Source organism: Delphinus delphis, chromosome 12, assembly GCF_949987515.2.
Source record: "Delphinus delphis chromosome 12, mDelDel1.2, whole genome shotgun sequence".
In the NCBI taxonomy this organism is placed as follows: Eukaryota; Metazoa; Chordata; class Mammalia; order Artiodactyla; family Delphinidae; genus Delphinus; species Delphinus delphis.
Genome location: NC_082694.2, coordinates 84,709,148 through 84,781,236, shown reverse-complemented (window position 1 = coordinate 84,781,236; position 72,089 = coordinate 84,709,148). Strand labels below are relative to the sequence as shown.

Here is a 72,089-nt window from a genome sequence, read left to right as displayed (position 1 = left end):
AATGAAGTGAAGTGCTCAGGATGAAAAGCAGTGCATGTGGCGTCTGCCTTCCTGAGTGGCCCCAGACACTCCAGATTATGTAACCTGGGAGGGCCAGGTGGCTAAGCTCCTATAGGTGCACTTTGACCATTTGAAGTCTGGCAGATAGATTCCTCTTTTTTCTCTCCTTGCAGGAACTTTCTGAGGTGTAATTTCTCCTTGAAAATCTACCTGAGAAGCAGCCTACACTGAGTGAGCACAATTGACGAAATCCCTGAGAGGCCAGCGCTGTACCACAACCTATTGCATTTCCCCAAATCTCCCTTTGACTCACTTCTTTTGTCCTCATTTTCACAGTCTTGGGTTTGAAACTATGTCAGCACTTTAATCCTTGCTTTATGGTTTTCTTTCTAGAAGACCCAAGCGAAGGAAATAGTCTTACTTATTTTTTATCTGTTTGATTTATGGCTAGAAAGAGATAAAGGGTATAGATGAGTTTATGTATTTTACTCCTGCTATGTTTCTATTTCATCTTGTATCTTATAATTTCTACTTTATAAGTGTCTCTTGTGTGTTAGTTTGTGCATGGATTTTCACGACTCTTCATACAATTATTCAACAAATATTTATTGAAAACTACCAAGTGTCAGGCATTGACCTAGGTCCTTGGATATAGCAATAAACAAAAGTGACCAAAATTCCTGCCCTTAAGTATTTAGATTCTAGTATTTATTCACTGTGGAGTTTAGCAATGTAAAATGGTGTCTTTAGGTCATTTTATGTTTTATGGAGTGAATTCCATCTTGTCTGACATTAAGATCATTGCCACTGCTTATATAATTCTTGTATTTGCCATTATGCTATGCCTATTCATTTAATTTCAAGCTTCCTCAATTATTTTGTTTTAGATGTGTCTTTTTATACAGCATAGAGTAGGATTTGCTATTTTGTTTTGTGATTCTTTTTGAAAATTGTTTTTTTGGTGGTAGATAGGATAATCTATTCATTTATTAATAAGACAAATATGCTTGAGCTTGGCTCTCATATAAGTCAAGGTTCAACTTGAGAAACAGGACCCTTGGAGATATATATTAAAGCATTTATCGCAAGAGATTGACTCACATAGTTGTTGGGGGTGACTAGGTGAGCCCAGAATCTGGAGAGCAGGCCATCGGAAGAGGTAAGCTGGAATTCCCAAGCATGAACTGAAACTGCTGTCCACAGGTTGAATTTCTTCATCAGGGAAGCCTGAGCCCTGCAATGACGGCTTTTTGACTGAATCAGACCCACGCAGATCCTCAAGGAGTCTTACTTACTTAAAGCCAACTGATTATGGACTTTACTTACATTTACAAAATATTTTCACAGCAACACCTAGATTAGCATTTGATTAGATAACTGGGGATTGTGTGTCCTAGACCAATTGACATTTAAAACTGACCCTCACATGTTCTTTGTTGATTTGTAGCTTAAAATGTCTGTGTGGTCCATTTTTATGGTCTTTGTTTTTAATTTGTTGTAATTTTTCTAATAGTTAGAACGTCTTGTATTTTTCTTCAAATGGTTGCCTTTAATGTTAGACTTTAATGCAAAACCTTTAGTTTCTATTTATTTAGACAATATCTACTAGTTCTCTAACGTGAACAGTGCTGAAAATGACATGTGTCTTTATTCCTTCATGTCACCTTCTTCTGCACAATCCCTTAATTCTATTCAATCCCTTAATTCTGTCTTTGTTAATATTGACTCTTGCACTGTTAAAAATGCTTATACACTGAGACTTGATTTCTCCGCTTTAAATGGTATGCTTTGATGCTCAGCTATTACAGCTGAGGTATCAAAAAGCTTATTCTACCTCAATTTTCTTTCTTCTTTCCTCCCACTTTTTGTTAGCTGTGTCATTTATTTATTTATTTATTTTTTGCAGTACACAGGCCTCTCACTGATGTGACCTCTCCCGTTGCGGAGCACAGGCTCCAGACGCGCAGGCTCAGTGGCCATGGTTCACGGGCCCAGCCGCTCTGTGGCATGTGGGATCTTCCCGGACCGGGGCATGAACCCGTGTCCCCTGCACCAGCAGGTGGACTCTCAACCACTGCACCACCAGGGAAGCCCTGGTGTTGGTGTTTTTAAGGGGAAACAAATGGGAGAAAAATTTATTGCTACATGACAACTGACCATGTGCTGTCAAGTTTTTTGCATTTACTTCTTAAGTATTTTTACATCACTTAGCAATGGACTGTATTTTCTTACATCCTATTTATGGGAATTTCTGAGAGTGATGGGTGTTGGGGAGAAACTAGTACAGCAGAGTAGTAATCCAAGGTGCAAAGATGAAAGGCTCCCTGGATTCTGCTGCCACAAAAACTTTTTCCTTCTAATCCTACATGGGAGACAGTCTGTACACTCCCTTACCTTGTCTCTGATTCAAACCAGGTTCAGAAACAATTCCACCGCCATCCCTGCTCTTCACACTGTCCAAACCTATTGTTGCTACACCAGCTGCAAAATGTTTCCTTTCAGGGTGACCCTCTCACTTTCAAGAAACAGATTTAGCTGGTTGATTCTAAGGTCACTTGCAGCATACCTCTCAGGCTCTGAGCTTCTGCTTTTCCCTTCCTCACACCAGAGTTTTGCATGGTCTTGGCTCTTTTTGACCAGTTTTACATATGTTTTAGAAATCTGTGAATCGTATATGTGACCAAGTTCCACTAAAGATGGAGATTGTACCTTTTTTTTTACATTCTCCCTTTTGCTTTGTATAGTTTCGAGGAGGAGAAGAGGAAGAACTGCTGACTCAGTAGCTACATTCACCTAGTTTCTCAATTCCTTTTGACCCAGAATGTTCTTCACTCATATCTTCTGTTGTGTCATGCTCCATAGATTTAAACATCTGAATTCCTCCTGTCCAGGAGAATTTTTTTACCTTGTTTCCGGGTAGGTAGTATAAGTCAATTATACCCTCTGGTTCATACAAATGTAAATACATGTACACATCTATGACAACAAATAACAAGGATAAGTCAATAATTCTCAACTTTACCAACTATACTGCACTAATATTTTCTTGTTCCATTCTGTTCTACTTATTTTTTTAATGTTTGTCATGGTCCACTAATTCAGCATGGTTAATTAGTGGCTTACTACCCTCTCTATGAAAACCTCTTATCTGGAAAATTTATTCATTCTGCACCTAATATTTTTTGAGTGTTTTCTATGGGCCATGCACTGTGCTGGGTGTTTTAATATGACTGTGTATAACACATGCATTCAAATATGACATCTATCCTCATGAAAGTTTACAGAAATGCTACCAAATGGTCAAGAGAAATAACAGCAATTGTACGGAGGATGATAATTGCATCATAACTGCTTCACACATATTATCTAACAGTTAACAAATAATTTGAAAATTTTACCTAACTTTTCTTTCTTTATAAATTTATTTATTTATTTTTGGCTGCGTTGGGTCTTCGTTGTTGCTGCATGCGGGCTTTCTCTAGTTGTGGCGAGCGGGGGCTACTCTTCATTGCGGTGTGCAGGCTTCTCATTGCGGTGGCTTTTCTTGTTGCAGAGCACAGGCTCTAGGCACACAGACTTCAGTAGTTGTGGCACGTGGGCTCAGTAGTTGTGGCTTTCAGGCTCTAGAGCTCAGGCTCAGTAGTTGCGGTGTACAGGCTCAGTTGCTCCGTGTCATGTGGGATCTTCCCGGCCCAGGGCTCGAACCCGTGTCCCCTGCATTGGCTGGTGGATTCTTAACCACTGTACCACCAGGGAAGTCCCTACCTAACTTATGTTTTAAAACATGTGTACCAGTTAGGCAGAGATTACACTGTTTTTCAATAAGACAGTTTTAAGGGTCAGTGACTTTGTGACTCACTCAAGATCACACAGTCAGTAAGTCACAAAACTAGACCATAATCTTCATGCTTTAATTCTTAGTCATTGTCCTTTACATCACATGAATGTAGAATAAATTAAAATTAGTAGCTGTCAAAGAAGATCAAACAGAGATTAAATAAAACTTTACTCAAAAGAATGAAATATCAGCACTGCATAAAAATAACTTTCATTAGTAGTCAAACATAAGTTTTAGGGAACATACTACCTCAAATTGTTTGAGTAGTAAAAAACCCACAGCAGCAAAAACAGCACATACATATTCGCATAACTCACAACTCATGGTGCTATTTAAAAGGAGGATCTTGTTAGTGACTACATTCTCTGGAGCTTTGCTGTCACTTGATAGTGTACGTGCTCCAGGTCAGCTGAGAAAGTTGACTGAAGGACTCCTCATTATATGGACATGTCTGTATGGAAGGCAGATTGGGGGCTGTGGGGAGTCATGGACCATTTCTAACACTTGGAGTTTGATGTCTGCAAGAAACACGGTCCCAGTCGCCTCTTCCAGAATCCTCATCTCTTGACAGAATGAATCTCTGGATGCGGGTCATCCTTGTGGAGACCACTCAAGACTCAGAGAAAGCCGACTGCAACCCCTCCAAGGACAGACCTATTCAGAAGACAGCAAAGGACCCACATTTCCAGGAAGAGGGCATTTGACATGAGGGAATGAGGCTGGCAGAGCCAAGCTCCCCCCATGAAAAATAAAGGAGGAGGAAGCAATGGAACAATTTTCATCAGAGTGATAAACCTCCCTCAGAAGTGCTACACCCTGACATGAGTATTTGCTTCTTAGGCCTTCCAGAACCAACTGTTTACTAACCTTCTCGTGGGATCAGATCAGCAGTGTGTGCTGACTGTTCATGACTCGGCCTCTATCCTATTTTTGCCTAAGCCAGTATCAACCCCTGCCAAGCAGACGCTCTTGAAAACGTGTAGCTGGTGTCCGTGTAGCGGGTGTCCTACAGTCAGTCAATGGCAGTCCGAGACAGTCAGATTCCAGCCACATCTGCAAACTGAGCTGAGGGTTTGAACATAAAAAAATTATGAAAGAAAACTATAAAGCAAAGGTTGAATGGCTCTGCAGGAGAAAAGAGAAAACAAAGGCTAGACACAGGTTGTGTTTTCCTTCAGAGAACAGCATAAACAATATAGTCTTCAGTAGGAGGGTCCAGATGTAGCTCTAGGAGAATACGCCCGAATGCAGCTGATGAACTTGGCCACGTTTCACTCTCCTGCAGATGGGACCCAGAAGTTAGTCCTAAACTCTGTCACTGTAACTTTCAAGGGAAAATTTAATGTAGAGCTACTGGTCAACAGCTTTTTGCCAGTGATCCAGCAGCAACATGGGGTGGTCCTCTTAACGTGGAATTTTTTTATTTAATTAATATAATATATATAGGACTCCATGCAGAATTCATTCATTCATGTACTAATTCATTCATAAATTAGTTTCTTGTTCTGAAATATAATTTCACTGCTATATCTCTAGAGACAAAATTGGGGTCTGGCACATCATATACATGCAATAAATAGTTTATTGAATAAATGAGTGAGCAACCAGAACAGATTATTATAAAAATGTGTATGTGAGATATAGGCAATTCAGCAAGACTCCATTCCCAGCCATCAGGACACTGCATGTAAGAGGCAGTCAAACAGACTGTGTGACACCGAAGGTAAGTGCCCCTCCCCTAGCAATGCCCTTCCCCATGATCTCTCCTTCCCCCCTTATGCTTCCAATTAATGTGAATTTGCTGGTGCTTCTAAAGTCTATATCAGGGAATTGCCTGGTGGTACAGTGATTAGGACTCCAAGCTTTCCCTGCTAGGAGCGCGGGTTCAATCCCTGTTCAGGGAACAAAGATCCCGCAAGCTGAGCGGCCAAAAACAAACAAACAAAAAAAAACTACCAATGTTTAATGTGAAATTATTAAAAAATATATATATATATATATATATAATAAGTGAAATCTATATCAGAGCACAGACCACTTTTGAACTCTCAATCTGTTGTTCAAACTTCTCACTGAGTTCCTCCTCTTAGGGGGTCACGCAGCTCATCAAACTCAGGGGCGTAAAATCTACTGTGTCTTCTCACCCCATCTAACTAGTCACCGAGCTTAGTTATTTCTATTTTGTTTAATTCTCTCAGATCTTTACCTTTCTCTTCACCCTACAACTACTACCTTGGCTCAGCCTCTATGATGTCAATTTTACACCTGTACCAACTGCTGATCAGAAGCTTCAGTGGTTTTCTCAGTTATTTAGCTAGAGATGGAGCAAAATCCATGTTCTTTCTGTAGGACCTATTGAGCACCTGTGAGGGGCAAGAGAGGGTGACAACCTGAGAGTTTCTCAGGGGGCTGTGGTTCTTAGGACTGGGTACTGCATAAGAGCAGGACCTGCTTCTGGAAAACAAAAGTGAGTCCGGTTTTGTGCCCGTGAAGTGTGGGAGGAGGGAATGTCTGTGGACCTCAGTGAGGCCAGCCGCCTGGTGCAGGCGGGTTTCTGGTAGCATTTTCTGCTTCTGTCTTTTTTTGAATCCCTGCTTCATCCTTCCCGCTCTCTAGAGGGCTCCGCACAGGTCAGGCGAGGTGACAGATTTTCTCTTTCAGGGCTGACCTGAGCCTGCAGAGCCCCTGTCTCTGGTTTCAGTCTCCCCCCACCATCTCCATCTGCTTCACAGCCAAGAAAGAAAGCACCGTGGGGCCCAGGCTTCCTCGGGATGTATTTGAAGTGCATGCAGAGCCCCTTCTGCTCTGGGGCCTCAAGGCAGGTTTGCATCACTCGGCGTTATTTTCCTAAGAGAATCGGTGGACAGCTTGGGGACCAGCCACCTGTCTCTGCAAACGTGGCTCCACCGTGCCACTGAGGACCTCAGCCGGTTTCCTGGACGGAACATGGGGGTGAAACTTAGGGCACCTCTAAGAGTGCGCTGTGCGCTGGATTCAGCTAAAATGCCGTAGACTTTAAGCTTGAGATCCTGCATCCCTTCCGACATAAGCAAGAAGACACCAACATATCTTGCTGAAGTCACACCCAGCCCACATCCTCCCTGTCCTCCCACTGGAAATCCTCTTGTCCCATCCGCCCTGCTCCCACCCATACCTCAACCAGTCACCGCTTCCCAGCAGCCGTTTGCCTTTCATATGTAAATGGAGGATATATGCATATATAATAAATAAATATATATCTTAGATATATAATGCATAAATATGTATGAAGCATATATATACACATATACCATGTATGTATATAATGCATGTTTTAAGGGAACAAGAGTGGAGAAAAAGGAGACCCCTTTGAGGTAGGAGATGACGGAGGAATCAGTGTTAAATTGTGTACACACATACAATCATAAGTATGTATACGTGAATGTATATTTTATTTTACTATTTACGGAGTATTTTTATGATCCCATTTGACAATTAAAACATCTTTTGAAGGAGGTGATAGTACCATCCCCGTTTCACAAATAAATGAATCTGTAATTTCACAGAGGTCAGAACTTGGGCAAGATCACATAGCCAGTCCGTGACAAAATTGAAGTCAAAACGTAAACTTCTCGCCCACGCCCTCTTTTGCCCCTACGACATTATGCTGCCTTTCTGCATAATTTTTAACTCTTTAAATCCGTAAGTTGTTTTCGAAAATGAATCATGAACTACTTGGTGGTGTATTTTTCAAATCTATTTCTATGGAAAAAATGGGATGCAGTAGAATGATATTAACCAGGAGCCAAAGACCTGTTCAGCCTCAGTCCAGACTGTAAACATCAGCCCTCATCTAAGAGCCTGGTCATGGGGAATCATTTCCAATGTGGAACATGCCAAAAACTCATTTACTGGACATTAAAGCTCCAGAAATGCCCGTGTTATCTACTATCAGAGATTCTGTCAGCAAAAGATAACCACTATTGTCACCCTAAGATGATACATTTTTAACCAAAAGGAAATATATTTAAGCCTCATTATTTACAGATTCTGTATTTATAAATTTATCTACTCACTGAAATATATTTGTAACCCTGAAAGTCAATACTTGTAGGGCTTTCATGGTCATTTAAGGGCGTGTGCAGAGTGCTGAGGTATTAGAGCCACTCCGCACGCTCACTCCCAGCTGAAGTCAAACGGAGCAAGCCTCTGCCTTCTTGTCTTAGCTCTCACACTGTTACCAAGTGTCCTTTTCACGGTCTATTTTATGCTACCTTGTTCACATTTTTGTGCTTTTGTTGGTGATTTTGCTGCTTAACGTGGTCCACAACAACACCACCAAAGCGCTGTCTAGTGTTCCTGACTGCAGGACTGCTGGGATGTGCTTAACAGAGAAAATGCATGCATTAAGTCAGCTTCATGCAGCATGAGGGACAGTGCTGTTCAGTTATGTGTTAATGAATCAACAATTTGTATCAGATAAGGTTTCTTCAAACAGAAGCACACAGACAACAAAGTTATATATTGATCAGTTGTTAAAAATGTTATGACCAGAGGCTTTCAGGAACATAACCTGACATTTCCCCCAGGAGCAATGACTCCATATTTGCTAATGAGGTGTTGCTGGGAACTTTCTTTTTTTAACATTTTTATTGGAGTATAATTGCTTTACAATGGTGTGTTAGTTTCTGCTTTATAACAAAGTGAATCAGTTATACATATACATATGTCCCCATATCTCTTCCCTCTCGCGTCTCCCTCCCTCGCACCCTCCCTATCCCACCCCTCTACCTGGTCACAAAGCACCGAGCTGATCTCCCTGTGCTATGCAGCTGCTTCCCACTAGCTATCTATTTTACATTTGGTAGTGTATATATGTCCATGCCTCTCTCTCACTTTGTCACAGCTTACCCTTTCCCCTCCCCGTGTCCTCAAGTCCATTCTCTAGTAGGTCTGCGTCTTTATTCCCGTCTTGTCCCTAGGTTCTTCATCACCAATTTTTTTTTTTAGATTCCATATATATGTGTTAGCATACGGTATTTGTTTTTCTCTTTCTGACTTACTTCACTCTGTATGACACACTCTAGGTCCATCCACCTTGCTACAAATAAGTCAATTTCATTTCCTTTTATGGCTGAGTAATATTCCATTGTGTATATGTGCCACATCTTCTTTATCCATTCATTTGTTGATGGACATTTAGATTGCTTCCATGTCCTGACTATTGTAAATAGAGCTGCAATGAACACTGTGGTACATGACTCTTTTTGAATTATGGTTTTCTCAGGGTATATGCCCAATAGTGGGATTGCTGGGTCGTATGGTAGTTCTATTTTTAGTTTTTTAAGGAACCTCCATACTGTTCTCCATAGTGGCTGTATCAATTTACATTCTGGTGTTGGTGGAAACTTTGAAGACTGTAACTATTGCAAATAATGAGAATCAACTACGAGTAATTTTGTGTGTGTTTTTTTTTCAATCTATGTTTCTTTATCATGAATTACTTCTAAGAAGCAAGTGCTTAATAAAATCCAGGTCTTGTTATTTCTATTTGATATATTTTTTTAATACTGAATAACTCACAGACTCCCAGTAACAACATCAGTTGCCTTATAAGCAAAATTAATATGCACCAAGCATGCAGGTTCCAAGCACCAGCCCAGGTGCTAGAGATTCAAGGGTGGAAATGCCAGACATCATCGCTGTTCCCGGTGGTGTACACGCCTGTGAGGGGAGCAAACCCTAACAAAGAATCACACAAATAAATAAAAGAAATTAAGTTGTGCTAAGAACCAAAGAGAGAGAACAAGGATCAGAGATAGAAATCCATTGAGAAAGAGCTACTTTGAACATGAGTAGTCAGAGAAGACCTCTAAAGGTAAGCTATCAGTTGATCAGGCAAGAATGACAAGGGATTAGCCATGTCACATGTGAGACTGGGAGGACCATTTCAGGCAGGGAAAACTGACAATGCAAATGTCTTGAGGCTGGAAAGAAATGTAGCCAGTTTAAGGGAGTGAACGACGGCCAGGCAGGTGTTGGGAAGCAAAGGCAGAGAGTGGTGTGTAAAGAGGTAAGACCTTTCAGTATTCCTGGATATAGATATTATTGCATATTCAACTGGTGTGCCCACCCTTTATCATAAATATTTTATTTCCCTTTATTTGTCTACACAGCTGAGGAAAGTACCTCTCCAGTGCATGCACCAAGAATTCTAAAAACTCATTCTCCTGCCAGACACCACGTCACACACAGAGGTACCCTTGGAGAGAGCCAGGGCATGGGCACTGCCTCTCTGCCGTGGGTGTTCCCAGTTTTTAAAGACAGTATTTGCGAAAATATGTTTTTACTCATGGCTGATACAAAGGCCCTTAACCTTTTTTTAGTTTTGTAATCTTACCCTTTTTTTTCTTTTTTTGTTTGATATTATTTCTCTTTGAGTCATACAAAGAAAAAAAAATCACTTTGGTTTAACGTGTTCCTCTATTTTTGTTGCAATAGTGTCTGTCTTACTGAATTATTTGATGAAATAAGAAGCTTCCAGGCACCAAGCAGCATGGCCCAGGCCCCATAGCTCTGTGTGTGTATCTGTGTGTATGTGAGAGCTACTACTTTCTATGGGCTTATTGTGTGTCAAGCATTGTAGTAATCATCTTTATACATTCTGTCAAACATACACATACATATACCTTTGTATATACATTATGTACATATACATAATAACATTATGTCTAATAATAACTATACAAGGTTTTGTTACCCACCTTGTAGAAAATGAGGTCTATTTAGTAACAAACTTGACCAATGGTAAGTGACTGAGAAGATCTGGCAACAAAATCCCAAGCACTGTTCTATCCATCTTAAGATGCACTCACTTGCACTGACAGATAGATACTGTTGATCATAATAAACAAGTATCCATCTATTGATATTCTAGGAAGAGTTTTGGGCATTAGTTTCCCCAAGTAAAAACTTACCACAAACTGGGTTGCCTAAAACAACAGAAATTTATTTTCTCACATTCTCGAGGCCAGATGGTGTTGTCAGGATTCTACTTCCTCCAAAGTCTTTAGGGGAAATTCTCTTCCTTTACCTCCTCCAGCTCCCAGTGGCCGCATCTCTCCAATCTCTGCCTCTGTGGTCACATGGCCTCCTGCTTTTGTGTCTGTGTATCTTCTGTGTGTCTCTTAGGATGACACCTGTCATTAGATTTAGGGCCAACCTGGGTAATCCAGGGTGATCTCATCTCAAGATCATTAACTTCCTTGCACCTGTAAAGACCCTTCTTCCAAACAAGGTCACATTCCCAGGTTTCAAAGATGAGGACATGAACATATCTTTTTGGGGACCGCCTTTCAACCCATTAGATTTTTAAACATTTGTCAACCTTTTTAAAATTCCTTCCATATTTATTGGTCCATGCAGATTAATTGCCTCCTTAAATCAATTTAAATCTATGTTTTCCTAGAAAAAAAGCAATTCCTAGCTTTTCAGAAATATTGAACAAGATACACATACACATATATTTCTTATAATTAGTTTATTGTCCTCAGAACATGTTGTTAAATTCTTATAATTGATTCATTTTTCTTCTTCTCTTGCTCGGTGTTACTGGTCAAATACATAGATTTCATATTAGAAGTTTTTCTTCACTTTTCTGTTCTGGGTTTTATTCTTGTTGACATTTCCTAAACTACCTCTTCTTAAAATACTGTATTCTAAAGTAATTCTCTTATTTAGGGTCAGCAAATAAGCAAGGAATGCCATTCCTCTATCATTTTACTTTATTTCTCTCAGTTAAATCTACTGTAAAAAACTGATACCCTTTAAATTGGAATTTGCAACAAATGAAATCTGTTTTCTTCCTTTGAACTTGGACCCCCAGCCCAGCCCCGTGCAGTCACAGGAACCTTTATCTCTGCCTTGAACCTTCTCACCTCATCTCACCAGAGGCATTGCTAACATCTCCATTTATTAATTTCCACTAACAGCCCAGAACTCAATTAACATAATAAGCATTTCCCATCTGCGCTGAGGGGGCTTCTCATCACAGGCTGAAAACTAGCTTCTGTACCGGAAAGTCACTGGGAATAATTAGAATGGACATGTGCGCACCCCCCAGCCTGATGTTCCTCCTGCCACGGGGTGTAGTTAGCAGGTTGTGCAAACTTGGCTGTTGTCACTTCTGCACAAACTCGATCCTACACCCGGAAGAAAGCCTCTCTGGATTTTGGATACCAGGTCCTATGATGAGGACTTGTATGGGATGGTTGAGAAGTTGATGGTCACCTGCGGGGAGGGTCAGGCTTGGTGCTGACCAGCTGAGTCACCTGTTCCCATCTCTTTCCCACTTGGAGTTTTAGGATCCTCATCAGGAAAAGGAAAGAGGGACCACAAGGGAGTGAAGGCTTTCCCCAGCCACCTGGGAAAAAGCGTGTAAAGCCCTGAAGTCTGAGGGACTTCGGGGCAGAGTCAGTGCCCAGATGCAGTGCAGTTTCTTCTTGGGTGCATTTACTGCCACTGACTCTGGCCCAGCAGCTCCCAGCTCCTACCCTCCCTTCTGTGGAGCAGCTGCTCTTTCTCCGCAGCCCTGAGGGTTTTCCTCGACCTCCTGGACCTCCTCTGAGGAAGATGCCGCAGTCTTCTCCCGACCTGCATCCTTCCCACCTCCCCATCCCTGCTTCCCAAGCCTACCCCATCCCTCCTCCTCTCCTAGTGTGCTCACCTGGATGTCTCAAAGGAACCACAACTCCAGCTTCAAAACCAAGACTAGTATTTGCCCCCCAGTCTGATATTTTTAGTGTTTCCCATCTCTGAATGTTGCCCAGGACAGCAATCTAGAGATCTTCATTGACCTTTCCTTCTCTCCCATACATAATTCCTCAGAATGTTCTGTCAATTTTGTCTCAATTCCATCTATTTCTTTCTGCACTCTCTATAGATTTCTAGCCTAAGCTCGATCCTTTTTCGTCAGCTTTCTAACTAGCCTCCCTGGATCTACACTGGCTTCCTCCATTCAGTCTTCCACGCGACAGCTAGAGTGGTCATTCTAAATGTATGTTGGATCCTGCCTGACACATCAGCATCCTCCTCCCTCGGCTGGCACCATGACACGTGACCTCGGGACATCTTCCATCCTCCGGCTCCCACCTGCTGCTCCTCTGTGTTTTCTCTTGCCCCAGACTTCTTCCAGTTCCTTGAAAATCTGTGTTTCTTTCTGCCCTGGTTATCGGTCAGGCAACACCCTCTGCTTGCAATGATACTCACAGGGTCCCCTTATGCTTCACTTAGTTATCACCTAAGAATCTTAGCTTAGGATGACTTCTTCTGGTCATTCCCTGACGAGTCTGTTTTATATGCTCCCCCAGAACTACAGTCATTTCCTTTGTCTATATTAGGCATCTGTTAATGTGAACCTTTAAGTAATATCTTTCACTCCCCAGGAGTTCCATAAAGGTGGGGACAATATCTGGTTTTGGACCCTGTTCAACTCAAACCTGGCCCATCATAAGAATTTAAGAAATACTTATTAAATTATTATACTCCAATATCATCTTACTTTTAAAAGAAATGTCAGGGATTTTTTTTGTCACTTGGTGTCACTGAGTCATATCAAACAGCCCTGCACATATATGTTATAAAACACTGAAAGTAAGAATACTGGGTGTGGTGGGAAGGTTGGGAGGCATTTGGTGTGGTTTCTGAAGTAGATACTGGAAAAATACATGGCAGGATGAAATTTAGAGACAACTCGACCCATCAAATCTCCGTCACCGCATAACAGTATTCCTCTCTAAGCTTCAGTTACTTCTTCTATAAAATGGAGAGAATGCTACAAGAATTAAATGACAGGCAACACTTCCTGGTATATAATAGGAGTAAAGTTAGTTTCACACGGGAGACAAGATAGTTCAGTGTATCTCTTGGGTCCAACGTCACTGTGATGGTGGGGAAAATGAAATCAGTCCATTTAGTCTCTAATTTCTCTGTGGAAGAGGTGGGAGAAGATTTCATTTTTGAGATGCACTACTGGTGAAGAGCACACTTTTTACATTACATAGTTTGGCATCAAATTTCAGGGCTGACATTTTATTTGAGCATCATTGTCACCCAAATCTGGTCTACCTTATATATTTCTACTTGTGAACTTGGATGGACAGTGCAGCTGAGCTTAAGTTGAGAAAGGAAATAGAAGCAGCTGGTCAGCTTAATTCAGAGCGGGCTTTGTGGGCAAACTTCAGCAATGTTTGATCCTGACCTATTTCACAAGTATGTGGCACTAATATCAAAGGGCTATTCATTCCCAAAGTCCTGGTCGACAATGCCCAGGCTTCTGAGTACAAAATTAATAATTAATAAAAGCAGAGTGTGATTGAAGAATGTTTCCATGGAGGTGACTGTAGGGTTTTCTTATATCCCAGAGCCCTTCTGACCTAAATGAGGAGAATAGCAGCCTGGCTGATACAGCATCTGGCAGGTAAGATGAGCAGCACAACAAAGGAAAGAATGAAAATGCTGGAGAATGTTTGCTAGAACCCTGCTTCCCCAAGTTTTCATGTTATGAAATATATAAAGAATAGTAATATTTGTAAAATATACTTTAAAAAAAGAGTAAGGCCCAGGCTTTCCTATCTTGAATGTAAAGAGGGATCAATATGTTAGCAAACCTGTATCCACCGTAGAGAATCAGGCTGGGAAGCTCTGATCTGAAAGGAAGAGAGCTCTTCTCTGGGGCTGTTCTCTGACTCCACCATCAGGGAGGAAGAGAGAAGATATAAAATTATCAAGTTTGAGAACATTCACTGAGCCCTATTGCTAGGTGAACAACAGTAGCATGAAGGCTTTAAAAATGCCATTATTGGAGGAAAGACTCTTGCTTCCTGCTGGCTGTCTTACTCTCCCTTAAATTGGCCTCCTTCCATCATGGAGAGGTGAGAAATCAAATCCAATGTTGGGAAGGGAATTAGGGAAAGAACAAAGAATCTCCCTCAACCTTACATCGACTGAAACAAAAGAAACCTCTTTGTGCCACTGTAACTCATTAGGTGTTTGGGGTTGAAGCCTCATCTAATCACAAAACTTGCCCTTTTTCAGTGCCAGATCAAATGTACCAGTGGATGGTCCAGCAGCACTGAGGCTAGAGACCCGTGTCCTCATCTCCTCACCAAGCTGTGCCCTTTGTGAGTACACTCATCGTTGGGGTGGAAGGACACAGGAGGAAGCCTGACACCTATGTAACCTCAGCCTGACTCAGGGAGGGGCCTGATGTGATTGCTAATAACAGGCTCCTTCAAACTGTGAGCCCGTAGGATGCCACTGTCACTGTCAATCGCCACTGGGGTTTCATAGCTTGGAGAAGATAATTGCTGTTCACTGTGCCTATTGAGCAGACAATTTGCTGGCAGACAAGGAATTGTGGATAGACCCTAGCCTTGATTATACATATAATACTTTTTTCTTTTTAATTACAATGGTCTTCTTTGAGCCCCAAGTGGCACTTCTGTTATTATCCTGCAGGAGGTTCCTCTGAGTCACCCTCTAGGACAAGGGCTTGTACTGTGTGCCGACCTCCCTGTGTGGGGAGTGTTCTGTGCCTCCAGCTTCCAGCTCTCTCCAGGCACCCAACAATAAGGTTCTGTGCAAGGCTTGTTCAGTTTGTTAAACCAGGACAGTAGGGATTGAATTAGAGGAAAGCATGTGTTTTCAGAAACAAAAAAAAATAAAGGTCAAACTTGGGTCTTCCAATCCATTCCCTTCAAAGCAAATAGACACAGTAACAAAGGTCTCTCTCTCTCTCTTTGCACATGTGCACACACGCGCACACACACACACACACTTAACGAGAAGCAACATTAAAATCGCTAGAGAGCCTTCTACTAATTTCTGCGACATGTTCTGAAGCTTTAGGTCATTACACTCGTCCTTAGCCTATAGATATTTCATTCTCTTTCCCTCACATGTAATTTCAGTAGGTGTATTCTAAGTATACCTCTACACATTTCTATTTTTAAATTCCCACAACAAGCCTATGAGGTGAGCATCATTCTTCCCATTTTAAAAAGCCTCAAAAAGGCTTCATGACACCCCTGAGGTCACGTGGCTCATAGGTAACTGTCCTAAAATCCAAGTTCAGTGTTTTCCCGTTTCACCGCAGCTGCCTGTCACAGCAAAGCTCCATAGCCTCTATTCTGAAATCACACCCATGACACTCTGCAAAACCCATGCAAATGTGGGGTTCCCTGAAGGCAAATGTCTCCAATCCAACAATCCTACCCTTCTCAGACATCTCTTTTGGAAATGCACATCCCTCCTTAGTAAGGATGATGGGCTTGCATCCTCATATCTGCATTTTCCCTGAGCATGTGTCCAGCTTCACCTGTAAATCCTCAAATACCTCTGAACCTAAGAGCAAAGCCCCACTCTCTCACAGGCCCGAGTGGGCACCAACATGCTTACTGACCTCATGCTTGGGGTGACCACATTATTTATTATCTGAAAACGGGCTCTGAAGAACAAGAGGCTCTATAAATCACTATACTAGGACAACAGGTAAAAACAGTAACACTCCTGAGCAGGTGGGAAAACACAGTCATCTTACTCATAAACTTAGTCCTCTGTCCAACACCATTAGCCTAAGCCATGGGTTTAGAGCCTTTAAAGAGAGGACAGGCACATGCTGGTAAGTGTCCCTCATGTTTTCCCTTTGTCCACCAAAACAGTAATACACTAAACTTCAAGTGGTGTTGATCTAAGAACATAGGACATTTTTACAGATTCAGTCAAAATTCATATATGTGCACACACATGCACACACACACACACATACACACTTGGCTCTTCAAATCACCTTCAAGTTCAAGAAAAGTGCTATACCTAAGGCAGTTGGTTTGGATTGTTAGACAATCATCAATAAAACTTAAATGGTCAGGGAGGAGATTTCAGATTTTGTCCATTGAGGAAATCACATATAATTTTGTGACCCCAAGACTTCCTGTGGAGTTAATGTCTTGGTCATGCATCCAGGGCACCTTTAAAGACTCCAGGTGCCCTGTGTCTGAGGCAGGTTTGGAAAGATTTGCTTGCACACCATTTGTTATCCTGCCTTTGAATATGGGAATAAACAGGCTGAGCCCAAACGCCAATCATTTCTTTTAAAGATTTCATTTTCACAAAATTCACTGACTTATTAGAAAGAATTCTGGCAGTGAGAGAGTGAACTTTTTTATATACATTGCATGGAGAAAACAAAACTGAATATAATTATTTTTGTCAATTCCAAAACATACTTCAACAAAATCAAGTTGAAATATTTTTCCATAATATTTAAAAGAGAGTGATAATAGCACAAGAATGGAAAATAGGTCAGTTCCCAAGATAGAGTCCAGATAGACTCCATAAGTTTTGGTATGTGATCAGCTGTGGGGAAAGTAGAAGCGTTCTGTAAATGATGTTTAAAAAAGGATAATTTTCAATTTGGAAAAAAATGAAGTTACATTCCTCTCCTCCATCTTCACCTCCTCCTGGCCCTGCCTTTAGCAAAGAGTGGCATGGGTGCTCACTGCTCTCATAGAGTCTGTTCGTGATCTGGAGAGGTTCTCAGGACAGACCAAGGGTGTGGAATTCCTCCTGAGTGACCACTGCAGAGGGCGATTGCCAGGACACTAAGCCCTTCCTCTACCTGGAGCAAGGAGCACATGGTGCCCACACGAAGGCAGCTGAGGCTCCAGGATTTTTAAGTAAAAGGGGATTCAGTGGTTTTGCCTTGAAAATGAGTCATCCTTGGTGCCCTTCTTTCTATGACACTCATAACCTAACCATCCAGAATCCCTGTAGCTCTATGAAACTTATCCAGAATATGACTACATTTATCAGCTCTACTGCTCCTACTTGGATCTAAGTCCCCATCACCTGAATCCTGGCAATGGCCTCCTGATCAGTCTCTCCACTGCAGTCCTTCCCCCCATTGATTCCGTTCACCCAACCAAGGACTTGCAGATTCAACGGCTTCCCTTGGCTTCCCGTCCCTCTCAAGTGCCAGAGACAGTCCTTAGAATGGCCACGGGCTCTTTCAGACATGCCCCCGCTCCACCCATGGGATGTCTCTCTGACCTCATCTCTCACAATTCTTCTCCGCACTCTAGTCCAGCCACACTGGCCTTCTGGCTATCTTGCACATCTCAGGAGCACCCCAACTCAAGGCTTTTGTACTTGCTGTTTGCTCCAACCTCTTAACAAGCATGGCTTTCACACACCCCTCATCAGACCTCTTCTCTAATAGTGTGTGTGGAAATGATCTGTGTATTTATTTGTGCTATTAGTTAAAGTCACGCCCTTCTGCCCCCCACAAAAATGCACAGAAGTCTTGGATATAGCTTCATGGATTTCAGAGAACCCTAGAAACTGATTCACATAACCCCAAAGTTTCAAACTGCTGCAGTAAAGCATTACGAAATCATAAAGACAACTACAGTCACAGAAACACATACAGGTTTCCTGCGAGACTGCCTGAAGCCTTGTCCAAAAGTACACCACCCTCACCCTCATAATGAAAGTCCACAGGAAAAATCTGACTCACTCCCCAGAAACTCCTTAGAGACAACTTTTCTGAAATACCTGAATCAATAGCAACCTCAGTGATTAGGTAATCCTTCTCAGTGTAAGTCTACCTTGTTTCCAAATAAATTGTCTTTTTCAGTAGCTCTCTGCAGCTGAGCAAATGCTAAGACCATTGGGGAAACCTATTACCTGGCATTAATGGGGCTTGAAAAAGAAGCCGGTACTGTTACTAATACCCTCATTCTGGACTCAGAGATAAGAGCCCTTGCTACGCGGAGCTTTGTTATAAGTGAAATTTCGTATCCTGGCTGCAGATAAGATGTCCCTGGTTGTTGAAAGCATTCCCGGGCTTCCACTGAACATGTGATGAATGGAGCAGTCTGTGCTGCAGAGTCTGAGAAGCTGTCTATCACCCTCTTCCCCGACTCTCACTCACCTTTCCTTTTTTCATCTTCCCCAGGCCCTAAATCAACAATAGTGATGACTCTTCTTCAACCTCCGTAAGCCCAGCCTGTAGGCCAGGACACTCATCATAAAGTTGTTCCACGTGAGGCTCACTCCCCGTGCTCATGCAGGAGAGTCCAATGCCAGTCTCTGCATGCCGCCTCGAGCCAGGCCTCACTGTGAAACAACCAGAGCGCCCAGACCAGAAAAAGTGACCATGAACTAAAACACTAACCGACTACAGGATAGTACACAGCAGATGTGATTAAGCAAATTAAACTGCATGTGTCCCCACTGCGATCCATGCTGCCTTATGAGACTTAGTTTGATATGCACAAGAACAATATTCCCAAGAAGCAGTTCTATCGAAATGAATTCTCATCTTTTGGCTCCTGCACTCCATCCTTTTCCACATCCACTGGCCTCTAAGCCTGTCTCCTTCCCCCTCTCTCCATCCTTTCAAAAGCACCCACTACTCAACTCCAAAGTGTGTCTCACGCCACGGTGTGTTGGTGGACTGCCACAGGATGGCCGTGCAGGGCTGAGGTCCATGATCGAGACTCCCTAGAGAGGTCCCTTCACCTTTCTCAGGGGTAACTGGGTGCACCTGCAGCCTGTTCCTTTACTATAGCCCTTCTCCTACTGTGCTGTATTCACTTTTGACACCCTCCTCATACACCGTTAGATTGAGAACCTCAAGTTAGAGACCATCTTAATCATTTTATCCACAGGACCTACCTTCTCCATAACAGTTTCTCAATAATTGTTTATTTTGTGGGTGAATGTGTATCCAGTTATTTAAACTCAATGAGGGAACAAGTATAAAAAGCTTGATTTCTTTCTTCACTCAAGCAGCCTCTGCCGGGTCACAGTTCTACATGATGGTTTTAGGTAATTAAGAGTCAGAGTCAGCTATTTTAAAAGACCAGGGTTTCTACACCAAACCTTCACACTGACATCTTCCTGCTTCTCTCTTGCCATCCCTGGTGGCCCTGGGCCCTCTGCTCAGCAGCTGTCTAACTGCTGCTCCTTCGTGTGTGTGCTGTGGGCTCTTCAGAGGCCTCTGCACTGCCAGATCCCCCCGGGAGCACTGGCAGCCTGGGCTGATCTCAGGACATCTTCCCATCTGTACCTTCTCCCCTGAAGCCCACGGGAGGCTGGGAGCTGCCCTCCAGCTGGGGATTGTGTCCGTGAATCGAGCTGGTTCCAACTGGTCACCGGTGGGCAGTCTCTGTTTCCCAGTGGTGATACACGCCTCCTGCCATATCAGGATTGTGAGGACAGGCCACCCACTGCTCCCAGACGTCCTGTCCTACCACGCCTGTAGGCTCTGCCCCCCTCACGCCTGCAACTCTCCAGGCGTGATGCAGGCAGGCAGACCTCATTCTCCCCACTGGCCATCTGTATTACAGAGGACACAATTCCTGCCTCTAAAGTGCTTCACTCTGCTGGAGCACCAGGCATTATACGGGCCATAATAATGCACTGTGATGCACCTAATGATAGATATATAAAGATGGGGTGCTTTGGGAGATCATGGAGGAGCACCTAACCATGACGGGGATCCAGTCAGGACACGCTGGCTGCCAGTGTATCGAGATGCTTTATACAGGTTGACAGTAACCACTTCTGCCCACCCTACGCCTCCAGCCACACCTTCCCTTTCTCCTCAGCCTCCCTGGGGACCCCAAATCCAACAATTAAAGTTACATTCCTAGCGGCGGGCCCTTGGGACCCTGCACCAGCACCAAGGCCATGATCTTTTCTGATTATTGGGCTCCTGTGCCTAAGTGTCTGTAAAAGATGTTGGATGTCACACTTGTACCTAATCTACCTTGAGGGATTAGGGAGTGTGCTCATTTTCTATTATCACAGATTTAGCAGCTTAGACAACACACATGCATTCTCACATTTCTCTAGGTTGGAAATCCAGGGTCAGGGTGGCTCAGCTTAGAACCTCGCAGGCTGAAAGCAAGGCGTCATGGGGCCACATCCCTTTAGGAGGCTCTGGAGAAGAACATGTTTCCATGTTCATTAAGGTTGTCAGCAGGACGGAGGTTCTGGCTTCCTGGCTGGCTGTCAGCAAGGACTGTTCAGAAGCCACCCACGATCCTCAGCTCGTTGCCCCCTCCCTCCATCTTTAAAGCCTGAGACAGCAGGGCAAGTCCTCACACTTTGAATCTCTTTGACCTCCCTTCTGGCCTCATCTTTCCTAATTTCCTCATCCACCACATCCGATTCCAGCCAGAGAAATTTCTCTGCTTATAAAGCACAAGTGGTGAGATTGGGCCCACCTAGAACATCCAGGCTAACCCCCTACCTGAAATCTGTAACACAAATTACACCAATTCCCTTCACAACAGTACATAGAGTAGCATCTGAATGAATGACAAGGGCACAGATATCTTGGGGGAAAGGGGCATTTTTATTTATTTATTTGTTTGTTTATTTTAACACCTTTATTGGAGTATAATTGCTTTACAATGGTGTGCTAGTTTCTGCTTTATAACAAAGTGAATCAGCTATGCATATACATACATCCCCATATCCCCTCCCTCTTGCATCTCCCTCCCACCCTCCAATCCCACCCCTCTAGGTGGTCACAAAGCACCGAGCTGATCTCCCTGTGCTATGCGGCTGCTTCCCACTAGCTATCTATTTTATATTTGGTAGTGTGTATATGCCCATGCCACTCTCTTACTTCATCCCAGCTTACCCTTCCCCCTCCCCGTATCCTCAAGTCCACTCTCTATGTCTGCGTCTTTATTCCTGTCCTGGAAAGGGGCATTTTTAGATTTCTGTAACAACAAGGAGTTCTCTCGTGGGGGCTAAAGTCTAACTTGAGATCTGAGGACAGGAGGTAGGAGGAAGATTTGGAAGAAGGTGCCTCAGATGAAGCCAGAGGAAGCCCAGTCCTCTTGGAGCTCTGACACTAGTTTAATATGGGAAGCAGGCCAGGTGACGGGTGATGGAGGGATAGGGTGGGACCAAGAGCAAAGGCCACTTTACAAAGAGCCCGGCAGCCTACCCGAAGGATCTACTCTTCATCATCAGCCTCTCCCCATTGGTTTGTTGCAATCTTTTTCGCATATGTGGGATCATTTTCTCTAGGTGTGTGATTTCAATCTATCAAGCACACAGTTAGAAATATTTGTTCCTCTTCTATGTTTTGGAAGATTTTGATTAGCAGAGGTAGAGCAAAAAGGCTCTGCTTAGTTCTCAGCCAACCAAGAAATCTCAAGTGCTTTGATAAGTGAGCTTTGATTATCCTGATCACACCCAGAGGCAGTGCCTGCAAGGGTTAACTCTATTAAATTGTCAGATATTTGAGATTATTCACATTTTATGGGAGGCCTAGAAAGGTGAGAGACTTGCCTAATTTTACACAGGAAGAGAAAGAGTGAATTCCAATCCCAGTGGCCCTTTGTTATTGAGGGAGGAGTGTAGACAGTAAATGAGAGGTGTAGTTTTCTTCTGATTTTTTTTTTTTTGGCATCTATCCTTCTACTCTTATGCCTAATTGGATTTATTTATGTTTTCTTTCTACTTGTTTTGCTTAATTAGATCAGCCAGTGTTTTATACCTTTTATAATTTTCTTTAAAGAAACAACTCGTTATTTATATACTTCATGTTTCTTTTTTCTAATTTATTACTGTCTGTTTTTGTCTTAAATGCACTTTTCCACTTTCTTTTCATAAAGTTGATATTGTTCTCTTACTAATCATGTGGGTTAAATGTTTTATTTATTATCATTATGGCTTAATAAAAATACTTAGGGTTATAAATTTAACATGGCATAAAATATGTATACTTCTCAATTACTCATACATAATACCCTCAACACTATAATTTTTAAATTAGTCTGTAATTATTTTTTTAATTTCCTCTTTGAATCAGGAGTTGTTTCAGGGGCTATTTCCATATTTTAAAACATCTAAATGATCAAGACTTCTGTTTGCCCTTTTGTTATTAATGTTTTAATTTCCCCATTTTTGAATTATTTATTTCTATTCATCTTTTAGTTGGCTAGGATATGTCTTTAGATTACGTTTGCCAAAAATAATCTCTGAGCGATTTATTTTCTATGTTTCTAATTACTACTGTTGCTTTTACACTTCCTTGTGTTGGTTTTCTATTGTGGTGTAAGACATTATCACACAGACAGTGGCTTAAAACAAGCACCATTTACCATCTCACAGCCCCTGCAGGCCAAGAGTCTCTGCCTGGCTTCACCCAGGGTCTTAAGAGGTTGCAGTCAGGGGTCAGCCAGGTAAGGGACTCATCTGAGACTGAGGTCCTCTCCAGGTTCACATGGCTTTTGTCAGAACGCATGTCCTTACAACTACAGAACTTGCTTCTTTAAGGCCAGTGGGAGGAACTCTCCAGGAAGGTCATAGCCCTCTTTTAGAGGTCTTCATCTGATTAATTCAGATAACCTCCACCCAGATAACCTCCCTTTTGATTAACTCAAAATCAACTGATTTGGAAACTTATTTATATCTGCAAAGTTCCTTCACCTTTGACATGTGCTATAGTCTAATCGTTGTGGTAGCATCCGATTGTACTTACACCCTCCCTACACTCAAAGGGAGGGTTGCACCAGATGTCATCTTAGAATTCTGCCTACCATTTCCGTTTTAATATGTCTTTGTCTTTTCATCTCAGTTTGGTCTCTTCCTTTGGTGCCTTGCTTCATTTTTATAGATTCCATAACATCTTCCTGAATGTTGAAGGGAATGCTTATCCCTGACTAAGAGGCTGTCTCTCTTCTGACCCTGGCTGGGTCCCCCTGTCTCTCACAGGCCTCCTGATTCCAGCCTGTACTTCCTACATGGCTCTTATTCAAATATGACCTATGGAAAAGGAGCTTTCATGTTTTAGATTTTATCTTACTCTTTCTAGATAGTCTTTGGTTATTGCTTATAAACTACTCCAAGTTCCCTTTAGCCATGTTGCAGTCTTACCTATTTGGTCACACACGCATATGAGGTCCTTTCTAGTAATATAGGCAGACAGGTGAGAGTTTTCTATGCTTCTATAAACTCCCTATCAGTTATAAGGGAAGTATATCACTACACCAAATTCTGCCATGTGTGTGGACATTTATTATGCAAGCACAGAGCAGCATTATTGCCTATGCTCCAAACTCGATGGAGTCCCAGCTCTCTACTTTGCACTCTACTAGCACCTTGCATTAAAAGTTTATACAGTACAAAGCAACAATATTCTAACAATAGGAATGGCCTGACTACCAGATGGACCCAAGTTACTAAGGCCCTTTTAACTAATAATTGCACACTTATACTTAGGTATTAAGCAGAGGAGCCATCCCTAGTGATAAAGACCAGAGGGCTCCTTAGCTCCTTAAACTGAGTTCATATAAGGAGGGAGGTTGTCCTAGACAATTCATTATCTTGAACACCACATATTTCACCAATAAAGACACTTTATGACTTTTCTTTCTAGTAATGGAAGATTTGGTAATTCAAACTGACCTACTCTCTGTGAAAAACTAGAAAAGCTGGATATAATATTAAACAACACAAAGCTGCTTGGTGTCACTAGAAAACTTATAAGAAAGTAAAAATTGCTGGGCCAAGGTAAAATTGCAGACAAACTAGGGGTGGGGGGGTTAAAAGATACAAACTACTATGTATAAAATAGATAAGCAGCAAGGATATATTATACAACACAGAGACTATAGCTAATATTTAATAATAACTATATATGGAGTAAAACCCTTAAAAATTTTGAAAAAAGAATAGAAAAAGTGGGAGCACTCCTGTAACTCATTTTATGAGGCTAATATAACCTTAGTTCCCAAACTTGACAAGGATAGAAAAAAAATTATAGACCAATTGCACTATAGAATAAATATGCAAAAATCATAAATAAATAATATGAAATGAATACAGTGAAGTATAACAATGATACTACATGACTATCAAGCTAGCTTTATTCAGAATACAAGATTGGTTTAATATATGGGAATCAATTATTATAATTCATCATAATACAATAATCAATGAGAAAAATCAGTCATCTCCAGAGATGCAGAAAAAAAATTATAAAATTTAGCAACCTAAGAGAAAGAAGAAAGAAAGAAAGAAAGAAAGAGAGAGAGAGAGAGAAAGAAAGGGAGAGAGAGAGAGAGAGAGAGAGAGAGAAAGAAGAAAGAAAGAAAGTACACGGTACACGGGCCTCTCATTGTTGCGGCCTCTCCCGTTGCAGAGCACAGGGTCCGGACGCGCAGGCTCAGCGGCCATGGCTCTCGGGCCCAGCCACTCCACGGCATGTGGGATCTTCGTGGACCGGGGCACGAACCTGTGTCCCCTGCATCGGCAGGCGGACTCTCAACCACTGCGCCACCAGGGACACCCCCACCGGCTCCTTTTTGTGCTGTGCACGTGCCCACCGATAGTGATTTTAAACCTTCCATTGCTTCTGGTTACCAGTTTGCCATGCTCTGGAACCTTCTTTTTTAGACCCTTCTCGTCATCCTGTCTTCTTAGCACACTGGGAGTCACTGGAAGCCCTGCTAACACCTAGAAGCTTTTTTCTCCTTCCCCTCTCACCTTCATCTAGCATGTTACTCCGTGGGACATTTTCCAGCTTTGACTCCCGAGCAAAATTCCACTTTTAAGAGTTTCTAGCAAAACCTTTTCTCTCTTGAAATGCTATTGTCTCGCCATCAAATTTTAAAAGTCTGGTATGAAACTTGACGCTGAGCGAAGGCTCTGGGTGGTGTTTGTTGTCTGGGGTAACCAGCCAAGACTTTGGGCTTAGCGCTTGTGACAAAATGGCTGAGGGAAAATACAGGAAGTGATATTTCAAATGACTGCGGTGCTACATTTATTTCATGGACTATGTGCCATAAAATGCCACTAGCCTGCTTTACTTCCAAGCTGAAAAACGGCAACATTTGGCCTCATTCCCCCGACTCTTGTCTGCGAGGTCCACGGGAGGAAGGCAGCCCCAGATACAGAAGTTAGTAGACCTAGTTTCAATCTTGGCTTGGCACTTGCTGTGCGTATGGCAAGTTACTAGAACTGTATCTCAGCTACTTCATCTCTAAAACAGTGAGAATAAAATCCACCTCCAGGACCTTTTATGAGGACTGATGATCTAATGTACTGTGTAAAACTCCTGGTCCTTCTATTGTGTGGGACAGGGAGCATGGACGCCTCCCATGGGCAGCCCCCCAGTTGGTCCTGGGGTGCCCACCTTGAGGATGGACTTGATTGCCTCCCACCCGACTATACAAAACATTAGCAAGTCATGGAGATGTGTTGAAAATTTCAGACAGTTTAAAATTTTATTTTATTGAAGTATAGTTAATGTACCAAGTTGTGTTAATTTCTGCTGTACAGCAAAGTGATTCAGTTAGACATGCACACACACACACACACACACACACACACACACACACACACACACTTTTTCGTATTCTTTTCCATTATGGTTAATTACAGGCTACTGAATATAGTTCCCTGTGCTATACAGTAGGACCTTGCTGTTTATCCGTCCTACATATAACAGTTGCATCTGCTAATCCCAAACTCTTAATCCATTCCTCCTCCACCCCCCTTCCCACTGGGCAACCACAATTCTGTTCTCTGTGTCTGTAAGTCTGTTTTTGTTTCATGGATAAGATTATTTATGTCATATTTTAGATTCCACATGTAAGTGATATCATATGGTATTTGTCTTTCTTTTTACGACTTAATTCACTTAGTATGGTAATCTCCAAGTCTACCCACGTTGCTGCAAATGGCATTATTTCATTCTTTTTATATGGCTAAGTAGTGTTCCATTGTGTGTGTGTGTATATATATCACATTTTCTTCATCCATTCATCTGTCAGTGGACATTTAGGTTGCTTCAATGTCTTGACTATTATAACTGGTTCTGCTACAAACCCAGGGGTGTATGTATCTTTTTGAACTATGGTTTTCCCCAGATACATGCCAGGGAGAGTGATTACTGGATCATAAGGCAACTTTATTTTTAGTTTTTCGAGAAACCTCCATACTGTTTTCCATGGTTGCTGCACCAATTTACATTCCCACCAGCAGGTATGAGGGTTCCCTTTTCTCCACACCCTCTCTAGCATTTGCTATTTGTAGGGTTTTTTTTAATTAATTAATTTATTTATTTTTGGCTGCGTTGGGTCTTTGCTGCTGCGCACAGGCTTTCTCTAGTTGTGGCGAGTGGGGGCTGCTCTTCATTGCGGTGCGCGGGCTTCTCATTGTGGTGGCTTCTCTTTGTTGCAGAGCACGGTCTCTAGGCATGCGGGCTTCAGTAACTGTGGCTCATGGGCTCAGTAGTTGTAGCTCATGGGTTCTAGAGTGCAGGCTCAGTAGTTGTGACGCACGGGCTTAGTTGCTCTGCGGCATGTGGGATCTTCCCGGACCAGGGTTCGAACCCGTGTCCCCTGCATTGGCAAGCGGATTCTTAACCACTGCACCACCAGGGAAGCCCTGCTCTTTGTAGACTTTTTGATGATGGCCACTCTGACCAGTGTGAAGTGGTACCCCATTGTAGTTTTGATTTGCATTTCTCTAATAATTAGCAAGGTTGAGCATCTTTTCATGTGCCTATGGGTCATCTGTATGAAAGACAGATTTTTTTACAATGAAGCTCAATATCACATGCAGCAGAACTGCTATATCCCCACCACATCATTCTCCCTGCAATCGCTTTCCAGAGGCCAGCAGCTCCATGCACAAACCAACCCCTCCCAAGCCTGCCCCCATGAACTGTTGGCAGCATACTCCAAGTTTAGTCAGAAAACTGATCCAAAATCTGAAAATGAGGCCAAGAGGTGGGTACCATGACCTCTCAGTGTCATATGGGGGCAGAGGCCACCCAAAACATCTAGAAATATGTGCGGAGTTTCACTGTTTCCCATCAATTAAAAGCTTCAGACTTGTGAAGATGCATTATAAATGTATGCCCGTTAGAGATGTTAGTAATTTCTCTCTGCTGGAACATATAACCCCAGTTTCTGTGGCCCTGTTGGACATTAACCACTTTTGTACTGTAGCTGTGCCTGTATCTATATTTACCTTCTTATATACTCTTTGAATCTGGTGTATTAATTAATTGGTTCACCCATTAATTAATGGGTTCATAAAATCTTTGATCTGTGCTTATTTGTTATTTACTTGAGAACAATGACTTTAACTTTTTGAAAATTATATTTCAATGTCTCTAACGGAACATAAATTTAAAAACAACCTTGAAATTAGCCTTCCATTCCTACAAAAGCTGTTTTTCATAGGTTTTACTGATTCTAGCTTTCTTTTGGGGCTCTCCAGAGCTTCCAGAGCTATGGGGGGAAAGTGTTCTCATGATCTTATCATGATCTATTTTCTCTGTCATGTTTGCGTGTCCTACAACATTAAAAGGTTTTCCTTTTCTAAACCCCCCTGTTCCCTGGACTTGTTGCCCCCTTACAGCTCTTTCCTCTATAAATTGAGATTTTTGCCTGTCCACTCCCCTCTCCCACGTTTGTAGCCTCCACTCTTGCCTTTTGACATTACATGTTGCCAAGTGGCAATGGTAACTCAGAGGGTCACTCACATCATGCTGGAGGCAGAGAAGCACTACACTTGTCTATAAAGAGCTTCTCAAGACAACCCAAGCCTTTGACCTCCAGCTGACATGACTCCTAGGAAACAATGTGATACATCAGAGCCACATGAAACAGCCAGACTACAGTCAATGGCTACAGCAAAAGGACATAAGTTCAAGGAATACTTGGGTACCCATGTGATACTCTGCCCTACAGTGTGTGTGTGTGAACTTTGTAACCTGGGTCTGTGGTAGGGGTAAAATGAGTTTTGTGTGTGGTTCAGTCTATCTCTTCAAACATTCTGAATGATAATTAGCTTTGATTTTTACATCTATTCATAATGATAGCAGAGGGCAATGCACAACAGAAAGGGGCTTGCAAGCTTTCCACTTAGCAATTAATTCTATTATTAAATGCTAAGAAAAAAATAAGTGCCTGCCAGCTGTAGCTTTATTATGTTTTCCCAGAAATAATAATGAGAAGCCTGTGGAAGTATATTATTTATTTCTTCTTTTCTCCCGCACCCTTGTAGGAGAAGAAAAATACCCATGAGTGGTTGCTCCTTCCATGCCAAAATAGAATTATTCTGCCAAGAGAAGGTGGCTTGGACAGGGCATAAAGACCAAGGTTGGTATATAATGGAAAGCTTCTTTGTTTTATTTTTGTTTATTAATTTTTGAAATGGAGCATCTAACTCTGGGCCAGAACCTATGCTAAGCAAGAAGGGGATTGAAAAATAGGGAGCTTTTGGAGCTTCCTCTACAAGAGGTCACAGCCATGTACACACGTGAATTAAACCAAAATGAGGTGAAAGGTACAATAGCGAAATAAAGAGTGCCTGGGAGCACAAAGAGAGGGTGGCTGACTTTTGGTGGAGATGTTAATCATCAGTCAAAATGTAGCTATTGAGTAACTTCCGCCAGCATCACACCAGACAAGTAGTAGGTTCTCAAAGAATAGGAACTGACTCCGAGTCTAAGGTGGATTCCTGTTGCAGCCCCCAGTACACTATGGAACAGAGAAGGAGGCTACCTTACACCTCCCAGTTCACACGTCAAATTCACCATACAGGGAGGCAACAGAAAGGTGCCCATTAGTGTTTGCACAAGAGAAGCAAGGTCAAACTCAGCATTGTCGATAATTTAGCCCAGACAGACTCCAAGAGATTTAGATTACTGTTTAATTGCCTGGGACATGGATGGAAAACTAGGACATACAGGGAAAAGTGTTGGACTTGACACTCACTGAAATCTGACTTCTTGCATCTACCAGCTGTGTGACCTCGGGTGTATTGCATACCCCTCTGAGCCTCAGTTTTGTTATGTATAAAATGGGTATAAAAATGCCTCTTTTAGAGGAATATTATGAAATTAAATAATATGTGGAAGAATTTCTGGAATATTATAAGCCTTCAACAATGATTTTTATTTTTTGAAGACTCACATTGCTCTTGTGGTTTAGAAGTCATGTTTGTGGTGAATGAAACTTGGCTTTTCCATACCATGGCCTTATCTGTGAGATCCATTACATGGGTGCTGCAAAATAAAAATTGTGTTCAGTGAAGACACTCAGGTGTCCACATCTTAAATCCCCTAATTTAGAGTATTTCCTCCTCCAGTTGGCCCAGTCATGAAGGCTTGTAAGGGAGTCAAAAATGTCTAATTCTCTCTGATTCTGATTCACACTCCATGTCCCTGTATGATGTGTGAGCGTCACTGTGACTGTTTAAGCAGGTTTCTCTAAACCAGAGCTTGTAAGCTGGTAACCCCTGGGCAAAATTTGTCCTGAAGATTTTTGTGGCAAGTGCAGCATTTTTGTTTTGTTCTAAACTAAATGTGCATGCCCTTGAGTGTGGGGTATACTCTTCATTAAGCCCCGGGCTCCTCACCCCATGTCTCAGGTTTGAGTCAGGTAGAATGTCACCTTCTGGCTCCTGTAGGCCACCTGAGATCATGACCACGAGTCTACTCTATGTCCACCTCTAACCTGAGTAATACACAGCCTACTGCTATGGGTTTGGGAGCAAAGACAATAGTTTCCAAACTAACCTCCTTGCCCCAAGACTCTCTCCCTTTAATGCCTCCTTCCCACTGAAGGTGATTGCAGAGCTGTGGATGCACATAGACCCATGCATTGGTTCTTGTGATAGCACTATGGATATTGCAAGTGATGGGTAGATGGATGGATGGATACTGCTATATTTTCTAACTCTCAAAAAATGGTGCATCTTATAATTTGTATCAACAAAGCAAATGACTTCACCAAGTTGTGAGCCCCCAAATTATCAAACCACATTTTCAAACAAAGAAGTTTTGAAAGAAGAATCTTCTGACTTAAATCTCTTAAGGGATTTCTAAAACAGACAAATGTTCTGTTTCCTGAAGTCTCAACTTCATCTCTTCCAACAGGGGTATAAAAATATAGGTGCGAAGGAGAAGAAGGGTGACTAGAATGGAATTACAAACAAAATGAAACTAGAAAAGAAAAGAAAAATGTGTTGAGACTTCAGGGCTAGGTTATATTTTTTGATTTCTGTTCTCAGCGGAATATTGTACAGTTATAAGTAATGCCAATATATTTCCTAAACAGAGCTCTGAAAAAAAATTATAGAGGAAAATTAACCAAATTAGCATTTTATGATTATTTCTGAGAGTGAGAATAGTTATGCTGTATGGCTTCCTGGAATAAATTAAAAAGTGTTTATTGAGTTTTAAGAAGATTTGTGTTTCAAAATAACTTTGAATTCATGGGCGAGTTGGGAAATATAAAGTTTTGTACTGGCAGGAAAATTCCTTTCAATTAATCAATAGTAAGAGCAAGCTGAAGGGAATTTCTCAAACTTTTAATGAGTTTTTGAGGAAAAAAATCTAGATAAACTCAACACAGCACACTTGAAACAATTGGTTAAATACAGTGGTAATCTCATAATTACCCAACTATAAATTCAAATCCCAACTCTACCACTTATTGAGTTAACCTTCATAACTCTTTGAACTTCAGGTTACTGATTTGCAAAATGAAATGAATATTAACATAATAGATTTTTATGAAGGTTTAAAGAGTTGACCTATGCAAAGCCCCGGGCAGGCAGTAGTATATGATAAGAACCAAAAAACTACTACTTTATCTAATTTATCTTTATTTTCTTCACCTTTTTTCTTTACCCCTGTGATCCCATTGCCAGAAGAAGTGTTGATGTAACTAATGTTTGCATCAATCTGCTTCTCTAAAAATCAATTTAGTCTTCATATACATCACACACACACACACACACACACACACACACACACATATATACACACACACGCACACACACCCTAAATCACCCATGGCATTTCCTTCCTTTTCAGATAATTATTTTGACAAAAGGAAAACCTTTTTTTTTTTTTTTCTGTTTTGACTGTGTGACTTTGACTTCTGGCTGCATTTTACCCTGGATGGTGACTTACTGATGTTGCACTGAAATTATGAAAACTCACTCTGCTGTGACTTACACTATGTGATCAACAGTCTATTTCTGACGACTGCTGCCAGCTTTCCAGGCTCAACTTCCCCTTTCCCCTTTGCCCCACATCTGGACAACTTGATAAGAAGCAGTGTCTGTGTCCTTCATCACTTGAGCGATGGACATTTCAAACGATGTAAGCACTTACCTGGGAGGGTACCCGATCCCAGCTCCAGCCCCATTAGTGGTAAAAACCCAAAGCTTGATTCCTGCTCCCTTGCCCTTGTTTCACTCTTGACTTTCTGCTTAGGGAACCTTTTTTCTGTTTGCTATGTGAGCAGTAATCTTTATTTCACACCCATTGGTGCCTTTGTGTCATTTATTCCAACTGCCATAAAATCCCAGGAGGGGGCCGCCCAGTGAACTGCAGGCAATGGTAAGTGACTCTCGCATCCTGCCAATAGAAGCTCTGGTATCCATGCTTCCAGGTGTTAAATGGATTAATTACTAAACATCCATTCATTCCTCCTGACACAGGCCTTTAACACATGCTGTTTCTTCTGTCTTTAGTATTCCTCTACAGAGAGCACTACTGCCCATGACTCTTCTTTCAGATGAACTTGACGCTCTTTCTTTTTTTTTTTTTTAACATCTTTATTGGAGTATAATTGCTTTACAATGGTGTGTTAGTTTCTGCTTTATAACAAAGGGAATCAGTTATACATATACATCTGTTCCCATATCTCCTTCCTCTTGCGTCTCCCTCCCTCCCACCCTCCCTATCCCACCCCTCTAGGTGGTCATAAAGCACCGAGCTGACCTCCCTGTTCGATGAGGCTGCCCTATTTCTTTAAGGAAAATTTACTTGACTTTCCCAGTTCAGGTTGAATTCCTTTGTAACAAGTGCTCATAGATCTCTGTTGCGCTGAGTTTACAATAAGATAAATTGTAACTATATATGTCTTAGTAGAAGCATTTGATTACTTTTCCCTCCCCCATTTGATTACCAGCCACTGACAGTAGGAGCTGATCGTGTTCTCCATGGTTTACCCAGCACCTGACCCAGTACATGACATATGGACAAATAATCTAATACTTTTTGCTTTAAGCATTAGAATACATCAATGCCTTGGCTAGACATCGTCCCTGTCCTCTGTGTGTATGTTTGCATACATAAGTGTGTGTGCACACGCACGCACACACAATGCATACGTATCCACAGAATAAATCACAGTGAATTTAGCATTCCTCACTCTTTCTTCAGATGAGCCTCACGTTGGCCCCAGGAACTTGAGAAAGGGAAAAATCAGAGAGAGATTCTTTTAAAACTTTGTGTTTCGGGGAGGGTGGGAGGGAGGGAGATGCAAGAGGGAAGAGATATGGGAACATATGTATATGTATAACTGATTCACTTTGTTATAAAGCAGAAACTAACACACCATTGTAAAGCAATTATACTCCGATAAAGATGTTAAAAAAAAAACTTTGTGTTTCACAGGCAGATAATTGATGTGGTTCCTCATTTAGCCATTTACAGGCTGGGTAATTTGGAGCAAGTCACTTAACCTTGGTGACAACCAGTTTCTCATCTACAAAATAAGCAACTATAAAGCAACATTGCAGTGTTGTGGTGAGGCCTTGAATGTATATGTGTAAAGTGCTCACTAATAAAACCTATGAAACATGTATGTAATAAACTGTGCCTATTTTAATGAAAGTGTCCTTCGCTGGGTCAACTCGAATAGCAGCCCTGAGCCATATGTCCAAAGCAGACTTTAACAAGTAGGCTCTAAGGGATTAAATCAAATCAAAAGATTCACCTTCTTTGAACTCAGGCTTCCCTTCATAAATCCTTTTAACTTATATATAAAGACTTCTTAAAGCCCTGTCCTCTCTTATAAACATACAAACTTCATCTCTTTATTAATGGTACTTGAAATTTAAATCAAATCAAACATTCAAGTCATGTACACTTGAGAAATTCAGGTAAGTTAGCCCCTGTGATCTGCACATCCCTCCCTTCTACACTCTCTGAATCTCTACTCTAAATTGGCAGTGCTCTTCAGTAACCATCACCTCCATCAGTGGAGGGAAGGAGCAGACACAGCTCTGATGGCAGCTCCAAGCGGGATGTGTCGGTGCCGATATACAGATCTCCGAAACGCAATCACTCCGCATTCAACTTCCCACCCTTCAGTGTTTACAATAACTGAACTAAAACTCCTTGGGCCTTCCCTTGTTCCATGTCACTGTCACCAGCTATCTGTGAGAGCCAAGGTGGCCTCAAGCCTCCTCCTGCTTCCTGAAGACATAGAAGAGCCGCACCATCTTCCGGTGATGGTCTGGCGGGTCTGCCTGGGGACTGGAAGCTGGGGAACGCGTAGATTTGCCCTGGAGCTGCTGTCTCAGAATCACTTCTGAATGTTCGGGTTTTGCCACGAGAGGAGTCCACGCGCGATTTGGAAGCCAGAACGTGCAGCAGTCACGGTTCTGCCTGAGGGGTTTGTGTGCGGCCTGGTGCTGTTGCAGCTCTGCCCATCGCTGCTCATCCATGGGCTCACCTTGTGGGTGAGGGGCAGAAGCCAAGCTTGCACCTCCTGCAGCTTCGTCCTCCCCTCCCCCTCCAGCTTCTCTGGATCCTGGGCCAGACTCATGCCCATCTCTGCAGTGAAGGGCACCAGCAGATCTGCACCCGCATCCCTAAGATCGGAGGGGGTGAGAGGCACACCAGGCCAAATCTGTCCTTGCTCTCTCCCACTTAATATCTACCTTTCCTTCCCAACCACCAACTCTGCTGACTTCAAACTCAACACCAGACACAGGAGCAACTGCCCTAAGTGGACTGCTTCACCAGCTCCAACAATCCATGAGGTCAATAGCAAATTCTGTATCTATATCTTTATAAGATATAAACAATTCTTTAACCTGTATCACACATAGTGATTCTGCTTATCTGGTCCAACTGTAAATAGGGAAGAAATGATCCTGTGTCTAGAAAATTCCACATACGTGGGGTGCAGAGCACTTTAGAAGGGTGGTTAAGGAAGAGACATGGGGCCATTCCTACAAAAGCACGACCTGTCATGTGTTCTCTGATAAGAAGACCTTTTGCTATGACCCTGAAAGTCATCCATGAAGATGCACAGATCTTGCTGTGAATGCATTTACGGTGGAAGTAATCAAGTGGCAAACTAAGGTGTCTAAGTCAGCAGGGGGATCAGAAGCAGAAGCTGACACAGGAGATGGAGAGAGGTTGGGCGGAGGGGAGTGGGAGAGATGAGTGACATGTTACGGGGAGCTCATGCCATTACCTCATTGTGCAGTCTGACAGTTGGTGTCAAAATGGGAAGAGCATCTGGACACACTGAAAATTATAGTTTCATGCCCTCAGCACTCCAACCTCTTGAATAATCCTTTTTCAAGAGAAATTAATGCACTCTTTGATTCAGCACTGTTTTATGCGCTGAAGATAAATCAGTGAACAAGGAAGAATAAATATCCCTGCCCTCGTGGACTTTACATCCTAGTGGTAGTTGATGAAAAACTTTGATTTTCTGGATGATGCTTTATGAGAAGGTTTGATCTAGCCATGCAGAGTGGAATAGGTGCCCACTGGTTCTGGAAAAAAAGGAAGGGAACCTCTAAAAAGTGTTGAAAGCATCATATTACAAAGAAGAACACTTAAGAAATGTCCTCTGAACGCTTTCTGGGGTTTTTTCCTGCTCTTTCCCTAAAGATTGAAAATTGTTTAATATGTTCTTTCTAACCAAACATCTGTCAAATTCCAATTTTTACTTGATTTTAATTAGGAGCAAGAACTAACACCCTTTTAATTAATTGCACGTCTTCTCTCCTTAATTCCTCTGCTGCTTCTTCTTCCACTAGATAACCTCCAAACAGAATTGCTGTAGAGCTGAGGAATCTATTAGTCTGAGACCATGAAGATAGTAAATATAAAGCCTCACAAACACTTAGGTATTTGGATTTATTCACATGTTCTTAATTAGCAATGATTCTACTTTAGTTTGGGTTGGTTATCTTGAAAAATATGAATTTGTTCATCAAATGCTCACCAATCACCTCCAATAGTTTTTTTTTCTTTATTTTCTTTATTTTTTTTTTTTTTGTCATACATGAATTGTTGAGACAAAAGAAGAAGAAAATTTCCCTGTACTGAACCATCATATTCTTCATTCTTGTGTACCTGGGTAAGGAATGCATCGTATGAATAGTGGATCTCTTCTTTACCCTGACCTCCTAAGTGAACTCACCTCCAGACACTAAGAGGCACTGCATGGGGTTCCCTATTTCTTTACTGTGGACATCAAAGTTCTTTTTGTTTGTCAGTTTCTATAACTCTGTTCCTCTCCCTCACTGATCACAAGAATCAATCACTCACTTTTAGTTTTTTTCCCATCCAAATAGCTCGCCAATCCATGCCTCTTTCCTATCACTTTTCTCAAGATTTTCAAGACTTTCCTGACTTCCAAGCCATCTTCATGTTACCCAACCCAGAGAGCCTTCTGATCATGGTTTTTATTTGTTCATTTGTTTGTTTTCTTCAAACTTTTGAGTGGTCCTCATTATTCTAAGGATAAACCCAAGCCTCTGATGAACAGCATCCTTCTGGATCTGATCTCTGATCCTTACCCCACCTCACTGTCTGTCACCTCTGCACAGGCAGCTGTCTTCTCACCACTCCTACTTCCTGGCCTGACTGTAGTGGATGCTGCTGTGTAGCCCAGACCTGGGGGAGGACTGAAGCACTCGCTCTCTGGATGCTGGGAATATCGGCAACTGACAGCTCTCAGCTAAGTCCCTCTCCAAGAATCGTCCCCAGCCAAAGACAGCTACCTAGATGAAAGTAACACCCTTCAGGGTAGGGGCATTGAGCCCTAGGATGGCTCAATGTGGCGGCATAAGATCCTGGCCCCTGACCCTAAGCAGGACAACTCTGAAGAGACGTCCCCATCGGCTTTGAGACTGGCTTGTACTACAGCTGCAGCCCGGTTCACAGGCCCCTTCTGACCAATCCTACTTCCTCACTCCCCAATAGAAGATCTTGGGGAAACCCTCAAGAAATGTGTTACAGGCACATCTCCATCTAAACAAGCTGTCTCCTGGGAAACCAGGCCCAAGTCACATATGATTGCTACATTATGTTGTTCATTTTTTCAATTCCAGGTTTATATTTACCCAGAATGTCCTCTCCCACAGATCCATGCTTCTTCTTTAAGAGTCTTTTCAATTTTTTCCTTAGCCCTCTAGAAAGAGTTGACCACGTGCTACAGGTGATCCATCAGGACAGAGATGCTTTATTTCCTTCTTTGCCTCCCTCCTGCTTAGGCCACTGCCTATCACAGGATAACCGTTCAGTACACATTTCTCATGAGACAAAATGAAAGAATGATCCTCCCACAGGAAGAGTTCAAGCCTGTGGGAGGTGAAAACCATTCAGTTTGGGACAATAGAGCAGAAATATGCTGTCCCTTCAAGCAAATCAATCCATTGACTAATCAACTGTCCTTGAAGAATACCTAAATACTCAAATAATGAGAAAATCACTAAATCGAGATTTAGCATTGGTTGAGTGAGGGCATGAATTATTAGCCTGTCTTCTTAGAGGCCAGAGGGTTTGAAAGTACGGTTGCTTTTTATTTGAATGAATTTATCGATTCAGTTATTGGTTTTACTTTTGATGCCTGGTGCCATGCTAAGTAAGGTGGACACTAAGTCTCATAAAGTCCCCAGGAGCATGAACTAAATGAACCATAATGCATGGCAGAGTGACAAGTGCCGCAGAAGAAGGACATACAGAAGTCTACAGAACTGAGAGATCTCATTAAGCAGGTCACAAATCGTATTCAGGCTCAATCCTCAAAATGGGAACCAGGTCAGCTGTGCTCTGACCATTCCGGATTCTGATTTAGGGTCTCTCATTCGTAAGCATAAGGCTATGTCTTGGGTTAGAGGTTGTCAGGTCTGCACAGGAACTCATCTAATATTAATTCAAGAGGAGGAGGAATCAGAGGTGTGGAGAATTTATTTTCAATGCAGTCCTGGAGAAGTGGGGCAGAGTCAGACCAGAAGAGGGTGTGTGGTGACCAAAGAGCTCACACATTTGACCAAGACACTGGAAGCTCCACTCCTGAAAGCCGCTGCCCCCCGGTACAGGGGAAGCCCCTGCAGAAGGCTTTGCTCCAGGCAGGGTGGCCTCAGGAACTGGTTGGTAGGGAATTTGTTGGTGTAGAGTAGTGTTTGTGAAAGCAAAGCCCATGGGCCATCTGCATTACAATCGCTTGGATGCTGGCAAAAACGCAGAGGCAAGGGGTCTTCCTTATTCATAGCTAAATCGACATCTATAGGTTTGAGTCCCAAATCTGCATTTTAACAGACTGCTGGGTATTGTATACACACTGAATTTAAGAATCAAGAATCACTGGTGTGGATACTTGGGGAGTTGCAAAGCACAGGCCGATTCTTTTCTTTAACTGGGTTTGTGTGTGGTGTGTGTGTATATGGTACGTGTGTATGTGGTGTATGTGTATGTCAGGCACGTGTGTGTGTGGTGTGTCTGTGTGAGTGGTATGTGTGTATGTGCTGTGTGTGGTGTGTGTAGGTGATGCGTGTGCGATGTGTGTGTATGTGGGATGTGTGTATGTGAGATGTGTGTGTATGTATGTGATATGTGTGTGTGGTGTGTGTATGTATGTGATGTGTGTGCATATTTAAGAGCAGTAATAGAAGTTTGAAAAAGGTGGAAGACACTCATTCAGAGAGAGAGCAGTCCATTACAGTATAAAATTGGTATCAAGTACTATTCTGTTAAATATCAATAAAACAGATTTTAGGCTTCTGCCTAAGACTAGTGTCTGGTCTCCCTAATGTAACACAGTAATTATTTTAATAAGACAATAAAACTGCTTTGAGGAAGTAAATAGTGTAACACTAAGCTCCTTCTCAAGTGTAGAATCTGAAAACATTATTCCCAAATAGAATTCAAATGCATTTTGCAGCGAAGTTTTCTCCAGTATTCGCTGCTTTGAATAGCAGACAAGGAAGAAAGATGTTTGCAGCACTGTTGTTGAGTAGGGAAGGAAGGGTCCAAAAAGTCCTTTTCTTCTGAAAGTCTGCACAGGTGTCTCAGCCTTTCTTCTTTATTCCTTCTCACCTCATCCAAAGACCAAACAACAATAAAGTGACTTGATAAAATCTCACCCACAGACCAGCTAAAGTTAGACCGGCCACAGGGGAAGAGTGTGCTTGGGCGTCCACATCCCAGTGTCGAGCTAGAAACTGAATGATTAGACAATTTTTTGAACTTTACGTCTTTTTCCAGGGTGTGTTGTCCACCCTATCATGAGGATGTGAGCTAGGAAACGTCCGCACTGTGGGTCCCCCTGTGTAGAGGGACACCCGCATCCCAGAGAGAGGAGGGGCCTTATTTCCTGGGGGCAGAATCCGGATGCTGAGACAGAATTTCTGACTTCCTGATGAGTTCTCCTTCTTCTGAAATGACAGGGCAGCTCATTGGAGCTGTCAGCTCACTCATATGCGTAAAATGTCACTAGTACATGCAACCCAAAGATCCAGTTGCTTTAGGGGGTTGATATCAGAAAATAAGGAAATCAGCAAGCCAGTCTCCTGTCCTGCTGAGTGTCAGGCAGAGGCAAGGCTGTCTGTTCTCCATGTTTAAAAGACTTGAGCCGCTTTGTGGGTGTCCTACAAGACTGAGGGGACAATAAGGCCAAGCAGGTCCTTCTGTGAGAGGGGAGGTGGTCTGTGTAGAAGCGGATGGTATGTGGGTATTCGGAGCAAGCATGGCAGAGCAGCCAGGAGAGCGAAAGCCCAAGTACAGCCATAAGCCACCCTGTGTGCAATGCAAGCAGACCCTCTGGAAGGTCAGTGTGGCTCTCAGACTATCTCTTGGCCTCCACCTCCCATTTCTAGGCTTTGCAACTAAAAAGTCAAGCGTTTTGGAGGGAGCTCAAAGGAGAACTCTAGAGATGCTGAGTGGTTAAGAAATGACCTAGAAAAAAGACTGAAAGTACAAAAATCTCTCCTAAAGGAGAACTAGGACGACCACTTTATTATTCATAAATCACTCTTCTTCTGCTGACCACAAACTAGGCTCTGTTCTAAATCTGCAATCATTTTGCCTCCCACTGAGGTTATAATGGAGATTAATATGTGTTATGGGTTGAATCTTCCCCAAACTCATATATTGGACTTCTAACTTCCAGTATCTCAGAATGTGCCTATATTTGGAGACAGGGGTCTTTACAGAGGAAATCAAGTTAAAATGAGGGCATTCAGGTGGATCTTAATTCAACTTGGCTCATGTCGTTATAAGACGGGGACATTTGGAAACAGAGGCAGAAAGAGGGAAGACAGTGGAAGAGTCCCAGGTAGAAGACAGCCATCTCCAAGCCAAGGAGAGAGGCTGGGACAGATTCTCCCTCACAGCCTCCAGAAGAAACCAACCCTGCCAACACCTTGATCTTAGACGTCTGGTCTCCAGAAGTGCAGAGATGATACATTTCTATGGTTTAAGGCCCCCAGACTGTGGTGCTTCATGACAGCAGTGCTGGAAAACTAATTCAGTATGATTAACCCCGTTTTATAGATGAGTAAACTGAGGTACGAAAGGCTTAAATAACTCATCCTAAATCACAGCCAGTCTATAGAATCCAGATTCAAACTTAAACTTATTCTAGAGCTCATTGCACATTGCAGCCCCTTTGTTGTTATGAAGACGTGAAAAGCAGATAATGACAACTAAGGTGAATCTGTATGGAAACTAAAGAAGAGACAGAATGAGAAGCTTCAGATGAAGTTAACTGTAAGGGAGAAACTCAGCCAACATGGATGGCCAAGCATCAGCACTGGGGAATAAAAGTGACAAAATGAGAACGTAAAACCAACGTGCGAAACGTCTTGCAAAAAGAGATGGAGATGAATTGGATCATGCCCTATGGGGTCCCTCCAGCCCTGCCCTGGCCTGGCGTAGCAAAGCCCATCTTGGACTGGGAAACGGCAGCTGGAGGCTAGAAGCACCAGAAGGGAACTGGGGTGCCCCGCTGTACACTGACCTGGGGACCAAGATGCCCGCTGCATGCATTGCTATGCATTCTTTCATTTTTGCTTTTAAAGATGAGAAAGCTAAAGCTGAATGTCTGCAGGAAGGTGGATATCTCACCTAAAGCCACACAGCTAGTGTGAGGGAGATAGGGTTCAAATCCAGATTTACTGGCCCCAAGGTCTGTGCTTCAATCTCTAAAATATAAAAATAAGTGGACCAATCTCTGAAGCCACAGGAGGTGGTGTCCTCTTCCATAGTCAGACTTTAGGGACAGATTCCCCTAAAACATAAAGAATGATGTGGGGTCAGATCCAGGAGAAGAATTCACAACTAAGAATGTATAGCAGGGCAGCCAGCAGCATCTGAGAGAGATCACTAGACGTTTGTCAGTAGAAGGCTTGTGATTCCTTTTGAGCTCATAGCTTTGATGGCTACAACCACAATGCAGAAGACATCATTGTCTATTGTAGTTCTTTTTTTTTTTAAATTGTAGTTGGCTTATAATAGTTTCAGGTGTACAACATAGTGATTTAGTGATTTGGTATTTTTATAGATTATACTCCAGAAAATAATTATAAAGTATTATAAAATATTGGCTATATAGCCTATGCTGTATATATCACATCCTTGTAACTTATTTATTTTATACCTAGTAGTTTGTACCTCTTAACCCCCTTCACCTATTTTGCCCTCCTTCATCCCTCTCCCCTCTGGTAACTACTAGTCTGTTCTCAGTATCTGTGAGTCTGTTTCTGTTTTGTTATATTCATTTGTTTTATTTTTTAGATTCCACATATAAATGAAAACATACATTTGTCTTTGTATCTCTGACTTATACCCTCCAGTTCCATCCATGTTGCAGCAAATAGCAAAATTTCATTGTTTTATATTCTCCTATACCTTGTACTGGCTGTTAGTTTCTATTATTTGCTTAGAAAGGCAAGCTTGTATTTAATAAAAGGACAAGTTAAACTTTTACACTCACTTTGGGGCACTTGGACATCAGTGAAAACAATGAAGATAATTTCTAACAGTAAAATCCTTCAGAGCAACACACATATTTATTCTGGGCTGAGTCATATCTCAGGAGAGCAGTACTGTAAGACCTGAAAACCATTCCTGCTGAAGCAGTGAGCTCTCAAGATTGCATTCACATTAAATCTGATCAGTTAAGGGCAGACCAGCTCACTTGGTTTTGTGTCAATGCCTTTTACATTCCTTGGCACCTAGAAGGGGCTCAGCAAATATGCGTGAAAAAAATATGCGTGAAATGAATGAATATCTCCTAATCATTTCAGGTTCCTAATCCATCCGTATTAGATCACTGTGGTTACAAACATCCAAAAGGATGAGATTTGGTGGACAAGTCTTTAGCACTATCATATTCTTATACTTATTATATTTTTCTTTATTGTTTTTGTAACAATTATTAGGAATGCAAATAAGAGTCAAGTTTCTGAGTCTTTGCTAATTATTAATGTCTTGTTAGAGGTCACAGTTGTTCCCAAAAAGCAGTTAACACATATCTGCCTTTACCATTTCTCCTTCAGCCTCCTTTGGGTCCCTCACCAGCCTGTCCAAACACCAACCTGCTGGTCAATCCAGTGCTAGCACAGACAGGTAAGTGAAAGCTCCCATGGTTCCTCCCTCCAGATGCTTGTTAGAGACTGAATTGCCAGAGCCGGGGAGAAGCAGTGGACAAACGTGGACTGAGCAGGCTCAGTGGCTTCTCTGTGAAAACACTGATGCTTATAAACAAGACAATGGCAATTATGTTGGTCACTTTTATTGTCTTGTTTGCATGAAATAAACCCTGGAATAGTTTATCTGTGCCAGTTTCTGGCAGACAGTGAGGAATGTGGCTTTGCAATAGCTCTTTGGTTCATTAAAATTATTCCTTCATCTTCTCTAAACAGCTTCAAGGGGTCACTAAGGGGAGGGGATGGGCCAGTCTAGTTTCATTTCGCATAGGGTTGTTCTGACTTACATTAGGTCATGTGGCTACTGTATGCTGGCCATCTCTAGTGATGTTCAAAACTGAGAGAGAAAAATACACAGAGAAAGTGGTTTAGGAAGTGAGATTAATGGTTTTAAATCCACACACTATTTAAATTATAAAAGACAACACACACATATGAAACTAATTAAAGTTAACCCATTTCCAAAGCAAGCTTGTAAATGGAAAGAGAGAAAGATCTGACATACACTTCCTTTGGTTTCGTAGTATAATGAGATATTAGTGCTTAAGGAAACTCGGAAGACTGTCGGGCACAGAATATCTCAGAATTATTAGAAGGATGACATGTGATCAAAACTCCATATGTGTGGAGGCTGTATTAATTTCAGTTAATGCAAATGGTGCAGAACCATTTGTTAATCAAAAGTAGAAATTTTAACATTAATAAAATCAGATTTATTTTATTTGTACATATGAGATTTTACTTATCATTTTGTTGCTTATTATTCAGTGGTTTATCATTTTTGAGTAAATCAACAAGTTAAGTCATAGTTACTATTCAAGTATTTTCAAAAATTTTAGGCTGCACTTTATGAGAATATATTAAAAGAATGAGTCACAAGGTGGATAAACCACAAGGTCCTACTGTGTAGCACACAGAACTATATTCAATGTCCTGTGATAAACCATAATGGAAAATAATATGAAAAAGGATACTGAATCACTTTGCTGTACAGAATAAACAAATACAACATTATAAATCAACTATACTTCAATAAAATTTAAAAAATAATGACTCGTCCTCCATCAGTGCCTCTGGACACACTTACTGAGCAACCTCCACATGCCAGGTTCTCCATTTGGAGAAAGGGGGACACAAAATACAAAAGTGAATGTTACAAAATCCATGTCAACAAGGAGTCCACAAACTAGTCAGGGACCCCTTAATATTACCTAATGTGTTGATTTTTTTTCTCTTTATGGAAAGTAGAAGAAATAGACTGACAATTATCCTTGTTCTTCAGCAAGATAAAATATACCATGTCTTGGCATCCCTTTGAGAGTTAAGGCAATCAATACCAGATAGCTGCTATAAGAAACACACAAATCATCCACATGGTTCAGCACAATAAACGTGTCTGTTCTCCCACAGAGCCTCCTGCAGGTAAAGCAGCTCTCCTCCGCCTTGTAGCTGCTTGGGTTCCAGGTTCTCCAGATGGCAGAGAGCCATCTGGAGAGGGGCTTGATGGCAGGAAAAAGGGGACTGGAGGCACTGTAGGATGTGGGTGCGGATGTCACCTGGAACTGGGATTTTTCACATCCCCCTATGCTCCACTGGCCAGAACTGAGTCCTACAGCCCCCTCCTAACTGCAGGGGTGGCTAGAAATGTCTTTCTCTTGGGATCCCAGGAAAAGGCACAAAGTGTGGAATACAGTTTTTTGCCCCTGCCACAGTCTGTTCCGAAAGATAGACCAAAGACCCGCAAAAATAGACACGATAATGCAACGCTTACAAACATTTTATTTAACAAACTATTTGCTTGGAAATCATGCTGCTTTATTTTGTTTTAATTTTTGATGAAAAATGTGAGCCTAAATTTTCCCTTATCTAAAATACAAAGTTGCTTCTCTATTTGTGACCAAATCCTGATTAATAAAAGAATGTGACATAAGGGACTTTGATGTTTAAGAGATGAGGGTTTATGTACCAACCTTCCTACAGGCTTATTATAAAGTAAGGATAATGATTTGTCTTAACATTATAGGATTGTTGAGAGAATTAAATGAGTTAAGAAATGAAGGCACACAGTAGAGCCTATAAAATCAAGGGAAAATAAATATTCTACCTAATGAGAAAATTGCCATTTCCAAGAGTTATTTTTTTTTCCCACAGTGTTAAAAAAATTGCCTTTTGTAGACCTCTTTCATGTGGAGTTGATACCTCTGAGAGTTTTATCTTTCCCTATAGGTCTTTGAAACTTTTATTCCAACTGTTACAACTCTTGAAGAATAGACAAAGGTCCCAAGGCAGCATAAGTTTCCATGGGCCAGCCCTCAACCCAACTTTGTGAACCTAAGAAGGCAATAGGATCTGATGAGATTAGGACCCAATTAAACTCTTTTCCGTGTTTGTTTAGTGTAAAAGGAGAGTTCCAGAATTTAAAATCTTTAACTTTGGTTTATACAGCTGAGACTTCTTATTAATGTATGAGATGTGCTTGGCTCCTGGATACATGCTACATACATTTAAAAAATGATCCGTTTTACTACTCTGGGAAGGACTCCATTATGTACCCCAAAGTATCACCTTTCTCAGGTTTATCCAAAGAAGTAGGGGTGGCACTTACATAATTTGGGAACTAACCATTGACTGTGGAAAGAAGGGGCCAGGAAACTCCTAATTTCAAACCTCAGCACCAAGTCCCAGATTCCCTATGTTATTATTAAATATTTCCTGTTCCTTCCGTCACTCCCTCAGTCCCCCCAAAGATACTTTTTAGTCATTTCTTTGTCTTTGGATCTCACATTTATAAAACCAATATATTTCCTGACAAATATATTCTGAGGCTGTTGCATTTTAATTTAATTAATGGTATTGTATAATAAGTTGTATAGTGACCATACAACTTATTTTCCAAGCCAGGACACTTTGAGATTTTAAAAGGGGAGCTAGTGATAATTACTTCGAGATAACAGGGAAAAACTGGGATTATCCTAGCCCAACTGAGACTTATGATCACATTAAATATAAATTCAATGTTTTTTTTTTAAATTCAATATTAAGTTTTTCAGATCTTATATTCAGATTACTGAGTAGAACTTATTACATGTATTCCTACATATGCCACCATACACAGAACTAAAATGAATGTCCCCATTTGCTTTTTAAAATCAACATTCCTCTTGTTGCCACTGAATCTGAATTTGTTTTATCTATTACTCGCTTATACTTCCAGGCCTATAAATTGACTATTCATATTCTTTATACTTTGGTCATTTTTCTGATGGGTTTTTCTTTTCTTGCTGATTTGCAAGAGTTCCTATGTGGTCTAGATGTGAATATTTTGTAAATTTAATATTTTATAAATATCTTTTCACTTGTATCTCTTCTTACAAGTTTGTCTCCAATGTCCTTGATTAAATACAGATTTATATGTTGATGTAGTCCTATCTATTAATTTTCCCTTTATAGTTTATGGCTTTGAAATTCTATGATTGTTTTGAAACATCTTATTATCTGGTAGGGTTTGCCTCTACCTCCTCTCTTCTCTAACATTTCTTAACTATTGAAAATATTGTGACATCAATTTGCCAACTTCCAAAAAAAACCAAAAAAACAAAACTGGTACTGAGAATTTACTTAGGATTGCACTGCACTGATAGAAACAATATTTTAAAATTAACTCATACAGCAGTGATGTCAACAAAAAAGGCAGAGTGAGGACATTTGGAAATTCCTCCATGAAAGTAGTAAACACCCTGGCCAAAAAAAAAAAAAAAATTGTCAGAATCAACCTTGTCAGAACTCTAGAAATTAGCCAGAGGCTTGAAGCATTCTGAGGAGCATTTATTCAAGAAAAATGACTGTATCTCTGTAAGAAAAGCAAGTTGTAGTATAACTTGCCCTACTGCCTTCCTCCTTTCTCCAGCTCTATGAGAGCCTTGAAAACCAATACTCTACAATAACAATGAAAATCAGTAGCTTGGCAACCACGAGAAGAGGCAGAACCGGTGTGGAGTGCCTTCCAAACCCATATTCAGAGAATTCTTCACATACAAATAATCCTCAATAAGATAAATAGGTGATTTCTCCTCAGAAGCATGGAGGCCAGAAAGCAGTGGGATGACAAATTCGAGGGCTGAAAACTCGCTCATCCAATCAGGGAACTCCTGTGCAGTTCTCTCTCTCTCTCTCTCTCTCTCTCTCTCTCTCTCTCTCTCTGTCTTTCTCTCTCTCTCTCATCTTTGGAGTTACTTATTCTTGATAATGATTTTGTACATTGTTGTTTTGAAAAACTATGTTTTTTGTTGCAATTATACATTGCATCTCTATGACTTTGTATACCATTTCCTGGGTGTCAAATTTCTAGCTGGTGTGAAGGAACACTGCTGGGTTGTGCTGATTGACTATCTCTCTGGCCATCTGGCTGAACTTCACAATAGTAATGGCTCTTCAATTGATGAACCATTTGATTACCCTCACCTCTCTTCGGATTTCTATTGAAATGATCATGTGATCTTCAAATAACGACAATTTCATCTCTTCCCTTCTAATCTATATGTGCATTTCTTCTTCTTTTCTTAATAGGTCCACTCATTCAGCTGACTGACATTCATAGTACAAATGTTGTACGTTTGGGCTTTCCTGGTGGCGCAGTGGTTGAGAGTCTGCCTGCTGATGCAGGGGACACGGGTTCGTGCCCCGGTCCAGGAAGATCCCACATGCCATGGAGCGGCTGGGCCCGTGAGCCATGGCCGCTGAGCCTGCACGTCTGGAGCCTGTGCTCCGCAATGGGAGAGGCCACAACAGTGAGAGGCCCGCATACTGCAAAAAAAAAAAAAAAAAAAACCAAAAAACACTTACACGGAATGTTGGAGAAAATAGAATGGGGCAGGGAGATAGAGGAGATGAAAGGAGCTAGGACTTCTGACTTGTATGAAGGTAGGATACAGATGATGCAATGCTAAAGGAGAAGATGCAAATTAATAATCACTTTGAAGAATGGAAATGAGGATAAATATTCTAATATATAATGACAGTATTTCCTTCCATCAAATGACTCATTTCTTGTCCTTGGAATTTTTATGAAATTAGTGTTGTCACTTCTAGTTCCATATCTTTTAATTTTTTTCCCAACCATCATATTACACTACTGCTTACAGGTGTACTCTGGGAGAATTACTTGAAAGCAGCATTGAACCTACTAATTTATTCTTCAGCCATACCTATTCCTCTGTAAAAATCCATTCATTGAGTTCTTTATTTCTATTATTTCATTTTCCATAGCCAAGTCTTCTTCTTGTATACTTGTCCCTGCTTCCAATACTTTTCCTGTTCTTTCTGAGAATATCCATATATATATGGATATATATATGGCAGCCATGAGGCACTGCCTGCTGTGGACTGTATCCATGCTCTGGTCTAGCACTGAATTAATGTCACCCTTCCACCTCTATCTAGGAGTGGGCTGATGAATTCTGTCTTACTGTTGTTGATGTCAAGGCTGATAGACATCCATCTAGAGAAACATGAGCTAGAGTTAAAAAAAGAAAAATCAAAACCTACTCAGTCCATCCCTCCCCTTGCCTGTGGGCAATGATTCTCTTTGGTCCCAGGTTGCTATACCCTCCCTCCTCCACCTTCTGCTGCTACCACGGGAACTCAACAACCTCCTCTCTACCCAAGGGACTTTCACAATTTTTGTAGGCTTTATAAAGTTCTGAGATAATGTCAGCCTCTACATACCATTCATGGCCTCTCAAGGGTAGAGTTTAAACACCCATATAATTCATATCTATTCTAGAACCTCTTGGTCCTCTATTTAATAATTCTCACCATGGAAGAGTCCAGGATATAAGTTGCAGGTGGTGACAGCTAGATCAATGGTCCTGGACTGGAGATTCCTGGAAGAACGTAATGTGAGGAACATTTGGAGTCATAAGTAAACTGGTAGCCATCCCGTTAATCCAAGGTCCCATTCATGGTGCAGTGGATCTTGGGGTCTGAAGAATGGGACTTTAGCCTTCCACTGTATGATTACATAGTGGTCTGTTTAAGGTGAAAACTTGTTTTCAACATGAAAATTAGATAGAGTAATCACTTACAGACAGTGGTGAGATTTTATCTGGTGGAGTTACAGTACTTTGGGAATAGACATCTGTGTTTGGAATATGTTTGATGTGCAGAAGTAGGCTGTCATTCACCCAGACAATCCCATATTCCCCTGGTGCCTCTCCTTTGTCTCCCCAACTAGAAGGATTAGGCAGAAATATTTTGCCTGTCAGCTCCGGAGACAACACTGTTCGTTAGCTGATAAGACTGAGGCAGGGGTTAGTGGGCCAATCTGAACCAAATAGAAAATGTTCTATTATGGTATTACCACTGCCAGTTTGTTTGCCCATCCTGCTACCAAGTTTCTGATAATATGGTGAAACCAGTGGAATTTAGTATATATGGAGTAATAAGGATGAGTCCCCCCTTTGGAAGCCTGCCAGAAGGAGCTGGCACAATTCTTAGTAGGGTTGCTTTGATTTATAATCCATAGGGTTGAAAAACAATGAAAATGAGAAAGAAATTTCATGTCAAATAGAAAATGCTCCATACTCCTCTGATTTTATCTCAAGTGTATAACCAAGTTCAGAAAGACTGAAGACCAATTTCTAATTCTCATCCTTATGTTTGTGTAAACTTTGACATTTTGTTGGGGGTAAAATTATGTGACTATGAATATCCAGATGTTAACTCCTCTGAATGACCAAAGACCAATGCTTTTCCCATGCATATGAGACAATCACCTAGTAACTTCACATGCATAACTTAGCAGAGTCTATATTTAGACCATCAGGCTGCTGGTTTCAGAACTCATGTGCAAGAAGTTATCTACACCCTCCATCTGTCTACTAAGAAAGGGAAAGAGAACCAATGGTTACTGAGATTTTCATGTGCTAAGTACTGAGTGCTTTGTACACATTTTCACATTTAACTATCCAAGTGTTTAGTGAGGCATTTAATATCATTCTCAACCTATAGATGAAGGAACTGAGGTCCCAGGATGATAGTTAACTGGTCCAGAGCACTGAGATACATTGGACAAACACTGATAAAGACATGTAGGATACTAATTTTTCTTTCTTTTTTCCTATGAAATTTCCATTGAATATTCTTTGCAATATGCCTGAAATACAGCATTTAAGTGAACACCAACCTAATTAATGTATTTTACCTTTTAAAGAAGAGAACAAGGGAAATGACAGTGATTAGCCATTGCTCACCATACTATTTGCCGCCATGCTGCTACTTTATGCAGTAGACAGGCTCTGAATGGCACTATCTCTTACACACGATTTTCTCTTCACTGTGGATCCACAGATGTTGCAAAGACAGTTATAGAAATTCCAAAGCTGTACAGTGATGTGCTAAACCAAACTGTCCATTGGAGATGGCAGAAGATCTACCATAAGTTAAAAAATCAGAAGCACAGAAATATCTGTCATCCCTTCTAAGTGCAGCATAGAGTTTGGCATCTGATTCAAGTTTGACTCAGATCTAAATACAAATCAAACCATATGGATTTGTTAATTGGGAACATCAACTAGAAGCAATACTCCTGATGGGGTCCTGGGAAGCAGAGACACTGAGGAAAGAAAAGAAAAGAAAAGAAAGAAAGAAAGAAAGAAAGAAAGAAAGAAAGAAAGAAAGAAAGAAAGAAAGAAAGAAAGAAAGAAAGAAAGAAAGAAAGAAAGGAAGGAAGGAAGGAAGGAAGGAAGGAAGAGAGAAAGAGAGAGAAAGAGAGGAAGGAAGGAAGAAAGGAAGAAAGGAAGAAAGGAAGAAAGAAAGAAAGAAAGAAAGAAAGAAAGAAAGAAAGAAAGAAAGAAAGAAAGAAAGGAAGGAAGGAAGGAAGGAAGAAAGAGAGAAAGAGAGAAAGAAAGGAAGGAAGGAAGGAAGGAAGAAAGAGAGAGAGAGAAAGAGAGGAAGGAAGGAAGAAAGGAAGAAAGGAAGAAAGAAAGAAAGAAAGAAAGGAAGGAAGGAAGGAAGAAGAAAGAAAAGAAAGAAAGAAAGAAAGAAGGAAGGAAGGAGGGAAGGAAGGAAGGAAAGAAAGAAAGAGAAGGAGGGAGGGAGGACGGAAGGAAGGAAGGAAGGAGGGAGGGAGGAAGGAAGGAAGGAAGGAAGGAAGGAAGGAAGGAAGGGAGAAAGGAAGGGAGAAAGCGGGTTGGGGGCGAGGAAGGGAGGGAGAGAGAGGGCAAGTCCAGCCAACAGTTTATAATCCTTGGGTATATTACCAAAATCTTAGGGGAGCAGAGATCAAAAATGTTTGGAACTTTGGAAGTATACTCTAGTATATCTAATGAAGGTAATTGTTAAAAGATTATGAAAGCTAATTTGATTAAAAAAAGAAAAGGTGAGAACAATCAAGGTTAATATTTAAAAAATGGTAGTTAGTTAATTTCCAAGCTTAGAACAGACAGCTTATTTTAAAAAGTAACCATTTTGTTCCCAAATACCTAGGAATTGGTGAGGATTTCATGTATATGTATGCTTCTGTCATTTAACAAGTACTTTTATAGCACCATCTTTGTGCCAGGTATAATTCTAAGCATTAGTGGAACAAAACTGAAAGAAAAAGAAAATGTATATATTCCTGCCCTCATGGAGATTATTGTCTACTGAAAATTTTCAATGAAATGTTAAGATTCCAGTAGGATAAATGGAAAAATATGAAAGATCCCTTGACATATGAAAGAAAACTCAATAAATATATTTTGTAATTCCTTAGCCAATAATCAAAGACATTCAGATTAAAACTAACTACCTTGTGATAGAAAAGTTAACATACACCCACAGCCAATCCAATATTGACAAGTCTGTGCAGAACTTAGCATACACTGAGAACACATTCCAGGGCAATAGAATAGCAAGAATCTAGAACCCCCTTGATGGTTTTCCCTTCCTTGTGACAAGGTGATTCCATCATTTGGCATCTTCCCTAAGGGACAGTTTCACAGAAGCAAAAATCTACTCCAGTGCACTCACTACAGCATTGCCTAAAATAATGCAAAATTCCCCATCAATAGTTTGTTAATTTTTGTACATGAAAAAATGTGTTTTCTATGTAGAAATAGAAACATTTCCATGTGTTTTTAAATTTTTTAAAAAGGTGAAATACAGAATAACATTTTTCTTATTGTTGTTAACTATGTAAAATAAGTCTGTTTAGACAAAGACCAGGATAAAATAATGAAAAATGAATTACTGGTTGCATGTGTGTATTGAGATAAGAGAACATGTAATACTTCAGAACATTATTTAAGGTTGTTGCATCTTCTTTCCCATATATAAATAGATGCAAGAATAGATAAAGGAAATGGACTTTACCATAGGCTGAGCAAGGGATTAAAAAATTGATCAGTGATGGGTGAAGAAAAATGGAATCAGTCATCAAGCTTTAAAATATAATACAGATGGTTTCCTGGTTGAAAATAGGAGTCCTCTAAAATTAGCCATAAGCCCACCCGGTGGAATTTGGAGGAATTCAGCCAGCATCCTGCATGTTTGTCAGAGCGACCCAACCCTCAGTATGAAAATCGAAAACTGCCCAGTCATATTTGTTTCTATTAAATACCTAATGCTCCTATAAAATTGCCCAATTACCCTTCAATATATAGGACTTTAAATATGTGTAATGTAGAGAAGAATCATTATATCACACACATCTGAAGGTTACCTTCCAGATTTGGAAGGGGGCGATTTGCATATGACGGTCTAAAGAAAATAACAGGAAGAAATCTCTACCTCACACTCTTTCCTTCCTTCTGCTCCTACCCTTCCATCCTCTTCTCTCACCACCACTGTCCCCCTCCCAATAAAATCTAAGCCATGTGACTTTTTTCAACATCTGCTTCCTTTCTTTTCTTTCATAGAAAGCGCGTGTGAATAATCAGACCACACTGCTGCTGTTAATTGTAAATATCATTAGTAAACTTCCAGGTGCTGTTTACTATATAAGCATTGTAATTTTCTATCCTAAAATCAGCAACTCCCCCGCATCATTGTCTGCCCTGGGGCCTGAGCACTGTGCAGCTTTGAGGCTGTCAAAGACAGTTGCAGCCCCATTTACTGGGACTGAAAGAGATCGATCCACACCTGCAGTGTTTGAGGCAATAATTCCTAATATTAACCAGACCCCATGAGGAGCAGGTCCTTTTCCAACCTCCTCAAGATTCAACACTTTTCAATCCATGTGAAATCACTGAACACCACTGCGATTGACTGACACCCACCCCGAGTTCATTCTTCCCCTCTCTGCCACCACTGCACCCCACTTCCCAAGGATTCTGGAATGAAACCCATAAAGGAGATAAGGACAATCTGGACACCACTGAAATCTACCTAGTAAGCTGAGATGCTTGCATTGTGCAATTGCAAAGGAGGGTGGAGGGTGGAGAATCCTGGAGATTTCACTGAGAGAGAAGGTCGTAGCGCAAAAAGGAAGTAAGTTGCCCAAAGCCCCCCACACACTGCCTAATGCTTCTGTTACACAAAACAGATTGCAACTTCCATCTGTTTCCTTGAAGGCACCTGTGGTTTTCCTCAAAAAATTCAAGATAAAAGGAAGCAAAGCTTGAGTTTACATCCTTCCCAGGTAATATCATGGTGTTCCTGAATGCACCTGCTGCTCTTTCCTCAGGGCTCACAGGCAGGCTTTGCTCCTCCAGGCAGGACCTCATCCAGCCTTCTAGGATCATGGCAGGAGCCACCCCAGGCTGATCTAGCTGCTCCTTTGCCTATAGTCTGCTGCACTTTGTATATTTACAGCCATAGCCACTACTTTTTTGCACTGTATCATCTCTTTGTATATCCCTATTTCAGTGGTTTTGGAAGTGCCTCTAATGAAAGGAGCTTCTTTTAGTTTTATATTCTTAGCCTAGTCCACACCTGAATGAATGAACGAACTATATTGAGGGAGATTTTCTAATATTCAATGCTTTTAATGAATGTTAGTGCTAGGAAGTCCTTTGAGACTCTGTAATCTGACTTCAAATTTAATTTCCTTATCTGAGACACAAACACATTAAGTGACTGTGCTGAACTATATTCCAGTTGGGCCCCTTCTACAGCCTTCTCTAAATTCTGGAGGAGAATTCTAGCAGGACATTTCCAGACTTCCTTTCCCCATCGGTTTCCACGTGAGTATGACAGCGAGAGAGGAAAAAGCAGTACTCTCTAGTAGCCATGGCAGTTCGAAGCATAGCCTGCCTCCTAGCTAAAAGCATGGGTAGAAAGTGGTTGTGAGTTTCTCAGTAGCTTTCAGGCAATCTCCCGCACATCTCATGAGTTAGTGTTGCCAGCTGAGAACTTCAGCAATGGTTTCACAATCATTTGTTCCCTTAGCCCTTCCCATGTGTTTTGTTAAACCTTCCTATGAGAAAAGAGTCATCTTTTCAATAAATTGTTCTGGTCACTAGGATATACACGGTGGAGGGATAGTAGAAATGAACCTTGACCCTCCACCTCACACCATACATAAAAGTCAAATCCAGATGCTTGTAGATCTAAATGTGAACAGTGAAACAATAAAGATTTAAAAGAAAACAAACAAGAACTTCTTCATAAGCTTGGGGGAAGCAAACCTTAGACAACACACACACACACATTAGCTAACCATAAAAGACAAAAATTGATGAACAGGACTCCATTAAAATTAAAATCCTCTGAACATCAAAAGATACCATTAAGAGAAGGAAAAGGCAAGCCACCAGACAGAAAAATATTATATGAGATATATCTGACAAAAGGCTATCTAGAACATAAAAAGAACTTTTACAAATCAGTAAGAAAAAGGCAGACATGCCCGAGTAGGAGAAAGACTTGAACAGGCACTTGAAAAAAGAATATCTAAATTCTTTAGAAATATGCAAGAAAATACGTTAAAGGTGCTTAACTTCATTAGTCATCAGATAAATGCAAACTAAAACCACAGTGCAGATTAGATAAAGTCTATGAAAGACAGACAGATAGACCAAGTGTTGTGTTTGGGGCAAATAGAATTCACATATTTATAGGAGAGTAAATCAGAACAACTATGCCTACAGGTGGTTGGAAAACACTGGAAAACTGGCATTATCTACTAAACTTGAACACACATGCGGTTTTTTATTTTAATTTTTATTTTATATTGGGGCATAGTTGATTTATAATATATTAGTTTCAGGTGTACAGCTAAGTGATTCAGTTGTACATGTACATGAATCCATTCATTTTCAGATTCTCTTCCCATATAGGTTATTACAGAATATTGAGTAGAGTTCCCTTGTTGTTTATCTATTTTTTATATAGTAGTGTGTATATGTTAATCCCAAACACCTAATTTATCCCTCCACCCCACCTCTTTCCTTTGGTAACCATATATTTACTTTCAAAGTCTGTCCGTCTGTTTCTGTTTTGTAAATAAGTTCATTTGTATCGTCTTTTTAGATTCCACACACAGTAGCCAGGACATGGAAGGAACCTAAATGTCCATCGACAGAGGAATGGATAAAGAAGATGTGGTGCATATATACAATGGAATATTACTCAGCCATAAAAAATGAAATAATGCCTTTTACAGCAACATGGATGGACCTAGAGATTATAATTCTAAGTGAAGTAAGTCAGACAGAGAACATACATGTGTTCTATATCCTAGCAATTCTACCCCTACATATATACCAATAGAAATGTGCACATATGTTCACAAAAAACATACTCAAGCATATTCACAGCAGCAATAGTATCCATCAATAAATACACTACGGTATAATTATAAATGGAATACTATAAAGCAATGAGAATTAAATAACTAATTTCAACAAATGGATGAATTGCAGTCAAAAGAACGCAGATATGAAAAAATACATACTGGATAATTCCACTTGTATAAAGTTTAAGGATCAATTCAGGAGAAGCGAGCAGACCTCTTCTTGTCTCCTTTTCCTCTCAAGGACAAGTCTGAACGTTCACCATGGCCCTAGCTTCTTCTTCAACCTCCTTCACCTCCCTCCAGCATTTAATATTGAACTCCTACTTCAGAGGAGTCTGAGGCTCATTGGCCATCCCCAGCCCCTCTGCTCATACACCTGCAGTGAGGCCCTCATCCTCCCCATCACTCTTTACCCTGCTTCAGAGGTTGGAGAAGGCCTTATGCTCTTGGAAGACAAGCCCTCTCTCTGTGCCTTAATGCCTTCCCGTCTTCCTCCAATGACTTTTTCTACCAGTTTTTTTAAGTGTGTCTTTTCAATCCCCAAATTTATGTCACTCCCTTATGTATCACTCAGTGTAGAACTGAATTACCGTCTACACTGATGCCTCTTAAATTCACTTCACCATCAAAAACCTCTCCCCCATTGCTTATTCCAATGTATCCAGTGATTATTTTCACTGGTTTTGGATGCACCATTTTCACATGATGCAGTCAAGTCTTCAATTTTCTGTAGCCGCTTCTGCTCAGCCCATATAGTTTCAGAATTCATTGAAAACGTCTCATTCTTTATTGACCGTTCCACTCCTTTCCAATGAGATCGTGGATTACTCTGTCTTCCTTGAGTCTTCCTGTTCCCTAGTTTCTGTGATACCTCAGTCTCCAGTACCCTTCTGATCTGCTGGCTGGTCCTCCTTCCCGGCCTGGATCTGCTTCTTCCTGCACCTGAATGTTCATGATCATTGGATAGCTCCCCTCGGTCCTCAGCTCATACAACTCTGATAACCTAAACGTAAACCTAGAATTTTCCCCAGAGCTTCAAATTTCCATATCCAGCTCTTTGCTGCCTATTTTCATCAGAATATCTAGACCCCCTAGGTTAGTGAGGACCGCCACCCAAGACAGGAAAGAAGACAGGACTGGCAACAACCAGAGTGCATTTCTGGCCTCTGTGCCTGGCGCAGAGCAGGTGGTCAGTAAATGTAAAATGAATGAAGAAGGGAAGGAATAGCGAAGGGGGCTCAGAGACTCTCAGACGTATCTTCTGATCTGTACCGTCCATCACTGTAACTTCATCCAGACACACGTCGGGCAAGTGCCGTGAATCTGTTACCCAGTTTCAAAGAAGAGGATAAAATTAGCCCAGAGGCATAAAACTGTCATTTAGTTTATGTATACTATTTCAAGTTTTCATTAGTTGGATGCCTTTTTTTGTTTGTTTGTTTGTTTTTTAATGTAGCCTCTGGCTTCCAAAAAAGCTAAATTTCGGAGAATGTCCCTGAAGCGACCAAGACTGCTCATCAAAGACCATCTCAGCTGAGTCCCAGTGGCTGAGAGGGCCAAGCCCAGCCTGCGATCACAAGCTGTTTTCTCGTTTAACTTCTCCACCAACAGTTGCTGTGAACTATTAGACGGCTGCTCTGGATGTAAACAAAAGATTTGCTGTATAATGTGTTTTTTTACAGAGATTATTTAAGGCACGATTTCTGTTTATGGTCCCAGGATAAATTGTAATCACCTTTGTTTACCTCCTATTCTTTTCTTAATTAACTGACATCCTATTAGCATACAGTTTTTTTTTATCCCAGGAGTATTAATTATACATAATTTACATCACAAGTATTTATTTCATATCAGGGGGATGAATAAAACATTTACCTGCTTATAGCTATTTGAGGTTAACATTTTTATACCAAAAAACTCACCTGAGACTTCCAATCAAATTCTCAGATTTTTAATTTTCTGTTACATAATGATACTGTACTAGTCATTGTAGTGTTTTATTCCACTTTAGGCTAAACAATCGTTTAGCAGAGTGCTGTGCTGGCAGCATTAATTACCAATGATGCATGCTTTGCTGCACAATGAGATGCAAATAATAAAAAAGTGAAATTTGCTAATATGAGAGCTGGAGCCACATTGGGATTGGAATACCAGTACTAGCCCTGGCAATGTTACAAAGACCTCTAGGCCTTTAGTTTCATAGCTCCTCAGACCTAGAAGGGATCATAGTGATCAAAGGGCACATCCTTTGTCATTTGAAAGGCGAGGACTCATGGGCCCAGAGAAGGCAAATGATTGACACAACACAACCCATCAGCAAGCAAATGCCAGAGCCTGGATGCAGTACAAATATATGGACCCTGCTCCAGGACGTTTTCCACCTACTTAGGGATGCTCTTCTCTCTCAAAACAGGGTAAAACTTAGATGTTTGAATCAGGTATGGTCTCATGCCCAGATGTTTTGAAATGAGCAGCACACGAATCAGATTCGGGAGGAGAAACATCACAAGCTTTCCTCTACGGGGTGGCTTAGGTGATGTGAAGAAGGAATGGTGTAAACCTCTCAAAAGATTCGTAGATTGACTGGAGTGCCAATCCCCAGGCTCGTAATGCAGAATGCGTTTCTCCCCAGCCCCCAGCTCCCTTTCCCACCACACCTGTCACTGGCTGTCTTCTTACTCTGAATACATGGATGTCCAAGACCATGGATCCTGGGCCCTTTCTGCTCTCTGAATATTTTACTTGCCAACTACAGTTACGTGGAAACCAGTAGCAAAGTGAATGAGAATACAAATGGACCATTTCACCTGAGAAATTTGTTGCTTAGAGGGATATACAGAGGATTTGGGTGGTTTCATGAGAGAAGAAATGTATGTACATGGGCTGAGCAAGAGTAATTAAGACCCAGAGCACAGATGAAGCAGAGGAAGGAAAAGGCAATTAAGTACCTGTTCCGTGATAAGCCCTTGCTATTTTCGCTTACATATTCCCTAATTCACTTCTTCCATTTGCCCTGGTAAAGAAATACAATTATCCTCAGCTTGTAGAGGAGAAAATTGAGATTTAAAAGATATAGTCATCTGAGTAACAACCATTGCTAAAGATAGTGTTGGGGTTTGAACCAAGGTCTAGGTGTGTTTGACCTAACAAATAGAAAACAAATAGAAAAATGTCCCCCCCCCAAAAAATAATGGGAAAGACCTTTTAAAATTTGGAACAAAAGCAGAAGCCAGAAAGAAAAGATTGGTAAGGCAGACTACATAAAAATAAAATATTTCTGATGACAAGACACTCCTAAACAAAGTTAAAGATAAAAGACACACTTGGAAATTTTAAAAAATACTAATTTTCTTAAACTATAAAGACAACCTAAAATAAACTTTAAAAAATGACAAAGAACCTAATAGAAAAATGAGCAAAGAACAAGCTATACAAATACATAGACAAACACACACACACAAACGGCTCTTGAACATTTTAAGAGATTCAGCCTCATTTTATTTGCGGTACGCGGGCCCCTCACCGTTGTGGCCTCTGCTGTTGTGGAGCACAGGCTCTGGACGCGCAGGCTCAGCGACCATGGCCCACGGGCCCAGCTGCTCCGCGGCATGTGGGATCCCCCTGCACCAGGGCACAAACCCACGTCCCCTGCATCGGCAGGTGGACTCCCAAACACTGCACCACCAGGGAAGCCCCAGCCTCATTTATAATAAGATATAATGCAAGTTAACAAGATACCATTTTTGTTTATCATATTAGCAAAGTAAAAATGTTTAACAATACATTCTGCTAGTAATGGTATAGGGAAAAAGTCCTTTCTTATTGAAGTAATGATAGAAACTTGTAATTTAATAACATCTATCAGATTTAAATGCACATACTCTGATCTAGCAATTTCCTTTTGGGAATTTATTCTTCAGATATAATTGCACACGTTTGAAATTATATATATTATATATATATAATATATATATTATTATATAATACACATATATTAATTATATAAATTGCAGCATTGTTGTAATAACTGAAGACTGGAATAACTGAAATGTCCCCCTGGGGCATCTCTGGTGGCACAGTGGTTAAGAATCCGCCTGACAATGCAGGGGACACGGGTTCGAGTCCTGATCCGGGAAGACCCCACATGTTGCGGAGCAACTAAGCTGGTGCGCCACAACTACTGCACCTGCTCTGTAGTGCCCGCGAGGCACAACTACTGAGCCTGGGTGCCACAACGACTGAAGTCCGCACGCCTAGAGCCCATGCTCCACAGCAAAAGAAGCCACCGCAATGAGAAGCCTGTGCATAGCAATGAAGAGTAGCCCCTGTTTGCCGCAACTAGAGAAAGCCCACGCTCAGAAACAGAGACTCAATGCAGCCAAAAATGAATAAATAAATAAATAAATTTATTTTTTTTAAAAGAAGAAAACAAATCTCCCCCAATACTTAATTGGTGAAGTATACTGTGGTTCATTCCTACAACAGAATACTAGGCAGTCATGAAAAATAGTGGAGAAGATCTGCATAGGCAGAAAGGAAGCAATCTCTTAGACATATCCTTAAATGAAAACAGCCATGTATGACATAGTGTGTATAGAGGAAATGTGTATGTGTGAGTGTGTGGTGTGTATATACTTGTGTATAGATGTCATAGCTCTGGAAAGATGCACAAAATATTTCATCTGGGAGAGAGCCTGAGTGGCTAGGAGCCTCTGTTGAGAGAGACACTGACTTGGCACTGGATTCATTTGTACTACTGTAACTTTCTACTCACATATATACACACACCTGTGTGTGCCTGTGTGTACCTGTGTGTGTCTGTGTGAAGAGAGAGGGGAGTGTAGACAGCCCTTTTTGAGGCCTGAGTGTGAAGGAGAGGTGAGTAGCAGGGTAGTGACTAGAAGCGGTGAGAAATTTAGCAAGAGTGTTTTCGCTTTTGTTTTTTATTTTTAGTTGATGTATATTTGTTTTACAATGTTGTGTTAATTTCCAGTGTACAGCAAAGTGATTCAGTTATACATATATATGTATCTGTTCTTTTTCAGATTCTTTCCCCTTAGAGGTTATTACAAAATATTGAGTAGAGTTCCCTGTGCTATACAGTAGGTCCCTGTTGGTTATCTATTTTATATATAGTAGTGTGTATATATTAATGCCCAAATCCGAATTTATCCCTCCCTGAGCAAGGCTTTTGTAAGATGCAAGAGTATTGCCCATGTTTGGAGCAGCTGAGAACGAGAAAGGAGAGAGTCTTCGGATGCAGGCGAGGAAAGCGCATCAATCCAGCAGCCCAGAACCAGGCTGAAGGATGAGGACCTAGAGCCAAGATGGAGATGGGAGTGAGGGCATCATTCCATGCAGCAGGGGAGGGAAGGGGATGCGTGGATGTGCAAGTTTACATCATTTGTTTCCCTGCAGTTTCACTCTTCTCAACAAGAAGTTCCTGCCATGTCAGTAGGTGAAACCCAAATGAACGGAATTCCAGTGAGGAAGGGGGAGGTGACCAGGTGACAGGCAATAAGAAGCCGTTATGCAAACTCTAGAAACGCAGCTGTGTCATCTTTCAGGTGACACAATGGAATATTACTCAGCCATAAAAAAGAAGAAAATAATGCCATCTGCCAGCCACATGGGTGGACCTAGAGATTATCATACTAAGTCAAGTAAGTCAGAAGGAGAAAGGCAAATATCATATGCTATCACTTACACGTGGAATCTAAAATATGGCACGAATGAACCTATTTATGAAACAGAAGCAGAATCACGACATAGAGAGCTGTCTATCTCCTTGGAATCTCTCCTGGTCTTTTCTCTTCCTCTGCCAGCTGCTGAGGATGATGTTTCAGGGCTATCCTCTGTGTCCCTCCTAGGTGGACTTCACCATGTCTCACCATCATCTGTGCCACCTTTGGTGCCATCAAGATATGTGGAGCATGTGTCCCAATGTCCTCGGCTTGGATCTGTTTTCTTGACAGAACCAGGCAAGTGGCACCTTCGACCTCTGCCCAGGGATCGTGCATCTTGTCTTGTTTCCTTAGCTCAGCGCTCCTGAGAGATGCGCCCACTTGTGGTTTCTTGCGCCTCCTGCGCACAGCACCCCTCTGCTGCCCCCCACTTTCCTCACATCTGCTTCCCTTTGTGGATTCTTACATCGTTCCAGAGCACGTAATATTTTTAAAAACAGTTCTTCTAGAAAATTGCTCCTGGACTATCACGTTTTAGAGGCTGTCCAACTTCTAAGTGGGTTAAAATCCACTCCGTTTTGAGTGAAAATAACTTGACCCAGATGTCTGCAGCTAATATTAACCAGCAGCCACTATTGTCATTGTTGTTTCAAGTTGCTGTGTGTTTATTGGACACCAGGGCACCACCGTGATGTGATGAGGTATAAGGTGTGAACGCTGACTTCAAGGAAGTTAGGATCTAACATAATAAATAAGTAGAAGATATGTTAGTATAATATTTTTATTAGAGTTAACATAGACATAGTCACAAGAATACTAACACTTAAGAATGCCAAAATATTAAACACCTCCAATAGAAGATCACTAAGGGCATACAAAGAGCAGCGGTTTTCAGCTTTACAAATAAGCATGAAACTTTAAAGAGATGTATTTGAGAGACAATATCTTAACTTTACATCAAAGGAACAGAGTCAGTATTTTTTTAAAAAAAGGGTCACTGGCTCCCTGACTGATACTTCCCCCAAAATCCTCCAATCAGTGACTACTCTTAGGGTGACTGTTAAGTCTGGTGTAAATCCTTCTCCAGTTTCCCAGATGAAGGCACACAATCTTCATTGCCATGTTCTAGGGCACCCCTGTTAACACGAATTTCCCGTGCGTCAGCCTGTCACCTGTTTAATTCCCTGCAGTGCCTTGCATGGGGCCTCCACACAGGGCTGAATACACTTATGCATGTATGGAGATGGGATTCATGCGTCTTATTTTCATACCATGAGGATAGTCAAGTTCTTGTTGGGTTTAACTTGGTCTCATTGCTTTGTAAACTGCCCAAGTTCAGAGGCCATACTTTATATGCATGTTAAAGGCAGCTGGGATCCTTGCCTGCGAAAAGTGACCCCCACATGACTGGAGGGCCAGGCAGTTTCTGCGTGTCAGCCCGTGAGCTCTGAGCACAGAGGGACCCTGTCATTCTAATGGCTGGTTCCCTGGCATCTCGCACAGAGCCGGGCCCCAGTATATTCTCAGTAAACATTACTTCAGCAAGAAGAAGTCCACTCCAGCTTCATTCAAAGGCAAATTCAGAGAGACAGTATCTTGAGTCCCTGGGAGTCCAACTGGGCAGGCTGGCATCAGAGAAGGATGGCAGCCCTCCTGGAAGGGATCAGGCTTGATCCTTCTGCTGTGTATAGAAATAAAGCAGAATTGCCTGTTTTTCCACAAACCCCTGTTCTTTAGGCAAATCTGAAATCATCCTTATTCTCTTCAGACCACACACTAGACAGCTCTTCAGCCAATATTAAAAAGCAATCTCCAAGCTCATTACTAAATGAGAAATGAAAGAGCTGAAGGTAAAAACAAAATGATCACTCTGGACAGATGGCTGGTGAATTTGTAGATGAGCCTCAGGGCCTCCTGGACCTGAATGTAAAGTAAAAGCAAGTTTACTTCTGTTATTTCAGCCTCTTTCAAGGCCATTAGCACCATATTATAATTAGCACCAGCTCTCCAAAATGCATTTTGAGGGGCCAGCACAGAACTCTGAGCAAAAGTGAAGGTGCATTAATGAAACTGCATCTAGAGTCTGGCTTAGGAACCAGCCCTGAGAGGTGATTTATAACTGGCTTCAATCTAACTTCACAAGCATCCCTCCACACTCCAAGATACATTGATCAAGACAACCAAAATCAGAAGCTACTGCCATCTACTTGAAAGAAGTTAAAAATAATTTTCACAGGAGATTTTCTGCACCATTTACTACTTTTTGCCTGCAATAAAGAAATGCATAAATACCTCATTCTAACTAGAAAAAAAAAAGAGTTTGAGGCAAAATTTGGCTGTTTCCAATTTCAAATAATATAATAGTTTTAATGGTGGAAAGAGTTTGAACCTAGACTCACAGAACTGATGAACATTTTAGAATAGAGTGTATAATATATTGCTGCATGTGAATGTGGAGAAGAAAAAGCAAAGTTTTCTCATAGTAATGATGATAATATAAATACAGAAAGGCAGCCTTTGGAATCAGACTGCCTGTACTCAAATCTCAGACTCACCGATTAGGAAGAGGGCAAACCCTGCCAAGTCACTTAACCTTAACTGTGTCTCTTTTTCTCATTTGCAAAACGGGAATAATAACACCTAACTAACGGGATTACTATGACAAGTGTGTGAGGTCTCTGTGGCCGCTCTTATCATTGATGATAATGACGCCTACCTTCCAGGTCAGTACTCAGGGCAGTGTGGTTGAAGGGTTGAACTGGAGCACCTGAGTGCTCATCCCAGCTCTCACTCAGTGGCTGAGGGAGTATTGATCGTTCACTCCCTTTACTCTGACATCAGTGGCTCCCTCTGAAAAAAATGAAGAAACTGGATTGAATAACCTCCAACTTCCTTTCCAGTTAGCACATTCCATGCTTTTTTTCGGAAGGAAAGGGCTAATTTTCAGAAATAACCCTGAATTTTGAAGAACCCAAGAGCTCTTTGATTTTATTAGCGAAGAGAATTTATTTACCATTCTCTCTTTCATCGACGTGCTACAAAAGCAACAGAGGCACTGAGCCAGTCCAGGGAACCAGCGATTTGGGTCTAACCCATTGTGTGGTGCCCTTCAGCCAAAGCCAAGTGAAGTGTTTACTTTTTTTCAGATATAAAAGGATGGTTGCAGAGAGGCAGTGTTACAGTGGAGCAGGGACATAAATGACAATGTGGCAGGCTGGATGGAAAGAGAGAGAGGGTAAGAGAGAGAGAGACCACGTCAAAGTCAGAGCCAGAGATAACTTGTGTAGACCAGCACTCTCTCCTGCCATAGTGGTTATGTGCTGCTACGTAACACACTATCCCAAAACACTGGTTTAAGACAGCAGACTTTGATCTCCTCACTCAGTTTCAGAAATCTGGGAGTGGCTTCGTGGGGGGTCTGGCTCAGGGTCTCTCATGAGGTTGCAGTCAAGCTGTTGCTCAGACCTGCATCATCAGAAACCTTGAAAGGGCCGGGGGAGGCACCTCCATTCACATGACTGTTGGGTGGAGCCCCCAGTTTTTCATTGGCTATTGGCTGGAAGTCTCAGTTTTTTTTCACGTGGGTCTGTCCACAGGGCAGCCACCTGAGTGTCCTCAAGACAAGGCAGATGACTTTCCCAGAGCAGGATGAGATCCAAGGTTAGTTTGTAAGATTGATTATCCAAGAGAGAGAGCTGTAGTTGGAAGCTGGGGTCTTTCATAATTTAACCTTGAGTGTGACATACCATCAGTTCTACTTTTTCAATTTGGTCACACAGACCAGAGCTGGCACACTGTGGGAAGGGACCACACAAAGGTGTGAACACTGGGGTGGGCATCACTAGGTGCTGTGCTGAAGGCTGGGTGCCACATCTGCCTGCTTATGGCCAAAACAAATGGAAGAGGAAGTAAGATCTTCAGTGGTCCTTCAATCTGACCATTTCCGTGAACCTCCCAAAGAGACAATTATTATTGGATTGGTTGTTTGAGCCATAAAGTAGGTAGAGGTACCATTTACTAAGCTGAACTCATTGGGTAGAAAATTAGATAAGAGTTTTTGGAAAGAAATAATGAATTCTGTTTTGGAAACATTTAGGTTGAGATGTCTATTAGAGTTTCATGCTGGATGTGATGATAATGTCTTAAGATATGTATTTTTCCTTCCACATGGCTGCTAAGCACAAGCCAGTGACTTCACCAAAAAAGAGCTAAAACAGTTAAATGCTCCAGCATAAGAGGAAAATCTGGCTACACTGGACTTAATAAGGGTGGTATGTCTGTCTAAAGCAAGGCATCTTCCATAGAGAATTTCAAGAGCAATTTTGATTATACTTAAGGAGTGCAGTGCAAGTATAGTAATTAATATCATCTCCTTGATAACTCAAAATTACATCCCAGCTCTGACTTGTCCCCTGTACTCCAGATTTGTGAACATAATTGCCTACTTGACATACACTATACACTTGAGTGTCTAATAGGTCTTAAAACTTAACATTTTCAACATAAGGCTCCCAGTTTTTCATGCAACCATCAAGTCTGTTCCTTCTTGAGCCTTCCACATTGCAGTATATGGTACCATCACCGATTCAGTTGTTCAAACAATTTAGCAGTCATTTAAAATTATTTATTATCCCTCACACCTCACGTATAATCATCATCTGATTCTATTGGTTCTACTCCCAAATATATATCACATCACAAACTTGTCTGCCTCTGTGTTGAATGAAATCACCTAGACCAAGCCATGATGCTTTCAATCACCTGGACCGCCATTGTAGCTACTCATTAATTTCTCTGATTCCGCTTCTGGAATCCTCTTTATTCATTGAGCCCAGCAGTCAGAATCATCCTTTAAAATGTCTAAGGAGGAACTCAGCTCATGTCCTGGCATAAGGCCCTTCAATGGTTTCCAATTATACTCAGAAATAACTTCAAACTCTTCACTGTGACTGCAAAGCTCTGCCTCTGCTCTGTCCTTCCCTCACACACTCCCCCCTTTGCTCTCCACCACACATGCCTTCTTCTTGTCCCTATAATACACAATGTTTGTTCCCACATCAAGTCTTTTCCACTTGCTTCACCTGGAATCTCCTCCCCCAGGCACTTGAATAAACTTACTCTTGATTATTCAGGTCTCAAATAAAATGCCACCTCTGGAGGCATTTCATGATAATCTATGAATATTGGTCTGGATTATATTCTCATGTCATTTGGCAGTATTAGAAACTGCATGTGTCTCGATTATTGTCTTGTCACAAAGGAAAGTAAGTTCTAGGAAAGCATGAATATTTCCTCCCTTATTTACACTAATTTTGCCAGGATCTAATATGATATATACTAGTATTAGATGTAGCATGTAGTTGGCACTCAATAAATATTTGTTGGATCAGTAAATAAATCATTACGAACTGTCTAGCTGTCAGGGTTGGGAATGCCCTTTCCTAACTTATTTGAGTGCTTGTGTTGGTTTTCCCTAGGTACAATGCTTGGGTAACTTATTATCACTAAGACCTTGGGTGAGAGGAATATGAAAGTAGAGTGAGCAGTGGGGCAAACACACACAACAGTGAATGGGCATGAGGTAGTCCTTTTTTCAAAACTAGTGGCTCAAATGGAAGTGGGGATATGGAATGGCACAGAGGATATAGACAAGGATTATACATGTTCAACAGAACATCAAATCCCTGAGCTAGGGTGCAACCAGAAGAATACTTCTGGCAAAGAGTCATTTAAAATATCATTGAGATATAAACTTCTTGAGTGCTTGTTTGTTTTTTTTCATTTTGAATTTCCCCTGCTCCTTCTGACAAGTGTCAAGAACAGCGCCTGTTGCATAGTAGGAGCTCAGTGAATATTTTGATGCATGTAAAATGATGAAGCAGAACTGGTTGGAAGACCAGAGCTGGTTGGAAGTCTGCATCTGGGTAGGCATGCAGGGAAAAAAATATGTTCAGTGCCCAAGTCAGGCCAATTAGCATTTTAGAATCTAGGCTAAGAAAGCACCAAATTGAAGAGACAAGGAAATGTGATATCAAAGTCTATCAGTGACAATACAAGGGAAAAAAAATGACAGACAAATATCCCTCATAAGCACTGATTCAAAGGATCCTAAACAAAATAATGACAAATTAAATCCAACAATGTATAGATATAAAGGAGAATTCATCATGACCAAGTGGGGTCTATTCCTGCTGTGAAAAGTTGATATGATATTCAAAAATTAATCAATATCTCAAAGAGACGCCAAACCTACACAGTTGTATAAGGCAAATTCTACCAAATATTCCAGGACCAGGTCATTTTTATACTATGCAAAATATTCCATGGCATAGAGAATGGTGGGCTAATTCTCAACTCATTCTATGAAGCTAGCAAAATTTTAAAACCAAAAGAAAAAAATGAAAGCAAGATAAAAGAAGGAAGAAAGGAAAGGGAAGCAATGAAAACAGAACAAGTCATTGCCGTTTATGTACTTGTATCCTTAAAATACATATTAGTAAATCAAATTAATCACTATATTTAAAGAATAAACCATCATATAAACAAGCAGGTTTAAACTAGGACTTCAAAGAAGTTTTTACTATTTGGTAATCTGAATAAATAGAAAAAAGAAACATGATTATCATAATAGTTACTGGAAAACCACTTGACAAAATTCAGCACCTCTTCCTGGTAAGCAGCTTTCACTGGAAACAGAAGGGAATTTTCTAAGCCTGCTGAAAAGAATCTCCCAGTTAACCACAACAAAAATCACAGGAAGGATGAATCATTAGAAACAATCAAGGACAGAAACAAGAAAACAATGCTCACTGTCACAGAAACTAGAAGTTGCAAACCATAAATGAGATAAGAAAAAAAAGTATGGAAAAGCATAGAACAGAGTTTCTCAAAGTGTGGGCCCTGTATCAATGGTGTCAATTTGTCAGAGTGCAAGCCATCAGGTCCCATTCCAGACTTGAATTGGAGACTCTTAGACTAGAAAACAGAATCTGTGTTTTAACAAGCCCTCTGGGGGTTCCGACGTGTGCTAAAGTTTGAGAACCTCGTTGTAAGCAATACTGGTGGCGCCCCACCCAGGTCTCCCATCCCGCCAGAGCACTCCAACCCCCCACCACTGGCTGTGAGCGTTGGCTTCCAACAGTTTGCAGCTGCCCTTGGCCTCCTCCTGAGAAATGTCCTTAGTGGAAGGAAAGCCACATGCTCAGAAATATCTGCAGGATCCACCTTATATCTGGGGCAGCCGGCAGCCACCGACTAACTGACGCAGGGTATTAAAGGCCCTCTGGCTTCCAGGTCACATGACTATGATGCTATTCACCATCCAGAAGGTCCTGAGGGATCAGACTGAGGCTGGACCACAGTTGAGTCCCATCTTTGCCCAGCTTCTTTCCCTGTTCCTGGGCTGCTTCCCAGCACACCTTCTCTAGAAATCCATCTCTGCTTCTGGAAAACCCAATCTGAGGTGCCAATTTTGGACATTGTTTTCTACTTAGAATTTTTAAAGTAATCAACCTAAAACTATTATAATTATTCTACATATATATTCTATACTTATATAATGTTATGTGTCAGTTTCCTTCTATATATTAACTCATTTAATGTGCACAATGTTATCCTGATACAGATACATTATTATTATTCCTATTTTACAGATGAGAAAACCAAGACACAGAGAAGTTTAATAGCTTTCTTGATGCCATATAATTAAAGATCTTTATTAGTTGGATGAAAGATAAATGTTCAAAAGTAATTCGAGTTTGCAAATCGGATAACAGTGAACTACTAAAAATTTTAAGTGAAAATAAGAGTTTATCAAATCATGGGCACAACTAATGATTATATTTAAAAATCACTTTATTTGGTTTTCATTTATATATTTACTTCTTTTTATATACAATTGTGGTAGAAAAATCAATCTTCACCAAGCATAGGTATCACTGCTCTCCCAACTCTTAGTTTCTAAATCCAAAAACAATAAATTCAGATCAATTTTTGGATGACCCCATACTATCAGAATCCTCTCTACTTGCTTTTAAAACTGAAAGACCAAAGAGGCTTGGAGAAGACAGTTTTTCTCACCATTGAGTGTGCTCTGCGAATGCTTACTTTCCAACTTCAGGAGGAGAACAGATTGGATCTGGAGGGAAAAGTCCCATCTTATCCTCTGTATCTCTTCAGCATCAGGCAAGGCCCTCAGGCTGATTCCATCCAATGTATGTAAGGGGAAGGGACCCACCACAGTCGCCCCCCGGCTGAGAGCACCCCAGATCCTCAGTCTCACTTACGTGGTGGTACTGGGACCCATGACCCTGGGGGCCACAAGTCCTCTTTGTGCAGCTGAAGGTGGCAGAACCTACATCAGCCTCACTCCCAGCAACTGCATGAAGCTGAACCCACTCTGTCTTCCAAGGACATTGGTACAATCGAGAGAAGAAAAGGAAACCTGGCTACGTGTAGCCACTGAGATTCTGGAATTAACATATTGCCATAGTGTGACCAAAACTCTATTGACTAATACAGCGATTATTTATTAAATCTCACATCAGTGGGAAAGAAGAAACTAGGTAAGGAAAAGAAAGTGTTGAACAATTTAGAGTAAAATGGAGTTAGCCTTCCTTCATATAATACAAAATAAAGTCCTGATGAAACTGTAAGAAAAATATTAAAAAAATATATAGGGGTCTATTTTTTTAAATAATATTTTGGTAAGACAAGAATTTTTATATTTACAAAGCACCAAATTCAGATATTAAATAAAAAGAATGACAGACAGAACTACATAAAAATGTAAAATGTTCTTATGAAGACAGACAAATTAAAGATAAAAAAAAATAATTTTCCTGTTCTAGAAACATCTTTGCTATGTACCTGTGTGCACAAGCATGCACACATACACACACACACACACAAATACACACAAACAGAATGTGTATCCAAAAATACCTAAAAAGAAGTGCTATATATGGAGTAAGAATAAGTAAACACATAGTAAATGTAAATAATAATGAGAAAAGGATATGAATAAATACATTATAGATGAAGAACCCAAATAGATAATATGGATATTTGCAGTGGCCCATCTTTCTTATAATCAGGAAAGCTAAAATTAAGAATATATTATTTTCATCCTTTAAACTGATTAAATATTGAAAGAAGAACAATAAATAAAGACAGAGGTGAAAAATCAGACCGTGTCATGCACTATTGGAATGGTGTAAATAGCAAAATCGTCTGAGGACAATTTAATTTTAAATATGAGTAAAAAAAAAGAAAAATCTTTAACTCAGCAAATCTGCTTCTAAGAACCCCTCACAAAGAAATATTTAATTATATGCACACATTTTATAATAATATTTAATTTAATGTAACATTATTTGTAATATTTCCAAATTGGAAAATAATACACATCAAAAAGGAGTAATGAAATAAATTACATCACATCTATATTAAAGAATACTATGTAGGTGTTTGAAAATTAAATAAGACATGTTTACAGACATTAAAGAATGTCTCAGATTTAGCCTAAATAAAAAATGCAAGTTGCAAGCAATGAACATAGTTCAATCCCTTTTATATAAAAAGAGTATGACTGGAAGCACTTGTATACGTTATCTGTTAATTTGTGGAGGTAGAAGGACCCTAGTAAACTCTATGTATTAAAAAGGAAATGTATTAGTTAAAAAAATCAATTGAATAAAAAATAATATGCAGAGCCTTCTGTTGAATCAATAGTGTATGTTATATATTTGATTACTGTTGCCAAAATCTAGTTGTTATTACACTTCTCAATTCTGCAAAATTTGTGCATACTTATATTTACATATTATTTTTCTTTAAATCAACTCAATTTTATTCTCACACAAATTTATTTTTAGAAGTTTAAGCCATTGCACAAATATGTAGAGATAACTACAAAGACAAATGAAAAAGATTTTTCAATTTAAAAGGAGATTGTGCAACTAAATCATAGATTATTTATATAATGCAAATATAAAAGAATTAAACTCTTTTTTAAATGACTGCCTGAAAATAAGTTACTTAATGAGAAAGAGGGAGATGTTTTTGACCAGTTAGATAAAGGATGTATGCGGCTGAACACTTAAGGCATCTATGCCAATAAAAGAGTTAATTTCTTCAGTTTTAGCTAATCAGCACCAAGTCCTGTTACCCACATGTGGTTAGGAAGGGTGGAATATTTCTCTGACACTGTTAAACACTGAGAGTTGTTGTTATTCCAAAAGAAGTGAGTTGTCCAATAAACTTTCACTCAGGAAGACTTCGGCACATCCCACAGAATCAGGTCTTCTGAATATGTTCATTTACATGTTTACATGATAATGTCCAAATAACTTGAGAAAATACCCATGAACACCATGCATTAGGTCTTTCAACTGTCTTTTCATTATGGTCAAAACAGTTCTCAGCTCCTTTATAGGAGTTTATAACCATAATGAGGTTGATCAATGATAGGAGTTTATAACCATAATTAGGTTATAGGAGTTTATAACCATAATCAGGTTGATTGAAGGGGTAAATTTCCCAGATGTCTCACTCCCACTGTCTGGGTGTGTCTGACGAACACTTATGATTAGAATAGCCACCATTTCCTGAGTCCGAGATGTCATAAAACAGAGTCTTCACACAATATGTCATTCAATTCCCACCATACCCTGTACAGCTTCAATCCCCACTATACAGCCAAGAACTTGAGTTTCAAGGAGCTAAGGTGACCTGCCAGGGATCACACAGTAGGAAGTTACAGTCTAAGTATGAGCATCAAAAATTGAATCTCAGTGTGTTGTGTTCCAGAACTATCCTCCTATCTTCCAAACTGAAACTGGAAGCTGCAGGTTCTAAATATCCTCAGAACAGCTATATCCCCTCCATTGGGCCTTAACTTGGTGGGGTAGGGGTACGGGACGCCTACTCAGGCACAAGAGCCTCTAGAATGTGCAGATAAGGGGAACCCTGGCACTGCTCATTCAAAGTGCCATAGTCACACCCCGATGGAGCTGTTGGCTGGCAGGGATGCCTGTGAGCTCAGTGTGTGTGTGTGCGTGTGTGTGTG

The 72,089-nt window shown here is 41.0% G+C and overlaps 1 long non-coding RNA gene across 2 annotated transcripts; it reads left to right on the top strand.

Annotated features, from left to right (window-relative positions):
- The first annotated feature begins 14,191 nt into the window (after positions 1–14,191).
- LOC132435532 (uncharacterized) lies at positions 14,192–57,273 on the top strand. Of its 2 annotated transcripts, XR_009521569.1 has the most exons (6): positions 14,192–14,294; positions 14,912–14,997; positions 28,928–29,022; positions 42,473–42,542; positions 55,073–55,243; positions 56,794–57,273. It is a non-coding gene; the product is annotated as an uncharacterized lncRNA (long non-coding RNA). The 2 variants fall into 2 exon arrangements; XR_009521570.1 differs by lacking the exons at positions 55,073–55,243; positions 56,794–57,273 and adding an exon at positions 47,189–47,347.
- The last annotated feature ends 14,816 nt before the right edge of the window (positions 57,274–72,089 follow it).